At 35.6% G+C, this 70,968-nt stretch overlaps 3 protein-coding genes across 13 annotated transcripts; 2 read left to right on the forward strand and 1 right to left on the reverse strand.

The window, feature by feature from the left end:
* Window positions 1-19,711: 19,711 nt before the first annotated feature.
* LOC116022419 (casein kinase 1-like protein 3) lies at window positions 19,712-28,100 on the forward strand. 5 transcript variants are annotated; one of them, XR_004099182.1, is made up of 18 exons: window positions 19,712-20,052; window positions 20,159-20,199; window positions 20,651-20,720; window positions 20,802-20,950; window positions 21,299-21,394; window positions 21,478-21,548; window positions 22,536-22,597; window positions 22,675-22,738; window positions 22,871-22,955; window positions 23,264-23,390; window positions 24,623-24,705; window positions 24,865-24,931; window positions 25,723-25,835; window positions 26,062-26,247; window positions 26,354-26,468; window positions 26,764-26,818; window positions 26,916-27,051; window positions 27,663-28,100. XR_004099182.1 is itself a non-coding variant. In XM_031263147.1 (15 exons), the coding sequence occupies exons 1-14, from the start codon at window positions 19,977-19,979 to the stop codon at window positions 26,233-26,235; spliced, it is 1,278 nt and encodes a 425-aa protein (XP_031119007.1). In that variant the 5' UTR covers window positions 19,712-19,976; the 3' UTR covers window positions 26,236-26,247; window positions 26,354-26,724. The 5 variants fall into 5 exon arrangements, 1 of the variants encoding a protein (XP_031119007.1); XR_004099179.1 differs by having other exon boundaries at window positions 26,916-27,049; window positions 27,559-28,100; XR_004099180.1 differs by having other exon boundaries at window positions 26,775-26,818; window positions 26,916-27,049; window positions 27,559-28,100.
* Window positions 28,101-40,148: 12,048 nt separating this feature from the next.
* On the reverse strand, window positions 40,149-47,909 carry LOC116022646 (putative lactoylglutathione lyase). Of its 2 annotated transcripts, XR_004099253.1 has the most exons (13): window positions 47,746-47,909; window positions 46,680-46,875; window positions 46,479-46,603; window positions 46,314-46,378; window positions 45,473-45,685; window positions 45,316-45,363; window positions 45,114-45,221; window positions 44,782-44,922; window positions 43,476-43,908; window positions 41,567-41,886; window positions 41,421-41,491; window positions 40,669-40,915; window positions 40,149-40,556 (listed from the first exon to the last, which is right to left on the reverse strand). XR_004099253.1 is itself a non-coding variant. In XM_031263432.1 (9 exons), the coding sequence occupies exons 1-9, from the start codon at window positions 47,885-47,887 to the stop codon at window positions 43,867-43,869; spliced, it is 1,080 nt and encodes a 359-aa protein (XP_031119292.1). In that variant the 5' UTR covers window positions 47,888-47,909; the 3' UTR covers window positions 42,816-43,866. The 2 variants fall into 2 exon arrangements, 1 of the variants encoding a protein (XP_031119292.1); XM_031263432.1 differs by lacking the exons at window positions 40,149-40,556; window positions 40,669-40,915; window positions 41,421-41,491; window positions 41,567-41,886 and having other exon boundaries at window positions 42,816-43,908.
* LOC116022645 (VAN3-binding protein) lies at window positions 40,470-43,847 on the forward strand. 6 transcript variants are annotated; one of them, XM_031263431.1, is made up of 9 exons: window positions 40,470-40,575; window positions 40,700-40,944; window positions 41,059-41,124; window positions 41,438-41,521; window positions 41,587-41,962; window positions 42,533-42,697; window positions 42,791-42,840; window positions 43,296-43,353; window positions 43,446-43,847. In XM_031263431.1, coding segments are annotated over exons 1-9 (1,239 nt in total). In that variant the 5' UTR covers window positions 40,470-40,574; the 3' UTR covers window positions 43,640-43,847. The 6 variants fall into 6 exon arrangements, with proteins under 6 accessions (XP_031119291.1, XP_031119285.1, XP_031119287.1 ...); XM_031263425.1 differs by lacking the exon at window positions 40,470-40,575 and having other exon boundaries at window positions 40,622-40,944; XM_031263427.1 differs by lacking the exon at window positions 40,470-40,575 and having other exon boundaries at window positions 40,622-40,944; window positions 43,452-43,847.
* Window positions 47,910-70,968: the final 23,059 nt, after the last annotated feature.

Below are 70,968 nucleotides of genomic sequence, written 5' to 3' on the forward strand. Positions count from 1 at the left end.
GGGAAGGGGTACGAATCCAATGGGCACGCCTTATTGAGATTGGTGTAATCCACGCACATCCTCCAGGCCGGAGGCTTGGGGACGAGGACTACGTTCGCCAACCATTCGGGGTAATGGACCTCGCGGATATGTCCGGCCGCTGCTAAGGACCTCGTTTCGGAGCGGACGAACTCTCGTCGGTCGGAGGCCAGGTGCCTTTGCTTCTGCTTGACTGGTCGGGAGCCCGGGCGGACGGCTAACCTGTGACATATAGTCTGGCGGTCGATCCCAGGCATATCTTCTAGGCCCCAGGTAAAGATGTCGGCATATTCCCGAAAGACGGCAATGATCGCGGTCCGCAAATCAGAAGATAAGGCCGAGCCAATCTTCACAGTACGTTCCGGTCGGGAGTCCGACAGCGCCACCAACTCTACCTCCTCCGATGGCTCGGGGCGTTCAATCCGAACATCTTCCTTCCTCTTATTGATGGTGTTCACCCGGGACGTGCTGGTGTCCTGCTTCTGTACAGCCCGGACATAACATCGTCTCGCCGATTGGGGGTCTCCTCTGACCGTGCCCATGCCCTCCGGTGTCTGGAACTTCATGCATAGGTGTGGCATTGATATTATTGACCAAATTGGGGAGTCTCTAAAAGCAGTGGAGAATTAGGACCAAAGGTGAGAGAAAACTAAAAGCCTCTCCGGGGCATCACAACAAGACTCTCGAACCACTTCCTAACTTCTCTACATGTTAGAGATTACTTGAGACTTAGCAGGAACATAACCATAAATCTATTCAAAACCTTCAACTAAAAAAACTTAGAAACTCATGATATTTTGCAAACTGGGAAATTTTATATTTCAAACTACGATATTTTACAAAGCAAACTGAACCTCCTTTTATAGGGATCAAGGATGGTTCTCGAAATACAATACAGCTGTTTACAATTATTATAATACATGTGGCCGACAAAGTGTGATGGCCTTCTTGACATAAAGTAAAGCTACCTTTTAATAAAGTTGTCTAATAATTCATACAACACGCCAAACTGATAAGATAACGCTGACATGACCCTGTCAGGACGGGGATCTTATCTTTGAAGATAAGATTTTTTGTTGCAGATGAGATTTGCTTTGCTGGGGCTTTGCTGGAGAGATAAGATCAAATCTTATCCTTCACTCATGAATCTCTTTCCTTTCCAGTTTTGTGGGTTCCAATCTGGTTGCTTTGTCTTCATGACCATCCATTTTCCATGAAATTGAAGATCCATTACGGAGTCTTCGTCTGATGCTGTGTCGCTTTCTGTGGAGTAGCCAGAGTAGCTGGGGTAACCCATGTAGTTAACCCATTCTTGCCTATCCATACCAGATTGCCTTCTCTTCGTTCTCCAAACATCCTTGTTCCACTGGCTCTTGTGTTCTGGCCTTTTCTTTTGAGACTTTTGAGCATAAGCTTTCTCAATCTTTTCAACTTCTTCAAGCACTGAATCTATATCATCAAAGTTCCAAGGGTCTTGTGACCAGATATCTTCCTTCTGAGTCTGGTTTAGCTCATAGTAGTACTGGTTTTTTGCTGACTTGATCCTTTCATGGTAGATCTCATCATCTTGTCTTACATCTGGCTGAATCCCTTCTCTGGGCCAAATTTCTTTTGGAATGACCTTGTTCTGGGCGAAAATGTACCTCTGAAATTCTGGATAGTCTTCTTCTCGGACTATGATAGATTCCATGTGCTGCTCATAAATCTTCATAAATGGTTCTGCATGTCCTTCTAAAAATCTGGATACCCATGCTGTGACTTCTTTAATTCCATTTTTCACGGCTAAAATCTCTTTATAAGTGGAGTGGTAATGAAGTTCTACCTCTTTGAATCTACCACTGGAGTAGCCGCAAACAAGCCTTTTTCCTTTGACTTCCTGTAGAAGTATTGCTCCCCAATAGTAATCACTGGCATCTGTTTGTAGAATTCTAAGTCCTTCACCTGCTGGAATGTGCAATTGTGGTAATTCCTTGGTGTGCTCCTTCATCCATCGGATTGCCTTGGTTTGTTCTATGCTCCATTTTGGTGGTGACTTTTTCAACATCTTGGTGAGAGTGCTAACATGAGGGGCTATGTTGGGAACAAAATCTCGGATATAATTAATTATACCAAGAAATTGTTGAACTTGCTGCTTTGTGAGGTTTTCATCAGGAAATTTGAGTAATTCCTGAGCAATATGCCTTCCTGGTTGAAACTTTCCCTGGTCAATATCCATGCCTAAAAACTGGATCTTCTGCTGGGCTAGTAACATCTTCTTTTCGGATAACATGATTCCAAATTTTTGGCATATCTCCATGAATTGTCTGATCAGCTGGATGTGTTCCTCTATGGTCTTACTGAATAGTAAGATATCATCGATGTAAATGAGGGCTTTGTCAAGAATTGGCTCAAAGATCTTGGTCATCACTTTCTGGAATTCACTGGGTGCAATTTTGAGACCAAAAGGCATTACCTTCCATTCAAGATGATATCCTGGGATACAAAAGGCTGTCTTGTATCTTTCTTCTGGCTTGATTCCTATCTGCCAAAATCCTGCTTTGAGATCGAACTTTGAAAACCATTGGGCTCCTGGGAGATATGAGAACATCATAGATCTCCTTGGTAATGGAAATTTGACATCTTTGAGACATTGATTCAAGGGTTGATAGTTGATAACAAGTCGTAACTTTCCCCTTGCTTGTTCTGCTCGCTTGTTCACATAGAATGCTTCACATGCCCATGAGGATTTGGATTCTGTGATTAGTCCCAACTTCTGCAACTCCTTACACTCTTGAACCGCCATTTTGAGATGTTGAGGATTCATTCCTGAGTGGCTGGCTTTGGTGGGGTTGATCACCTTTCCTTCTTTGAATGGAAGTTCAATAAAGAACTCTTCTCTGGTCCATAGGGGCTTACTGTGTTTTTTCATGAATTCGTCATGAGAGTTTGCACATAATTGCTCCACCAATTGTTGTTTGATCTGGGTGATGGTATCCATGAAGTTGAGTTGCCACATTCTGTAATCTTCTTCATAGGGCTTGAAGTAGGGGCCTTTGCTAATTCCTCGTGATTGAACCAATACATTCATCATCTTGAAAGCATCAAATCCTAATAGCAAATCCCTTCTTGGAAGGCCACATCCAAGAACATGAATTTGGATCTTGCAGTTAGGAAGTATGCTAATCTCCAATGGTTCCTTCGTCTCCAATCCTGCATCAAAATCATCTCCAGATGCTGATGTAAGACGTTTCTGGGATGGTCTCCATGCCTCTTGAGGTAACAGCTTTGGGTTCATCATTGAGAACTGAGCTCCAGTATCAACAAGGGCTATGGCATCGAATGGCTTGCTTGACCGGTGCTTGATCTGTACTTTCACATGGGGTGCTTTGAACTCTTCATCTTCTTTTATCCCAAAATTGTATGAGATAAAATCTTCTTCCGGAACTTCATCTTCTATGGAAAAGATTGTTTCTGCTGAAGGTTCGTCTTCTGGGCTGAGATAGCCATCCAGGTCTTCTTCGGCGATATCGTCATCAATAAGAGACATGATTTCCGATATCATTTTAGCCGCTTGCTTCTCCTTGCAATCTTTGGCGTAGTGTCCTGGCTTTCCACAAACAAAGCATTTGTTAGATGCTTTATTTCCTCTCTTTTTTGGTTGTGCTTTCTGGTTCTGGGATTTTCTGAAATATCTCCTCCTTGGCTTCCATCCGATTCTTCTAGTGTTTTGAGGATTCTTCCTGAAGCGAGTGAAATTTCTCCTTCTTACTCTGGGTTTGTTTCCACACACTCCATTGCATGAGGATCCTATTATGAGGTTTGGCTTCTGGCATGCTTTGGAAAGAATTGATTCATGCTTTCTCAAGGTCTGGAACTTGTTGTGGATCTGGCAAATATTGTCTAGGCTTTCAAATATTGCTTGCCTAATCTGCCCAGTTGAAAGATGTGTTATGGATCCATGATTCTTTTTGATAAGTTGATCTGTACTGTCTGCCAGCAGGGGTGGTAAGGATGAAACAAAAGCTTGCTTGAGATTGTTGTCAAATCCCAGAAAATAGAAAACTTTTGTCATCCTTTTGAAGTGTTCCTCTAAGTGCCTTTTCTCATAAGACAGGCACTTCATTCTGAAAAACTCCGTTCTCTTCTGTTCTACTTCATCTTCATGTTTACCCAGAAATATGAAGTAAATCATTGAAACGGCTTCCTGGAGAGGTAGTCCTAGGGACATCATCTTGAATGCCCCATCTGCTTTAGACCACCAATCTTTAAGAATTCCGGTGAACTTTGCTGTAAATTCCATCAGGATTTTGAAAGTATCTCGTTCTACTAGATTCCTAGTAGTCATCCATGTGTGGAACTCAGCAAACTTCTCTCCCCACTTTTCTGGTGATAAATCATCAATTGTAAAGAATTGATAATTTACTCCTTTGTGCATCACCATTTCCGTGGCATTTTCAACACCAAAGTATTCTTCCTCTGTATGACCCATTGGTTGATCAGCAGGTTGTTGAGTTGTGTATCCACCAGTTGATGATTCTGCTGGATCTACCATAAATGCAGGGTTTTCTGAATCCTGATTAGAAATAGAAAAGGATTCTTCTCCTTCTGAATCTGTATATCCTTCTGATTCTGACTGAGTTGCTTCAGATTGGTAGCCAGATTCTTCTGATATTTCTCCAGCACTATAAGCTTCCATGACTGGTAGGTTTCTCTCAGGTGGGTCTGGGCCTTTGATAACAGAATCAAAAAGATCCTTATCTGTGATTGTTTCATGGAGCATCATTTGGGTCGTATTTGGGGTTGTATTTGGTGGAGGGTACAGGTCATTTGATTTTGAGGATATAATTGGCTGGAATGGAGTGGTAGTTTGTTCTGAAATGGTGAAAGGTCTAAAAACTTACTGGTGTAAAGGGTGAGATGGATTTCTAATTTTCCAAGCAGAGAACAATCTTGTTTGAGAATCAGGTTGGGCTTGAAATGTGGGTAAAGGCAAAGTTGGTTGTGGTGGGGGTTGTGGATACTTTTGTTTAGGCTTACTTCTCCTATGGTACTCATCTAGAATGGAAGAGTCTGTAGGAGGAAACATAGGGTTTCCAAACTGGAACGACGAACTTGTTAAGGAACTGGTTTGGTAAAATGGTGTTGGAGTAGAGGTAGCTGGGTATTTTTTGGGTGTTTCAAACAAATTGGGTTGGTAAGGTTGTTTGGGCCTGATCTCGGATCTCAACTGATCTATCATGCTCCGGATAGAAGCAGTTTCGTTGGCTTGGTACTGAAAATGGGCTTGAAGGGATTGACCATAAGAAGGTCTCTCAAAAGGGATCTGCTCCAATCTTTTTTCCAAAATCTTGATTCTTGAGTCAATCTTTGAATAGTATTCTCCAGATTTGTGGCTTAGCTCAACAAGATTGTTGGAAATTGATTTGAGGGTGCGGTTTTGAGCTAAGGCGTTCTCCGTTTGCCAATTTAAAGTCTGCTCAATGGATGGTTGTCCTCTTAACTGGCCTGTTGGTAATACTTCATTAGGAGCTGGGATCTTTGGTGCATGCATAGAACCTCCTCGCTGAAAACTTTCCAAAGGGGGAAAGTCCTCCTCATAGGATTCTGAGATCACCATTGCTGGGATAGCTGGTGGAACTGGAATTATTGTGGGCTCCTTTCTTAAGTACTCTTGCTCATAGCACTTAAGAGCTTTCTTTTTTCTTTGCAGGGGCACAGGTGGTGGTAGTGGTGACGGCGGATCTTCATCATCACTATCATCCTTCCTTCTGGATCTTCTCCTTCTAGAGGGCTTGCAGCTGGGTCTCCTCTGTGGCTCCTTTGTTGGGTAGCATTGCTTACAATCATCTTCACACAAATCGAAGAAACAGTGATTTGAGATGGGATCCTTAAACCAGAAAACTGGTTTACCAAGTTGGTCGAACGAATGAACAATTTCACTCATTCCTGTTTTTCCGTAACCAAGGAAAACTGGTTTTGCATCATCATCGTCTGGGTCATAGTCAAAGATCTCCTGGACATGCTCCTCTTGTCTTTCTCTAGCCTCTTCTACCATATTGATGGATGGTAGAAATTCTGTTCTTTTTAGATGGGCATGATTGAATGAGATTCCAACGGTACCATCTTTTCGCCTGCTGATGGTAGCCTCGTTGGATTCGATTGGCCTTCTGTTCTGGTGCAGCTTCTCATAGTTGGATATCCAAGTGTCAGGGATGACTTGGATCAACTCCTCTTTTGTACATCTCCTGGGGACCTTAGTGCAGGTAACATTTCTCTGTTCATCAGTGACTAAGATGAGGGCTTCTCCTCCTCCTGGAATTTTCATATCGAAAGCATGGTCTTGCAATCGATAAGACATCTGGTAGTGGACAGTGTCTTCAATAGCATCTTGCTCAGCATGCTTAGCTCCAACAATATGGACTTGAATTTTAAACATATCTAGAAGATGCAGATCTTCTAAGGATACGTTAAAATTTGGGTAAACAGTAGCACAGACAGTGCCAGAATCAAGTGTGACTTCCATAGTGGCTATCAACGCATGTTGGTACTCTAAGTACCTGGAATCAAGGAGACATAGCTTGGCAACTACGGGTTGACCCTTTCTGCCATGATAGGTTATGGCAAAACGGATTGCTCCAAAGTGGATATGGGTATATCCTTCTCTCCTCCAAATGGCCGGGAATTCATCAGGGATTTCAAGAGTAATGAACTGTTCTTGGTGGGTGGAATATATGGGACATCTGCTCATGGCTGAGGCTGAGATGTATTCTTTGGGAACTAAAGACCTTTTCTGGTAAATAGCTTTTAAGGGATTTAACCAGGAGATTGGATTGGTTTCTTTTATTGAAAGCAGAGTATGGATTCAGAAGGGGCAGATGGGTTTCTTCTATTTTTTGGTCCTCTTTAAGATAATTTATCTCATAGAGATAATCGCGCCGAGCTGCGAGATCCTTGGCCTGCCAAGAATGACGTTATGAACGCACGCCAGGTCGACGACGACGAACTCCATCGTTACACGGAGCACTCTCGGAACGGTCCCGACCTCCACAGGCAGACGGACAACTCCCTCCGGATGGATCATTGCTCTTGTGAAACCCGAGAGCGGGGTTCTGACAGGCATTAGCTCGGATCGGTCTAACTGGAGCTTCCAGAAGACGTCTAGATACATAACATTCACGCTCGACCCCGTGTCCACCATGACTCTTTGGACGTCGACGTCGTTGATGTCTATGGTTACCACTAACGCTTCGGTCGCGCAGTCGGCGCTGCTCGGCAAGTCCCGGTCGGTGAACACAATGGGCTCCAATTTCGTCCTTTTCTCCGGATTTGTCTCCTCGACTAGAGTGACATGTAGGTCACGAGCCCAGTTACGACGGTCCCCGGCAGTGTCACCGCCTTCAGGTCCTCCAAATATCACATGTATAACCTACTTCTGAGCGGTTGCCGGAGGCTCCCTGTCCAGGTCGGGATCCTTGTCTTTCTTATCCTTATCCTTCTTGAAGTATTTTCTCCACCCTCGCCGGTTCTTCTTCTTCTTTTCGGCGAACTAGGCCAATTCTCCGGTCTGCAGCAAGTCTTTGATCAGGCCCTTAAGCACGTGACATTCTTTGGTGTCGTGTCCCTGGTTGCGGTGGTACGCACAGTACTTATCCTTGTCCGGGCCGTCTCTCGCCGGGGCGGGCAGCTGGATCAAATGACAATTCTTGGCAAATTGCAAGACTTCTGCAACCGGTCTGGTCAGCGGGGTGTAGATCGGGTTTCCATCACGGTCCTTCTGTCGCGGGTTGTTCGGGCGTCGATCTCGCTGACCTTGATCCCTCCTTGGCCCCCCTGTCTCCATCATTCTTTTGGCCGAGTTCGCCTCTATGGCGGTGGCGTGGGCGACCACCCTGCGCACGGCGTCCTCGTAACAGGACGGGGGCCGGAGGATAAGATCCTGGTATAAATTTCCCGCCCTCAAAGAGTTCAGCAACAGATTAGTGGCGGTTACATCATCGACAGGTTCGATCTCCGCCATCTCCTTATTCCATCGTTCAATAAATACGGAGAGCGGTTCACTATCTAACTGTTTGGCGTTCTCTAGATGCGAGAAATGCTTCTTCACGGTCTTGGATATGGCGAAACGATCGACAAACCTCCGGGCTAGGTCTCGGAAATTCGAAATGGAACCTGGCTCCAAAGTACGGAACCACTCTGCCGCTCTTCCGGTCAATGTTGAATAAAACGCCCGGCACATTACAGCCTCGGACACCCCATCATGAGCATATTGTCGTAGTAAAGGTTCACGTGTTGCTCGGGGTCCGACCTACCGGCGTATTCTTTATCCCCGGGCACACGCAGATCGATCGGGTAAGGCTGACTCATGAGCTCTTGAGTGAAGGGCGTGCGCAGCAAGTTGGTCGCCCGATCAGTGATGCGGTCATCCCCCTACTCCTGCTTCCACCGGTTGAATTCGGCCCGGACTTGGTCCAATATTCCACGCGAGAGGCCGGAGGAGCGGGCGGGGTCACGGTGCCTACGGCGGCGTGAGTCCGATGAGCTGGCTTCGCTCGAATCAGCTTCGCTTGCGGTTGGCAAGTTTAACGACCTGCGCCCTCTTTCCATCGGCGGGTCAATTCTGTCCAGAACGCTGACACGTGGTTGCTCTTCCCGGCCTGCAGGTGGCCTGGAGCCCGAGGCGCTCAGACGAGAAAGCGCTGGGCGTCGCGCCGGGGTCGACTCTTGTAACCTGGAGGACACCGGTCGTGTCTCAGACTGAGCCCTCCTCAGCGCGGGCGAGGGGGTAGCTGTAGCCTCGATCGTCGTTGTCTCCGGGTGAGGGACCTGAGGTTGTACGGATGGCGCAAGTTGAAACAGGAAAGAGGGGGCGTATGGCTGCGGGTAAAATCGGGGGGAGTTGGTCCACCATTGCGCGGTCGGGTCGAGCGGGTACGCTGGGTACTGATAAGGTACCGGTCCGACCGGTATGGGAAACGCCTGAGGTGGGTGGATGACGTTAACTGGATCGGCCTGCAGGAGGTTAGCCATATTGTTCGGATCGCCCCGGGAACTGAGGCAAGAGCGCAAATCAGAAGGTGCCTCCTGCTCTGGGTCGGCAGCGGCGAAATAATCCATGTAGGGGTACATGGTTAGAGATCGAAATTGGGCAGAACGGTAGTCGGCTTATCGCACTTCGGTCCCCACAGACGGCGCCAAAATGATACAACAAAATACGGAGTATTTATACTGGGTCGGGTACAAGGAAGAATACCCTAGGCGAGACCGAGCTACGTGACAGTGGGTCAGAGGTTCCCGGTCTCTTTAGCTACTGTACTAGAAGAAATAGCCAAAAGTCCTCTCTACCGCATTAAATGCGCCTTTTATAGTGGCTCCAGTAAGGTTTCCGGTCTGGCGGCATGTAGGACACGTGGCGGTCATGCACCGGTCACTTTGTCGGTCCAACATGGCAGCGGATAGGAGCGCGGGTGCGGGGTCTCTGGTTCGAACCTCCACAAAGGCCGCTATTACAGCCCGGAGCGCAAGGATGCCCAGCCTAGTCAGATCGGGAGGAAGATTCAGAGGGTCTGGTCAGTCCCTAACTGGGCACACAGCCCGGGAGGTCGGGATACGTAGACCGAGATTTTACCCCTATCAAATATGAACCACATGGATTTTGTTGCTCCTCTGACTAAGTTGTTTTGGTGTCTAATGAAATGGCTTCGCTCTTGAAGCAATACTTTTATGAGAAAGATGAAGTGTCACGTCATTTTCAAGCATGTGTTCAGACATACAACAACACATTTGCATTTACTTCATTAGGCATCCACAACTATGACAAAAATTTATCTAGGATGAATAAAAGAATCTATACATTTAAGGTCCAAGCACAAATGTATCATTTTATCAATGATTTGGTGCCAGAAAACCAACCTTCTAAAAACTTGCAGCTCTATTTCTTTGATACTGAGCATGAGGTTGAAAATAGAATTAAAGGGGCAGAACGAATGGATGCAAGTGTTGTTGAGAACCTTATTGATGTACTTGGAAGCAATCCGTATTCACAATTCTTCAGGAATCTTAAGGATATATCAAGTATTGCAGATTGTAATATTGTAATTCGCGCAAATGCAACTCTAGATCAACGTGTTTACAACATGCTTACCTCTTCTCAAGTTGCAACAATTTGGGTAGAAAAGCAAGATGGTAACGGAGAAAACAACTCTTCTCAAGTTGCAACAATTTGGGTAGAAGAACAAGATGGTAACGGAGAAAACAACCGTGATACTAACGTTTTTGCAAAAATCGGCCGATCGCATTCTGTCAAATACTATTACGATTGTTTGATCCCTTACAATATCCCTTGTTGTTTCCCTGCGGAGAAAGTGGTTGGCACGAGGGTATATCTAAGGTGCCTAAATATTATACAAATCGTGCCTCCATCTGTCAAGGTATTCTTTGCCATGACCATAAATAAGGCACAGGGACAAACATTTGATTTTGTAGGGATTTACTTGAGACAACCAGTGTTTTCACATGGACAATTATATGTTGCATTATCAAGAACAAAGAAAGCGGATTGTGTCAAGATGCTAATTTGCAAAATCATCACGATACAAATACTACAAATATGACTGATAACATTGTCTATTAAGAAATTTTGAATGAAGCTTGTGGATCACTTCATTTATCTACCTAGGTTATTTAATTTTCTAAACTTTATTTACCAAACACATGCATTTTTTAAAACAATAACCTGTGCTTTTTATTCATTCTCATTGAAATCATTTCATGCACTTTCACAGATGATGTTGCTTGGATGAAATACTTGTTGGCTTATGACAGGAACCAAAGATATTCCCTAAACAGAGAAAGGTGAGTAAAATTTTTTGCATGTTCAAATTACTGTTTATTGATTTTCTTTGAATGATCATGGACTTACATGTAAATGCAAGATTCTATCATAATTAAATATTTGTTCTTATTTTTTTAAAAAAATTATTTGTTCTTAGAATGATGTTCTTTGTCTCACTTCTTACAATTCCAGAATTGAAATTTGAGTGGATACTGAAGTACAGGGCATAAAAAATGTCTAGAAAAGGATTGATGGAGCAGGATCTAAGTAAGTTGGATGTAACACATGTACATCCACTATCACTTGATGAGGTGATCTCTCATCAGACAACAATAAACATTGGTAAGTTCATTGTAGTTTGAAACTACAAGCATCATATTGTCCTGCATATATAGTTATGTGTATATTTTGCAAGCAGGCAAGCTTTTGCTATTGTCATGCATTCAATAATAAGCTTAATTTCATATTTTCAGGCACCACCGGTAATGTGGCCCCTGGGATGTTGGGCTTCTTTGTCCCAATTTAACATATTAATAAAGTGCTTAATTGCATTTTTTAAATGTTTAGGAGTTTAATTGACTTTTCAGGTATTGTTTAGGGGCTTATTTGATCATTTTCTCTTATTAAAATATATAAGCATCGAGACTATTTCTTTAATTTTTATTAGTTTAGTTTTTTTTTCTCTCATTATTATATTATATGAATACTTTAACTAATTAAGGAACAATAATTTAAAAATACGCGTTGGGTATTAGTTTAATCGCGCAACGTGCGTATGATAACTAGTTGAATAATAATGATTGATGAAATCACAACCTAATCAATAATTTATCACATGTATTTGTAAACTAGTTATCACACGCGCGTTGCGTGATTAAACCAATACCCAATGCGTATTTTTAAATTAGTGTTTCTTAATTGGTTAAAGTAGTCATATAATAATGAGAGAAAGAAACAATGCTAAACTAATAAAAGTCAAAGAAATAGTCTCGATACTTATATATTTTAATAAAACATAACAAAATTGTAAATAGCTAAATTGCAACTAAAATAAGTAGAAACAAATAAATCACTTACATGGGAGCAAATGGCGTGTCATCATTGTCACTTGTTTGGGCACCGGTTCGACCATTAAAATTCATGTGCAATTGTATTTGTGATCAAGTAATTTATAGTTCGTCCGGACAGGTTTGACAATGACATTTGAGATGATGTACCATTTGTTGGTTTGTAAAGTGATATCATACATTCCAATGTCATTATCAAACACTATTGATTGAACTCGAGTTCCTTGCATTCAAATATAGCATTTACAATGATGTTGGTGGTGAATGAGAGCATCTTCATAATAATAATAATACTAATAATGATAAAAATAAAATGATAATAATAATAATAATAATAATAAAGGGGGGAAATTTTTACTATTACTTACTGTTTCATTCTCAAGTACGATAAGCATATACTTTTTCTCAGGCGTTCCAATAGCGTTTTTTGGTTTGTTTTTTCTTAATGACGTGAACTGTACAATTCCAGCCCACAGTTTGTGTGTCAATATCAATTAACTTTACTGCATTTGTCATTACAAATATCCTTGTGTCATGGAAAATATGTTCATAAAGAATGTTATGAAATAATATAATGGGAACCACAACATAAATTCAAAAACCATAGATTAGGGAGTTAGGAGTAACTAAAATGTGTAGATTATAGAGGAATATAATGAGAACCACAACTTTAAATACAAGGATACATAGATGAACAGATTATACAATAGATATGTTTACATAACGATATTGAAGTTATAATAATTAATGAGTATACCATACAAAGATACATAGATGAACAGATTATACAATAGATATATTTACATAACGATATTGAAGTTATACTAATTAATGAGTATACCATCATTGTTTTTTTTTTTTAAAATGTAATCATTATTAGTACAAATACAAATAATAGAATTAGCATGAAAATATTTTGACAATCATACCTATAGAATGTAAGTAGATGGTGTGTTGCAGAATATGTTAGGTTTAGTACCTATAGAATGTAAGTAGATGGTGTGTTGCAGAATATGTTAGGTTTAGTTTTGGGTGAATACCAGTGAGAAGAGGAGGGGTTTATATACTGTTGTTTTGGGTAGAATAATGGTTTAGTTAGGAATCTATACAAAATTGTATTATAAAATCTTATTAAGACTTCAATATTCTAATTTTAAGTTAGGAATCTATACAGAATTGTATTATAGAATATTGCCAATTTGTTTAAAAACTGCAATAAAGAAACAAATTGCCTAAAGAATTTCTATTTAATGGAAAAATTTGGTAAACTTATAAAAGATTAGGGGTGTGTTTGGAAAGTAGGAAAATGACTTCTGGAAAATGATTTTTGGAAAATGAGTCATTTTCCGGAAAATAGTTTCATTTCCAGTGTTTGGATGAATTCTGGAAAACTGTCTTTGTGTGTTTGGTTCATTTTCCAGAAAATGAAAAACAAAATATTTTTTTTAAGGGAAAAAATTCACAACAAATTAACAAACAAGAAATCAACACAAATTAACCAAAAAGAAATTAAAAAAAAAAAAAAAAAGAAGTCGCGGAAACTGGTTTCCGCAAAACCAGTTGGCGACTGGTTTGCGAAACCAGGCGCCGACTGGTTTGCGAAAACCAGTAGCCGACTGGTTTGCGAAAACCAGTAGCCGACTGGTTTGCGAAAACCAGTAGCCGACTGGTTTCGACACCAAAGCAGACGATGGGTGCCTAAGGACGACGCAAATGAGTAGGGTGAAGTTCCGGAAAATGACTTCCGGAAATTTTGTCCAGAAGTCATTTTCCGGAAAAAAGACCCTATTTTTCATTGACTGAAGCCTTATTTTCCTTTGACCCCATTTTCCCCTCACTTGCCAAACACTGAAAGCCTGGAAAATGATTTCCAGAAATCATTTTCCGGGTTTCCAAACACAGCCTAGGATATATTAGGAATTTAATTGGAGGTTGCACAATAAGAAGAACACAAAGTACAATATGTTAAAGCAAACTATTATACCAACATTTTTTTAGTTCCAGTTAAGAGTTTAACATTATTGGCTCTTATTATAAGTGTAGATTAAAATAAAATATAATTAAAATTTAAATAATTGTACTTTTTGAGTTAGAAAAATAAATATTACTCACTTTGTCAGATTTTGTTCATGTTTACTATTCATTGTTTAATTTAATTTTTTCTTAATTGTTAATTTTCTTTAGTAATTTTAATTATTTTTAATTTTAATTTTGTGTGTTTAATAGTATTTTAATGTAGTTTCTAAATATATAAATTTTATATATTAATATTAAATTTAATATTATAAAAATTAAATTAAAAATTATTTTAATCAAGCCTTATTAGTTGCCAAGACTTTGTAGCATTCGGTTGCATCCCAAATGAGAAGGGTGGGTTTGAGCCTTAATAAAAACGATATTGACTCTTTGTGCTCCAGTAGACTAAAAAAATAGTTATGAACAAATCTATATCTACATCTATATCTATATATATATATTAAAACAGAAGTGTTAGCTTTCCCGCTCATTTTAGTCCAAAAAATTTGAAATCGGTCAACATAATATTATATAATAATTCCCTATCAAAAATACTAGCCTTCCTTATCCTCCTTTATTTATGGCTAAAATTGACAAAATATTCAAAATATGATTCCGTTCCTTATTATACACAGAAATTAATGAAATATTTTATTCAATTCCATTCCCCATTCCTTATTTATGTACATATATATATATATATATATATATATATATATATATATATATATATATATATATATATATATATTACTATATGATGTATACTATAGTATTCAAAAAAAAATATTACTATATTATGTTAATGTACGTAATTAAATTTCTCTCATGATAATTTCAAAAAAAATTCCAACAATCAAATTACTATATGATGTATATTATAGTATTCAAAAAAAATATTACTATATTATGTTAATGTACATAATTAAATTCCTCTCATGATAATTTTAAAAAAATAAAAATTTCAACAATCAAGTTACTATATGATGTATATTATAGTATTAAAAAATTATTACTTTATTATGTTAATGTAAGTAATTAAATTCCTCTCATTATAATATTCAAAATAATAATAAAAATTCCAACAATCAAATTATTATATGATGTATATTATAGTATTAAACAAATATTACTATATTATATGTTAATGTACGTAATTAAATTACTTTAATGATAATATTCAAAAAAAATAAAAATTCCAACAATGAAATTACTATATGATGTATATTATAGTATTCAAAAAAAATATTACTATATTATGTTAATGTACATAATTAAATTCCTCTCATGATAATATTCAAAATAAAAAATAAAAATTCCAACAATCAAATTACTATATGATGTATATTATAGTATTAAAAAAATATTACTATATTATGTTAATGTACGTAATTAAATTCCTCTCATGATAATATTCAAAAATAAATAAAAATTCCAACAATCAAATGACTATATGATGTATACTATAGTATTAAAAAAATATATTACTATACTATGTTAACATACGTAATTAAATTCCTCTCATGATAATATTAAAAAAAAAATTCCAACAATCAAATTACTATATGATGTATATTATAGTATTAAAAAAATATTACTATATTATTTTAACTCTACATTTATAACACACAAAATGAAGTTGGAAACCGCATCAATTCTATCAGGTGAAAAATAGTATTTTTTTAAAAGCAAATGTCGAATATTATAATATGAACATTGGATTATTGAATTTTAAAATGTCTCCACTCGCATAGGCAAACGGCAACTAAAGATAACCTACATGCTGAAATTGTTGCTGATTTACAAAACATGCTAGACCAAAATAATGTTTTGGTGCAGTCTTTTAGAATAGCTAAGAAGAAAATAATGGATGAAGGCTGCTCAAATGTTGGTAAGCGTCAAAGAGATGCAAGGGACTACATTAATCCATATAAATTTAAAAATTAAATTCTTTTTTTTTTTTGCAAGCAAAATTAAATTCTTTTAATTTGTAAATGTAATTTTCTTAATTATAATTAACAAAATATAAAATATAATTAAAAATAAATATAAAATTAACAAAATGTGTATTCATAAATATTTATATTTTTAAAAATGCATACATACATATACTTATGCAATATATTAATCATACAAAATTTAAATGCTAATTTTTTAATTTCTAAATTTAATTATTTTAATTATAATATATCAATATAAATTATAATTACAGAAATTATATTATAGAATTGCATATATACATATTAATAAATATTATTTGTATATACATTATATAACACAATCATATAAGAAAATGCGTCTAATTAGAGTTTAAAATCACATATACAAAAATTTAAAATTTATATTTTTTTAAATTTCTAAGTATAATTTTCTAGTTATTATTCATATTGTTAGAATTATAACTAGTGTTTTACCCGTGCGATGCACGAATAAAATTATGTTATTATGAATTTAAATAAAAAATTTAAAAAAATATAAATATTTTAAAATGTACAATATAATAATATAGTTGTAACTCCATATATTTGGTTAAGTATCTATTTTCATAGCATATAAAATTTAAATTTAAATTTTGTATAATTAATAGAGTCTCTAATTAATTATGTACACATTTAGATAAATTTATAGAAAAAAATTGACATAATTAATTTCATTTATTCCTAAGTGTATTTCATATATATTATAATTCTAACACTATGAATAATAACTAAGAAAATTATATTAAAAAAAAATGTAAATTTTAATTTTTGTATTAGTAAATTTAAATTCTAATTGGATGCATTTCCTTAATGATTCTATAATACGTCGTATATGCAAACAATATCTATTAATATGTATATAGGCAAAATCTATAATATAATTTCCGTAATTATAATATATATTGATGGATTTATAATTAAAATAATCACATTTAAAAATTAACAAAATTAGCATTTTAATTTTGTATGATTATATAATGCATAAATATAAGTATGTATTTTAAAAATTTTCTAAATAGTTATGAACACATGTTTTTTTTAATTTTATAATTCTATTTTCTTAAGTATATTTCATATTTTATTACGTATAATTAAAGAAATTGATTTAAAAATTAAAAGAATTTAATTTTTAAATTTGTATGGATTAATATAGTCCCTAACTATATTACGCATTTAGTCATATTTTTAAATTTTTACTTAAGAGTATGAGTTTAGAATTAAATATAGAATTAAAAATATATATCTAAATTTGAATCAAATGAAATTATTTCAATTTTAATTTTTTAATTGAAATTCAAAACAAATAAAAAATAAAATTAAAAATATCTGTAATATTAAAATATTAAATTAAATATATTATTTCAATTATATGTAAAAAATGTTAAATTTGATAGAATTGTATATATCAATTTTTTTTATGAAAAGTGTATATACCAAATTTAATATGTAATAATTAAGGTGATTAGTGTTAATTAAGTTTTTTTTGAATATAGTGTTTTTTTTTTTGACAATTTTTGAATATAGTGTTAATTAAGTTGATTAGGGTGTAGTATTTATTGACCTGAACGTTATAATCCTGAAAAGGTATATCTTTGAATTCATATAAAAAAATTTAGGAATTATCAATTAATACAAAAAATGTTATATTGTCCAATCCCTGAAAAGGTATATTTTTGAATTCATACAAAAATTTATAGGAATTATCAATTAATACCAAAAATGTTATATTCTCCAAATATTTGATATTACAAAAATGCTATTGAGTTTGGGCAAGAAAAATGTTCCAGGCACTTCTCCATTTTCGTGCGGTCNCAGCTTCAGCTTTGGTGGTCCTTTCTTGTTCCAAAGCCTGTATTTTGCTATGGATACACACTGCTTAAGCATCCTCTTTAATTTGTTCTACTTGAAATAAGAAAAGTTTCTTCACTTTTGTCCTCAGGCAATGTGATGCATTTATGTTTTTACTTCTGTTACTCTCATATGTGCCCTCTTTTGAATCTTCTCATTCTTTTTTAACTGTAGACAAACCCACTACTTATACTGTAGAAATAATTGCACTCATAACTATTTATCTAAATAATATACTACTTGCCTTTGAAAGAGTTAAAATTTGCATGGCAGCTAAAAATGAATCTTACATTCAAAGTTTGGTCGAATTCCACAGTTGATTCAATTTTTTGATAACTCTAATGTATCTACATTTTTCTTTTCTCAGTTTAATCTTTTTTCTTTTTCAATGTAGTATTGAAATGAGGGAGCAGCTGATCCACATGAGCATCCCAAACTGTACAGTGTAGTTGATTCTCACTGGAGAAGAAAAAACAAATTATAAAAAAAAAAAAACAGTGCACATAACTTAACATAAACTGCATGAATAAAGAAATAGGAGTACATTGCATCTTCTAGGACAAAGTCAATGAGCCTAACCATCCGCCCACCAATATTCCTCTGTATATCTCTACCACTCTGCCAATGATATCTACAATAGCAAATCTCATCTAGAATAACAACACATTGCCTTTAGATAGTAAAACTCTAAGATTATAAGCCATTGTCCAAAGCAATTTTCAAGCTTTGCCATCGTCAGTTGAAGTAGCAAACAATAAATCTCAACTATAATGGCCGGAAAACACAAGGATGTCGGAAAGAAACAATGGGCAATGCCCCCAAGTTCCAACACAAGCCACAACTCCATGACACCATACAGAGCCTAACAAATCCATAAGGAAACAGCAAACGAAAGACAAAACCCATCGGCAGAACTCAGCCACGGCGGACCATCTTGAACTTGCAAAATCACCCACCAGTCAACCGTTCAAATAGACAACACCAACTCAAACGCCATAGTCAACCAAACTCATTAAAATCAAAAGGTTCCCAAAAATCCATGGTTGAAGCGTGAAAAAAAAAAGAAGTAAGTATAGCAGAATGTAATGTCGGAAAATCTCACCACCAATAGCGCCGACGGGATCCTCCAAACCAACCGCTCACAACTCCATGAAATAATAACCTTAGTTGGGTTGTGTATGGACATATAGAGTGTATTTATACACAATGGATGAGATCAAGAAAGGTAAAAGCTTTCAAATTTTTAATTAATATAAAAAACGTTATAATCCCCAAAAAGGTATATCTTTGATTTCAGACAAAAATTTATTGGAATATTTCATATTCTTTCCTTGTTTATCATTTTTTTTTATCATACAATGACGAAGTATTACGCGGAAATATCTGACTGAGTGTAATTAATTTTAATTCTCAATGACATTTTTATTTACTATTTTATCATATTATGAAAATATATATGGTTAGTCAATAAAATCAATGATTTTTATTAAAATAATTATGAGTTTGGTTTTACAAAAATGCCCTCCAATTTTGGGGGGAAAACTCTTGCTAGGCACTTTTGTTATTATATATATATATATATATAGATATAGATATAGATATATATGAAATACGATTAGGAATAATTCAATTTAATTATGTAAATTTCTCTGATCAATTTATATAAATATGTATATGACTAGAGATTATATTAATCATACAAAATTTTAATTTTGTATGCTATGATAACATATACTTGACCAAATATATGAAAATTCAACTATATTATTATATTGTACATTTTAATATATTTATATTTTTAAATTTTTTATTTAAATTCATAATAATAAAAATTTTTTTGTGCGGTGCACGGGTAAAACACTAGTTGTATAAAAAAAAGTTAATGAAATGAAGGGGAGGGAGTAATAGATACGGAGTACGTTTTTTTCTTTTTCGATGAAAAACTAAAAATGGGAAACAAGACGCGTCCATAATTTCGTCTTCCCGACGCTGTCTTGTGCACCTGTACGCTTCCCTGATTTTCTTTTATTATTTTATTTGTTTTAGTCCTCTTTGTCTCTCTCGTGGAAATTTCAGGCTGAAAGCTGAATGAAAACTTTCATCAGTAACCCTAGGTCTCTACTTGCTATTCAATCTCAATAGTTAATCGAATCCATCTCTGCGTTTTCTGCTATACACCCGCACATATATACATACACACCCGCGTATCTGCGTATATACGCACATCTATATGCGCAGATGGAGAGAATAGTTGGCGACAAGTATAAGCTGGGTCGGAAGATCGGGAGCGGTTCCTTTGGAGAAATCTTTTTAGGTCTCTATTTTCTGCTTCTGCGCTGTTTCTTTCCGTTGTTGTTTGTTCATCTTTTCTATGGAATTTCTGATGGTTGACATTTCTGTTTTTATTTATTTGTTTTCAGCTACTCATATCGATACCTTTGAGATCGTTGCTGTTAAGATGGTATGCTCTCTTTGGCAGTATGGCCATATAATCCACTTTTCAGAGTATTTAGCTGTGTGTGAAGGAATGGTTTTAATTTTTGGCTGGGAAATCACTCAAATCAGTATGGTAGTTTATGTAAAACTGTAATCTTTTGTGAATTCTATTAGAAATTGGAGCTTAAAAGAAGAATGTGTTTGCAATTAGTTCAAACTGTCATGTATCTGTTTTAGTAATCGGTCACTGTATAAAGGACAGAACTTTGTCTGTAATCAAAGTTTGTTGGAGTTGATGCTTTTCTGCCTATTAAACCTTGATGGAGAAGCCTTTTGAAGTGTCATTACTGTATTCAAGGACCAAACGTTTCTCATTAAAATAGTTTGTAAAGAAAGACTGAAAGAAATGCCTGGCAGTTTAGCAGTTATGTTCATAAAAATATATCATTATCTGACTGTTTTTCATGTGGTTGTAGGAAAATAGGCAGACTAATCATCCCCAGTTGCTTTACGAGGCTAAGCTGTATAATATACTTCAGGGAGGAGGTAATTGTTTGGTGATCTCTGTTATTTTGTCTGGGCACTTACTTTTTCATAATTAATTATGCTGTGTGCTGTTGATTTCAGGTGGAATTCCTAACATAAAATGGTGCGGGGTTGATGGAAATGATAATGTCCTTGTTATCGATTTGCTTGGACCCAGTCTTGAAGACCTTTTTGTGTACTGTGGGAGGAAATTCTCTCTAAAAACTGTTCTTATGTTGGCTGATCAGATGGTAATCAAAGTTTCACACTTTCACCTATATTTGTTTTCTGTTTGATTGTTTTTCTCAACCATTTACTAATGCTTTAGCAATAGAAGGTTACTGATTATCTGTGCGTAGCTGTTAATTTCATGTTATATTGAATGAACTTTGGTGCTAATAGGGACTGAATGTGTTATGTCCAGGTATTTACTTTTGCATCTTTGGCTTTTGATAAGCATAAAAGAATAAGTACCTGGTGCTGTTAAAAGTTCCTTATGAAGTGTCCTTATTCTTAAGAAAGAGTGAATTTGTGACGTTTATGACATGAGTCTCAAAGAATGATTAATTGAGCCTCTACCTTTTTGTCCTTGCTCCTAGATTACCAGAATAGAGTATGTACATTCAAAAGGATTTTTGCACAGAGACATCAAACCAGATAACTTTCTCATGGGCCTTGGAAGGAAGGCAAATCAGGTGACACTATTGTTCAGAACTATATCATTGATATAACATGGATAATATGCAGTTTCTTTTCTGATTTCTTGTTAATAATTCAGGTCTACATCATTGATTTTGGACTTGCCAAAAGATATCGTGATCCCACTACCAACAGGCACATTCCTTACAGGTGCATTGATCAAATGTGTAATCACCTCAATGCTTAAGATATTCCTGGAATGTTTATATCATATGGTGTTTACTCTCTTTACTCTGGATTGGTTGATGTTACAGTGGTAGTTCTTGGTTATTTATTCCAATTTAATGCATCTAGTTTCAAAAATACCATTACAGTGTTAGATTGCCATCTTCATACCCTTTATGTTGTAATCATAATTCTAACTCATTTAGATGTGTATGTGGCTGGGCTTTGTCAACTTTTAGGTATTTAAAAATTGTGGCATATTTGTAGTATGTTGAAACTTGAAAGTCATATTCTGCATATAATTTCATTGGGGAGTTGTTGGTACTGGACTTCTAACTTATATGAGGTAATAGAGAGAAGCCCAACTGAGACTGCATGATATGAAGTGGCCTTACTTTTTAGAGTGCAAATGTGCAATAACCCCCTATTACTTAAAGCATAAAGTGAATTCTCTGCTTTTTAAAGTTGTACAAATGAACCATAAACTATTGTGAAACTGGATCAGTAATTTGAATTTTGCATCCCAGAATAGTTTTGTTTAGAATAACATAAGTAAATTATATTTGCTTCAGTTTATATAAAGCAGGTTTGACTGAAAATTTTGAACAAAATGAATCTATATAAAATATAAAATCAATACAATGGCAAAAACAGAATCCAAAAGTGTTACTTTAAGAAATTATAAACCTGAAACATCGATTTATTGTGGGGAAACTTTGACTAAAATTCTAGCTGAACTTTAGGGATATAAGTTGATGCTTAACATTTTGAGGCTGCTCTGTAGGATTTGCATAATAGAAGCAATGGACAGTGCTTCAACAGTATAGAGAAATCCCTCCATCACTTTAAGCAATGAACTCTTGCAATTTTTGGTGTTTCAAAATTGTGGCATATTTATAGATATATGCTGAAAATCATATTCTACCAAATGATTTTAATGCAATCTTTCTTCTACCATCTATGATGCCACAGAGATAACAAAAACCTCACTGGGACTGCACGATATGCAAGTTGCAACACTCATTTGGGAATAGGTAACTATTTGATGCTTCAATAATATTTCTTCTCTTTGGTATTGAGCAATAGTTTTCTCTTGGTTTCATATGTATAGAACAAAGTCGGCGGGATGATTTGGAGTCTCTTGGCTATGTTCTCTTGTACTTCCTGAGAGGGAGGTATGTTTATTTGTAATTCATATTTTGCACTTGCATATTCAAATTGATTAGTACTTGTAGTGTCTGTGGCATTTATTATTTATGAAAAGATTTTCTGATTTAATGAAATTAATAATGGATTTTCTCATGTAGCCTTCCATGGCAGGGTCTAAAAGCTGCAACAAAGAAGCAAAAATATGACAAGATATGTGAGAAAAAGTTATCAACGCCAATTGAGGTATGTCATTGGAAAATGTCTTGTTTAAACCATTGACAGTTCCATACAGCTAATGAATGATTTTGAAGCACTTGGTCCTTTAAAACTTTTTACTATTAACAATTTACTCATGCTTGTAAATTATATCAGTGAACTTTTTATTGGCATATACATATATATATATATATATATATATATGAATGTATGTATGTATTACAGTACTAAATCAATTGAAATTGTAAATATACCTAATACCTTAGGAGATAATAAGCTGTGGCAGGATTTCATACTCTAGAGTTAGAATTAATCTAAATTGATGCTCTCGTCAGGTTCTGTGCAAATCTCATCCAGTGGAGTTTGCGTCATATATGCACTATTGTCACTCCTTGTCATTTGATCAGCGACCTGATTATGGATTCCTGAAGCGCTTGTTTCGTGAATTATTTACTCGTGAAGGTGGGAGTTCTATGTTCAAAGCAATGATTAGTTATCACTGAAAGTTTGATATCATGTCTCAGTATGTCACTATCACTTAATATTTTAATGTATATATCAGAGCAATATTTAGTAAACATTAATCTTCATTTGATCACATATGTCAGAATGTCTCTATCACTTGCATAAGAATTCTGTATATTACTATCTAGATATGTTATTATTTTCTGTTACGCTCAAGAGTAATGCAGTCATCTAAAGATCAATTTAGTTTATATGTAAAATATACAATAATTTCGTGATAAATGTTTATTCTAGGGAAAAAAAACCACTTTTGGCCCTGAATTGTTTCACTTTTGGAAATTTGGTCTCTGTTAATTGATTTAAACATATTTAGTCCCTTAATTGTCTATTATGTTGCATTTTCAGTCCTTGGTGTTATATAATTATCAAACTCTGTTAGCAAACTCTTTTTATGAGGTTATTTTTGTCATTTAGAATCAATATCCATGGTTAAAGTCTCATTCTCTCTATGTGAACGTCATTTTTAACCGTGAATATTGATTCTAAATGATAAAAATAACCTCATATGTTAATGGAGTTTGACAATTATATAAACACTAGGGATTAAAAGTGCAACATTATGAACATACTGATTAAGGGGATAAATTTGTTTAAATTAACTTACAGGGACCAAATTTCCAAAAGTGACAAGTCAGGGGCTAAAAGTATTGTTTTCCCTTTATTCTATGATGGCTGGTTAGATTAAGTGGAGTGTGACTGGAATTTTATGCATTCATGCAATGGTAAAATAAAAAATCTTTCAATAGGTCAATGCTAGCTTTGCCACAATGAGTGGTGGGTAGTGAAGAAACAAAGTGTCAGTGAGAATGATGAGATAGTACATGAAAGAATAAAAACATGTTAGAATGTTTAAGGAAATGGTGAGAACATGTTCAATATAGAGCTATCAATGCTTCAGTTAGAAAGAGCATGATATAATATGAATAAAAGAGAGAACTTTCCTTGGAAAATAATTTGGAGAGCCAATTGACTTGCCAAAAGTTTCTTCTTCACATGGGAAACAACCAGGAAGGCCATTCTTGCTGACACCACTAATATGACTATATGGGCAACTTTTGGCCCAAGTTCATATATATAGTTAATATACTCCGTACTTAATTCAACCCATATTTCTCAAGGTGCATGATAACTCTATGAGTATTCTGACTTCTCTTCTTGCCTACTGGCAGGATATGAATCTGATTACGTGTTTGATTGGACCATTTTGAAGTATCAGCAGTCGCAGAAGTCAAAGGCACAGCTTCAATCACCTGTTAGTACTTCAAGACTTTGTTTCTGAAAAAAAAAATCATATTGCTACTTTAAGAGCATCCAATATTTTCCCTTCCACACTTGATTTTTTTCTCCTACTATTTTCTTTTCTTTCTAACAATGGTTGTATGTTCTATTGCTTTCTTGTTAAACTTGTCAGCATCCACAGCCAATTTCTGCAGTGACCAGTACACGAGCATTGCCAAAGGATTTAAACACACGGCAAGGTAACTTGTCCACATTGTTGCGAGTTAGATATGTGATTGTTCCAACTGCTATAGAACAAGTACCTTCAACATTGATAGGGGTTTTAAAATTTTGTTCATTATACAAAACTGTGACCATTAAATGTTTATCGGTTCAAGTTGTAGAAGACATTGAAAGAGGATTGTTTGTCAACCCAGTGTTATGCCCTTTGTTTTTGCAATTGATGTGATTTCACAAGATTTAAATCCTTGTCATTTATCATAGTATACATAAGATATAAGATATTGATATGCTTAGTAGCACTGGGTTTTTCTTCATATTTTTGGTCACATAAGTAATGAGATGAGATATGTTTCAAAATCATGTTAATAATAGTCCTTTTGTCCTATTTTACTTGTCCTATTTACTATTCATTTGTCAATCCTCCATTTATTTTTTTTCAACATTTTCTTATAAATTTAAAATTTAGATTTTTGTGTCTAATAGAACATTTAATGTAGTTTCTAATTATATAAATTTGATTTACTGATTCTAAATTAAATATTACAAAAAATGAATTGTAAATAGTTTGAGTCAAGTCTTGTTAACTGAACCAAACATAAGGACAGAGAGAGTAATAGTGAAGATGTTTAGAGCATGTTGGTACTGTTCAGAGTGAACCTTGTTGTCTGGCTTACTGCTCTAGTTTCTTTTCCATTCTATTTTGATTGTCTAAATTTACAACTCTGCGCCCCATTTTCCTATTGGGTTAGCTTGATACATGATTGCTTATTAAGGTTATGTTTCTAATGGTGTTCAAATCTCGATTCAGTTGAAACTACAGCACAAAGTGGATCAACTAGTTTTGCACGTCCTGCTGGTCACATTCCCTTTAAGCCTAGGGCTGTTCATAATCTCAATTCTGATAATCTGACTACAAAAAATGTGAGTTCTATGAAATTACATACGTAACTTATATGTAGTCTCTCCCTATATCTGTTAATGTTTATGCACCCAATAAACTTGTATTGATACACCATCATTAAGATAAATCTATGAAGGAACATATGGGATTCTGCTTGATTATTACTGTCTATTATTATTTGTTCTATTTTATTGTAAGTAGCCACTATCCAATCTCTGTTAATACTATTTATTGGATGCTTGACAGATTGCGAGCAACGCACCTGCTCCATCTATTTCACTTGCTGATGCCTTTAAGAGTAGTCCCCCTAGACAAGAGGATTCAACTGAAGCTGGAAATATTGCTCGTGGGCAGAGCAGCAGAGCTGGTGCATCAAGCAGCAGGCTACCATTCTTACATCGGATTTCATCAGCAAAGTGAATTGGTATTAAGGTATGGGTATTTTATTCGATTGAACTTGTAGTTATGTTTGGAACAATACTCTAAAATTTTCTTGTCATATAGCTTTTGTTAATAAGTCCGTATTGTTCTGTTGCAGTCTTGCAGACATGAGGGGATCTAAGGAGGGGAGTATATGCATATATTGATCAATTCTCTGAAGTTGGATTCACTTGAACCTGAGTCTACAAGATTTCTTATGTATTTATCTTAAGGTGATTATGAAGTACAAATGCTTTGAATGTCGCTAGAACATGGAGTACCAAAATGGTTGTCTTGGGATATATTAATGGAAAATTTTGACTAAGCACCATCTACCTACCATTAGTGTTCCATGGATGATGTGTAAATTGTTTCTTCAATTCTCATGTTAATAGACATCAAGGCCCGTTTTCATGATAATTTTCATTATCTAGACAATGTAAATCAGTTTCTGATGGAATTTATTTCCCATGTTTTGTATTGATTTAATTCTTTTGAAACCAACTCCTGAATGTTTACCTGGATCAGTTTTAACCTAGGTACTCAGGTCCTTGAGAGTTTGAATCAGCAATTGGCCAGTAAGGTAGTTCAGATGTATCCTCACTTGGTATTAGAAATTCCAAAAACTGCTGTTGTAAGATTTATACAATAACAACTTGTTTCAAATTTCTGCGTTTCAGCCTTGAGATGTGATCACTGTTCAATATTTGAAGATCGACAGAGTGTTCCCGTTACAAATCAAGCCTTGATTTCCGTAGAAACCAATTATGTGCATGCTGGTGAAGAGTTCAGTCTGGCATCGGCAAATGAGCAGGTGTGAGAACGTTCATATTATAGTTACATATCTTTTACTCTTTTTAAAATTCTTCTCCCAAATATTGCAAGCTAAGGCCGTTTGGGCTCTTTACAATTCTTATTATACCATTGTGTATTCTGTAGCTGTTATTATATTCCCAGGGTTTAATTTGTGGGTACATAATAATCTTCTCTTCTTTTTTTTTTTTTTGAAAACATAATAATCTTCTCTTTAGAACCTGGGATTAGGACTACACTATTTAAGATGCTTGTAATAACTTGTGCTCATAGTTTGGGACTTTGGGTGCCCATTAATAGCTATAGTTGCTGCACGCCCTTATCTTGATATGAATGATATCTATACCTTTTAAATATTTAAAGCCTCTGTATTTGTCCTTTTCACATCTAAGCAGCCATGTTGTAGGCAAGTGGTCTGGTGCTGTCATTTTTGGGAGCAATTGGAAGTAGCTGTTCAATTTATTACCTATTTATTGTGTCCAACTGATTACTATATATTATTCATTGCAGGAGTATGTCACATCATTAATCACTGGTGGATGGCATCAAACTTTTTGGTAAAGTTATCCAACATTTTCTTCTTTAAATGGGTAAATAAAATATCCAATTTACAGGGTTGTTTGTGGCTCAAAAGATCAACTCAAAAAGGCAATGATAGTCAGTCAGATCAATTGAAAGGGTTTTTGCACAGGTGAAAGAGATCTACATAGGTATGACCTTTACGTGTGTTTATTCGGCAAGGCTAACATCATGGAATTGCTTATCGGGGTGCAATATATATGTTTTTTTTTTTTTTTTTTTTTTTGGGGTTAGACTACGATGTATCCTGAGTAGACCCCAAGTATCAGGGGCACCTTTAAGCTTGTACCATACCCAGACTAATCCTGGTTTGCACCGGGTCAACCTAATTAAGGGGTAAATTGCTGGATATATTGGTTTTTCCCATACGAGAGTGGGTTTTGAATTTCCGACCTCTTAAGGGATGAGAGTGCACTGTCATTCACGCTAATCAAGTTGGTGCAATATTTATGTTGTGTTTGTGCTGGTTGCAACTTGCAAGCTTCCAAGACTGCATGGTATTGCCTTCATCCTTTAACATGCTCTTACCAGAAAACGCGTGTTTCATGAATGTTAATGAGCCGATTCTCTACATGTTATTATGCAGTGCACAGCCACAAGAGGATGTGCAGCAAAAGGTAAGGGAGGGAAAATCCCTCCAAAATTACTACAGAACCAAAACATGAAAATTGAGAAGTGAGTTGGAAGTGGACTCATTATAAAATAAGATGATTTTTTTTTTTTTTTTTTTTTTTTTTTAGGGTATAGATTAACAATGATCTTTCAATTTCTGAATTGGTAGATAAAAACTTGCTAGTCAAAATATCCATTGTCTAAATGAAATGGTAGGGTAAGATAGGCTCAATACGGAATAATTTATTTTTAGTTACTATTAAAATTTTGCATTTTTGAAAAATTTTTGTGGGGGTAATTTTATATTGCTTGTATATATATATATTGGTAGGGTAATATATATATATATATACACCATTAGGTATGAATAAATGCATCATGTATTTAGAAATGTACCATGGTGAAGTGTACAAATGTATCACAAAAATGCATCATACTTTGGTCCATTTTTGAAAACGTTGTGGTGCATTCTTGCATATTTAGTGGTGCAAGACCGGATGTTTGCAGTCTATTTGCATGAGAACCAGACCCTATATATAGGGGATTGTTCATATGCGAAGCTTTTCCTAGGTGAAAAATAGGGTGAGATCTTAACTGTTGATCTAATTTAGATTAATAGTTCAAATTGAAGATTTTTTATTTTTTAATGCCCTTCCTGGCAACATGGATGCAAATGATCAAGTATTTTGAACTAATGTATTTTAAGTTTCGAACTTATGCACTTTAAGCTGAAAAATAATGCATCTTAAGCTTTAAACATAAGCACTTAAGAGTTAAACTGATATGCTTTAAACTATAAACTGACATATCTTAAGCTTTAAACATACGCACTTTGCTTTAAACTTAAGCACCTAAGCTTTAAATTAGGCATCCAAAGTTATAAATTTATGCACTTTAAACTTTGAATTTATGTATCTTAAGTTAAAATAATGTACCTTAAATTTTAAACAAACACACCTTGAGAGTTAAATTAATATACCTTAAACTAGAAAGTGATGTACCTTAAGTTATAAATTTATGCACCTTAAGTTATAAATTTACGCACTAAGTTTTAGACAGCACCTTAAATTTTAAATTTAGGCACCTAAACTTAGGCATTTTAAGTTGTGACCTTATGTAAAATGATCGTAATGTCACTGTGTTTTTTTTAATTGTTCTTCATTATGCGCTATTGATTTAGACAAGACAAGATGATTAATTTGCATGCACGTTTTACATGGGAGAAGCTTTGTCTATATATATAGGTTGCAAATTCATAGAAATAGAACACAAAATCATATTGGGGTGGTGCTTATTGGGGAATATTAGGAATATCTTTCGTGGTGGGGCAAGATCTAATTTGGGGACATAAGGGCTCACCTTTAATGTTCCCCCATCAACATGGACAAGTAGCAATACTTTTTACGATTGGACATAAAAGTAATCTTGGAAACAGGGTATATAATGTCATGTCATTGTAATCTTGGAAATAAGGTATGTTCGTATGTCATGTCATTCCAAAATTGAGATCCTCTCGTGCCAGTGGGAATTGCTCCTTTTATGTTGTGTTATTTGAAACAAAAAAAAAATTGATTAATTAATTGTTCCCATTAAAATTATTTATTTTTCATGTACCAAATGTGCATTTTTATTATTGATAAAATAAATACAAATGAGAATGGCAAGATAATCAAATAAACTTTTGAAGTATTTGAAACCATTCAATTGCATCATTAAATAGAAACAAATTTTGGGGTAATTTTAGCTAATTTGTTTACTTAGTAACTAAAAGGTTATAAGTTTATTTTTCAATAGGAGCAGTTTATTAGTCTTATTGATTTGAGTCGAGACAACTTAGGTTGTGGTTAGGGTCACAATGGAGGTTTACCTAGTATACACCATAGGATAATTATTATGAGTTTTTTTTCATCACCCAAAAAATTAGAAAGAAAAAAAAAAAAAACCTTCTTGTTAACATTTGATCTTTTGGAAAGGGTAATTATTACTTTTAACAAATTAGTATTAAGTAATTTGTTGAGTTGGCAACTTGGTATTCGAGTGTAGATTAAGCTTGATGTAGTGATTTATTAATTCGTTGGCATATAACAATAACAATAACAAGGCATGCCCTTTAATTTGTCCTTTTCCATGGTTTCCATGTTCACCCCAAATCAGTCGTTATACATGGTTGACAATGAAGGAGAGTTCGTGCCCGGTAGGTCAATTGGTCAAAGGGATGAAGTTTGGGAAGAATGTAGGAGAGTTCGTTTTTAAAAATAAAATAAAATTACATAAGAGCATCCACAATAGTGAATTTTAGAAGTTTTTTGTGGGGCCTTGTGTAATGTGGAGGCAAGAGAAATAAGATATAGAAGATTTGAAATAACAAGATAAGAACTTGGTCTTTTGTCTCTAAAGTGAGATCCATCCCAAAAAAAAAAATCATTATTCCGTGGACTATGGTCCACACATTTCTGTGAACCATTAATATTTTAATCTACTAAAAGTACATTATTTGTATGCATAAAGTACACAATTCAAAAGTACATGATTTTTTATATACTATCAAATAATATAAATTCAGTACACAAATAATGCACTTTAGTATATTAAAAAAATGTATATTGCTTTCATGGTCCATACAATAATTTGCCAAAAAAAAAAAAAAAAAAACCTTCCCCACGGTTGCATAAGGCGCACTAGATGCGCCAGCACGCACTCACTGGACGTGTTAATCTAAAACATTTTTTTTTTTCAAAGTTTGTTTTGTTTTTTTGTTTTGTTTTGTTTTTTTTTCATCCTTTCAATCTTCTCTTTCTTAGTTATACCTGCAAAAACTCTTCAAAATCTATATATCCCTATTGGGGATGCTCTAAGTCACAAATATAAAAATTACTTCATAAACCCTAATTTACACAGAACATTTGGATGCCAACTTAGTAGTTTACTTTGGTGATAATACACTAATAACATGATTGGTTCATGAAATAGGTTGGGAATAAAATAACATTTTTAGAAATATTCATATTGTATCATTTGGTAAGTCATTTTCTTGGTAATAGTATTTTCAAGAATGATCTATTCTCCTTGCAAGAGGAATAATTATTCCATGAGAGGAACTTTGATATAAGGTTATTCTTAAATTCTTAGAAATAATTTAATTTGGTAATACCTAATTTATCCTTATATATTTTTGTTATATTTACTATACAACAACAACAAGTGATCAACAACAACAATTATTATTATTATTATTATTATTATTATTATTATTATTATTATTATTATAATTATTATTGTTGTTGTTGTTATTGTTGTTATTGTTATTATATACATACATACATGCATGCATTTATCAATGTGAAGGATAATTGTCTTTTTTGAATATTTATTGCATTTATATTCCTTAATCCAACCATAAACTAGAGTGCCATGCATTTCATAAATCTATTCTTTACAAGAACCAAACAATGAAATTGAATTCCTATTATATTCCCTACCTATTCCATTCTCGATGGAATAGGATTCCTACTCTTCAAAATTAATTATGTGAGGCGTTAATGAAAATTATTTTTTAACTCAATAGTGTAATTGAATATTTTCAAATAGTTTAAGAGTGTACTTAACATTTTAGTTGAAAGAGAGCATTTTTGAGGTGAGGAAAAATTTAGTTGTATTTTAATATATTGGGATTTAAAATATAATTTTATAGTGAGTTACAACATTTTTTTTCTTTTAGATAGGTTTTCCATCAAATTAAATTTACTTTTTTTTTTTTTAAAAGTTAGAGATAATAATTTACCAATTGTTATATTCTGGTCTAAAATGACATTCAAATTATATACACATAGTTAACAAATTATATACATTCAATTAATAAATTATGTACCTATAATTACAATTAACATATTATGTATATGTAATTAATAAATTATGTATATATTACAATTAGCGTATTGTTTACTTACACTTAACATATTATGTAGGTTCAGTTAATAAATTATACACCTATTACAATTAATATATTATTATGTATCTTTAGTTTATTTACATGCACATAATTTGATACCTAAAAATATATACTCCGTAATATATTAATTGCATATACATAATTTAAATATCCTTTGCAAGAGATTTATTCATCCTTAACCAAAAGTCAAGGGTTCAATCCTTGACATTTGATATGGAGCAGTCTTAAATCTCTAAACTAGCTGTCCCATTCAAAAAGGTGTCTACAATTTAGCGAGAGAATTAGTCACTGTATTTGACGATAAAAATTCTGAGTACATCCAAAAAAAAAAAATAATATGAATATCCTTTTAGACAGTGTTCACAAAGTGAATCTTGCTACATGATATCCCATAAGTAAAGTCTTATACGGAGTATCTGCCTTGATTTGGGCCGCACTGCACGTGAGATTTTAATTCACTAGTGATAATTTTTTTTTTAAAATTAATTAACTCATTGGACTCTAGCCACCGTTGTAAACAATCAGCTTTTATCATGTACATACACTAGCAACTTTACTCGCATGGTGTAACAGTATCTAATATATTTCTTTAATTTATAAAAAAATCTACACTCACTATTTAAATGTGTACTGAATAAACTTCCCTTATGACCTAACCAACAAAGGGCGAATAAAATTAAGGAATAATGTCCAAATTAGTCACTGAACGAAACGTGAAAGTGCAATTTGACCATTGAACGAAAAAAAAGTGAAATTAAGCCACTCAACGCTCAAAATGTATGCAATTTAACCTGGTAGCAAGTTAACACCCCATCTAGCAGGTTGCATGTTGACATGAAAAATGACTTAACATTTATTTTTAAATTTTCTTTTCATTTCTTTTTTTTTTTAAACCCTTTTCCTGCATAAAATCTGCTGCACTTCTACCATGTACTACTGTACTAGGCAAATTAGGCAAACTATGCTTCAATCATTCTTTCAAAAAAAAAAAAAAAAAAAACTTCAATCAGAAATCTCCAAATCAACTATGAAATTCTCAAATCATGCCTAAAATCCCTATTTGTTTCGTTGTTGCTTTGGGGTTTCATCATATTGAAGTTTACCAGTTCGTAGCTTCATCAATTTGCAATTTCAATTTCTTATAGCCCGTTTGGTTCGCTGAAAAATATTTGAAGGGTGTGGTATGGTAGGTACTACAAAAGAACTAGGTACTACAGTAGATTTTTTTTACAAATTATAGTGGTATGGTAGGACGTGCACTGTGAAGAGAGGTTTTAGCACCAAAGTAGTGTTTGATCCACCTTTTGCTTAATTTAGCTCCAAAGTAGTGCACTGCGAAGGGAATCTTGTTTCATTCTATTTATTAACATCTTAATTATTATATAAAATTATAAACTGAATATATATCTTTCAAAACAAATTTGAATATAAATTGCAACATATTTTATGCTAGAAAATGGTTTTCAAAATTTTTTTAAAAAAATGAAAAAGAATTTTTTTAAAATGCCAAATCATCGTCCACATCAGCATGCAACCTGCTTGATTGGTGTGAACCTGCTATCAGGTGAAATTGCATACATTTGGAGTGTTGAGTAGTCTAATTGCACTTTTTTTTTTTCGTTCAGTGGCCAAATTGGACTTTCACGTTTCGCTCAATGGCCAATTTGAACGTTATTCCTAAAATTAATTAACTTGAATTATTCATAGCTAACTAGAGTTGCCTCAGTATCCAATATATTTCTCTAACCTTAAAATGTTAGTTATTGAAAAAGATTTAAAATAATTTATAAAAATTCAGTTTCTATAGTCTATACACACAAACACACACACACACAAGCAAAAAAGAAGAATTGGTGTCCAAAGAAAAAAATAAGAATTCATCTTAATTGTCGATTTGTAAATATCAAACTAACTATGAAGCAAGAAAAAAATGCAGTGATAATTTTGTAATTATTTCAAAATTTAAGTGCACTCTGCAACGTTACCAAGTACATTCTATTTTATGTACAAATGCAACTTACATGGGTACACTTTACATGTCATTAAATGCACTTGAAATTTCACGTGATGTACATTTATAGTTGTAGATCTTAAGTACACTTGTACATGGAAGTGCCAATTTTTATATGATCCATATATATCTATTAGGACTCGATGTATTTGAGTTAGATTACAACTCTCCATCCCAGTCTATCTAAGACTCTTTTGTATATATACCAATCTTCCATACACAATTGTAATTAAGTTATGTTAATACAAACATACAGTTTTCATATGGTATCAGTTAGCTAGGGTTTCTTTCCTATGGCCGACAGATCTGTCAATTCCTATAATCGGACCGTCTCTAATGTTGCTATCTCTTCGGTCGTATGGGAGGCAGTAGAACAGTCCCTTGCGTCTTCCTCAGACTCTTGCGCTCTTAATCTGCTAGGGCAACTACAAGGGCTGCGGCAGGGTGATTCGTCGGTTGCAGGATACATCGGACGTGCGATAATTACCGTTGAGGACCTGGTACTAGCATGCCGGTATGTTAGTCTTAAAGAACAGAACATGTATGTCTTCAGGGGCTTAAGGTCAGAATTCAGGGTGTTGACGGCGTCCCTCAATGTTCATGGACGACCGGTCGTGCTGCAGGACCTCGCTGATCTTCTAGGCGTGGAAGAGTTCATCGCAGGCGGCAATTATGGAGGTTCCTCGCAGGCTGTCTTCGCTATGTAGAGAGGCAGTCGCGTGGCGCGCATGGTTGTCGCTTTTCCAGCCAGTGGCAGCAGTCTAGTATTGGCGTTTTTTTCTAGGAGTCCGAATCAACAGCAGTTCGACGGAGGTAATTTTTCTGGGTGGTCTCGTGGTAGCGATGGCTGTGGAAATCGAGGAAGTAATTGGCCTCCTAAATGTCAAATTTGTGGCACTTTAGGACACATTGCTCTTAATTGTTACCAATACGCGAGGAAACATCCACAGGCTAATATAACTTATCACGATTCCCCTTCGGTGACTAGTTCGAATGCGCATATGTGTTTTCCTTACACAGGGGCAATGAACCATGCTACTCCAAACCTACCCCCTTTCTCCACGTTCAACGGGTATAACGGTGATGACACATTACGTGTTGGTAACGGTATGGGTTTACATATTAGTCACATTGGTCATACATCCTTAAACACCCCATCTAGATCTTTTCAATTGTCTAATGTCTTTCTTGTTCCAAAATTGTCTAACTCTTTATTATCTGTTCAAAAATTTGCCTTAGATAACAAATTATTGTTTGAGTTTCACCCTTCTTTCCTTATTGTGAAGGACTCAATCTCCAAGGAAGTCCTTCTACGGAGCAATAGCTCTGGTGGGCTTTACACACTGCTTATTCTAGTTCCTTCCCCGTCTGCGTTTCTCACAACTCGTGCCTCTACATCTATCTAGCATAGTCGTTTGGGCCATCCCTGTCCTCATGTGCTTAGTTGTATTCTTCAGTCTTGTTCGGTTAGTAGGTCTAGTAATAATGTCCGTTGTAATTCTAGTTTGTGCAATGCGTGTCAGTTAGGAAAATCTGCACGTTTTCCCCTGCCACGTGTTGAGTCGTCTAGTACACTGATATTTGGGGTCCTGCTCCCTTGTTATCTCCCTCCTTCGTGAGCTTCACGTCCCAGGTATCTCTGTTCCCAAATTATGGTGTGATAATCTTGGTGCAACCTACATGTGTTCCAATCCCATCTTTCATGCTCATACAAAACATGTGAAAATTGATTATTACTTTGTTAGAGGCAAAGTTGCTTCAAGAGACATTCAAGTTAATTTCATCTCTACAATAGATCAACTTGCTGACATATTTACGAAAGCTCCATCTGGATCAAGATTTTCTTTTCTTAGAGACAAGCTACACGTTACTGGCATACCCTGTGTTTGAGGGGGAGTATTAGGACTCTATATATTTGAGTTAGATTACAACTCCCTATCCAAGTCTATCGAAGACTCTCTTGTATATATAATATATACCCCTCTTCCATACACAATTGTAATTAAGTTCTGTTAATACAAACATACAGTTCTCATCATATCAATGAATGCATATGCACTATGAAGCTTTGCCTAGTGTACATTTGATGTTTGTAATATTTATGAAATTGTCATAGTACTTTTTTTCTCCTTTATTTTCGACCCATTGATTAATCCAAATCAACATATGAAATTATTTTGCATTTATTACAAGAATCTGTTTAAAGAAAAACAAAATCAAAAGTACAATCATTATGTTACAATAGGGTATTGATATAAGTCATATAATGGGGTGAATTCAATCATTATACCATAAATCATGGTCCATCTTACAAGATAAATTATTGACAAAAGGTTCATTATTAGTATACTAAAGATTAATTTTTATTATATTGAATGTTTAATTTTTTGATGATTCATTTTTTGTGTACTGAAGTTCACTTTTAGGTATATTACCCAAAAAGTAAAGTTTAATACTTTAAAAATGAGAGTTTAATATACTAAAAATGAACATTTATTTATAGTCCACATTACAATATGGGTCATGATCCATAGTATAATTTGTCAATTGTTATACCATGGACCAATGTCTATCTTATATTGTGGGCCATGTTCAAAAAGTATGTATACTATTGACATATTTTGTACTAACAATTTACAGATTATGTGTCTATAAATAAATTGTGATCACATAATATTTTAACAACACTTTATGTGTTTGTAGTTAACATATTATGCGTCTGTAGTTACAAGACACATAAATTTTTAATTACATGTATATAATTTGAAAGTTATTCACAATGCAAATTAGACGTTACTCCATGGCATAATTTGCCAAATACGACAATGCAGCTACAAGTAAAATTTTCGCTATTAGACAAGTAAAAAAGCATCACATGAAAACCCCCAATCCAATCCCCTCTTCATTCAATGTTTTCGTTGAATTTTTTTCTTTTAAAAAAAAACAAAAATAAACGAAAAGAAAAAAACCCCAAGCTCCTCTGCCACAATTGGCGTGGGACCTGGAAAAGATTAGTGCAACATTAACCGCACCTAAAAGACAAAATTAGACTTAAAGCAAATGATAAATCCCGACTTCATGATTGCCTCGGAGTCAGAAACTCATATGGATAGTTGTTTGAGTAGTGAGAATGGATGCTAAAATATTCAAAACTAGTATCTTATTTCCTATGCTCTTCGTTCATTTATGCTTTGGTTTTTTTATTATTATTATTTTTTTCACTTTTGTCCCACAATTATTTGATAGTTTTCGCATTTAGTCTCTAATTACTTTTAAACCTTATTACATTTGGTTCTTCAATCTAATTTACATCATCGGTGACGAAACTTTTTTAGTTGAAACATGACGTAGAAAATAACAACTTTGTACTGCAAGATAAGTTATTTGACTATTATACACTCATGTTCAATAACATAGAGGTACAAATTTGGTCATTGGTGACCGAAAGTTATGTCGGAAGACCAAATGTGACAATGTTTTAAAAATCGTAGAATAAAATGTGACATGGTTTTTAAAGCCGTGAGAAGAAATGCAAAAAAAAATAAAAATAGAAGCCAATAGTCGTGGAACAAAAAGTGGAAAAAACTCTATCCTTTTGCCCCCAAATTTGTTCTTTCTAAAGACAAATATTTTTCGCTCAAAATTTATGAATCATTAGAGTATGGATTATGTCATTGAAGCTGGAAGAAACCATTGACATAAAGTTCGTTATTAGTATATTGAATGTTTATTTTATGAAGGTTTTATCCGAATGTTTTGATAAGCTATTAGCTAATATCAATCAAAGAGATAGGATACCAACCTCATCAAATTTAAAAATCAATTTGGATAATCTTATAATTTCCAAAAGGGACACATACCGTATAGGGTTTCTACTCAAGGAGTGAAAGCCACTCGACTATAAGGAGAGGAGCGAAAAGCCACTGGATCAAAAGAAGAAAGAGGCACCTTAAATCCATTAAGTAAGGTACTTTTCAGGTAAAGGTAGCATTCAAAGCTGGAAATAACAACCATCTGCGCTTTCGAATGAAGGTTGGTTGTAGAAGTTGTGTACTAAAAGTTTATTTTTAGGTATACTATAAAAAAACATTCAGTATATTAAAAACGAACATTCAATATACTAAAAATAAACATTTATCTGTAGTCCACATTTTAATGTCAATCATGGTCCATAATATAATTTGTCCAAACATACACTACCTTAGAAAATTTCACTTTTGGCCCATGCCTATTGGGGTGTTGGTTCACGAGTTTTAAAACTGTCAATTTAGTACCATAACTATTCAATTTTTCTCAATTCCAGTCCATCCGGCCAAATTTCTGGCAAGAACTTGTCGAAAAATTTTAGTTGAGCAAATTATGTGTAATCAAAAGGGGAAATGTCGTCTTTTCTATTTCGACCTAGCCCAAACTGGAAAACCGCTCATCTCCAATACTAGGGTCTCCAGAATGTGCTGCCCCCGTCGTTGTTTGGTGCCGGAGCAACCGCCCACGTGGTGGTTTGCTGGCATTGGGACGGTGGTGTGTCGGAGAATACTAGGAAATGCTCCGGCTGCGACTGCAGCTTCTTGCTCGGTTGAAGCTGCATCAACGCCCTTGAATTGCTTGTAGGACGGTGAGGTGGAATTTCTAGAAGGTTATCCTTTGATGATTACTTGAAACACCTTCGTCTTTGAACAAATCTTCTTTGTACCTTTTTCTTAGGTAATCCTTCGTCGTGCTTTCTCTGTCGTCACTGCTTGCGACGACGACGTTGGATATTGTTTATGAAATTTGGCTTGGCATTAAGAGTTGCGGTAGCCGATGTTGGTCGTGATAGCGCAGCATGTGAGAGAAACTTTCTTCATAAGGTTGAGTTACCGCCGTCGTAAGCGCTAATGTGCTGTGAAAAAATTGAGTGGAGCTACTGCCATGGAGGGAGACGCTAAGCATGGAGAAATTAGTCGAGATGGTGCCAGTGTTGGTGGTGGTAATGATGGCCGGCTCGACTTGATGTAAGAGCCACTTAATTTTCTCATCGTTGGACACTTGGACTTGTGTCCCAATTCCTGCGACTCCTCCAATGGCTCAACTAAGGGCTCCGATTTGGTGGCTGTGGCAGAGGAAGTAAGTGGGTCTCAATAAATTGGGTATGAGGTGAGGTTTGGGCTGTGTCGGAATGGGAAAGACAAGATTGCCCTTCTAATTACAACATAATTTGGTCAATTAAAATTTTTTGGCAAGTTCTTGCCGGCAATTTGGCCAGAAGGATTGAAATTGAGAAAAATTGAATAATTACAGTACTAAATTAATAATTTTGAAACTTGTGTACTACAATTAATAATAACACAATACTCATAGGATCAAAAATAAAATTTTCTCACCACTACCTATGCAAAATATTAACAAATTCTGCACTTGAAAGACCAATAGACCCAGGTGTCAGGATACTATTTCACAACACAATTAGTTGCAAAAAACGGGGTTTAGATAGAGTTTAGCCGTTTAGGTTGAAAATGAGTGATAAGCTGCATCATTACTCCCAATTCCTCATCATATGTATCCAAAAATTAAGAAATAAAAATCACTTTGAGGGACAAATAACGATTAACTGATAATTAATAGCTGATTGGGTTAGTTAATTTGACCTGCTAATATTATTAATTAGTTGTAAAAAAAATATTTGATAAATTAACTGTCTATTCTTATTTCTTAGTTGATTACATGTAATTTTTGTTGATCAACCATTTACCAAACACCCTTTGGCTAGCTAATAGGTTACAAGAGCTGTGTGTATTGCTTGGTTGATTAGACCTCGGAATTGGGGGGGCCCTAATCTTTACTTTGCCCAGTTTTCATGGTGATAAAGGCAGCCTTAGCCATCATTAAGCCTGCCGCTCAACCCATCTTTAATCTCTTTTATGCATAAAGAACACGAAAAGAGAGTGGAAAAGAACAGAGGGAGTGAAGTTGGAGACACAGATTACTCAACTTTAGCAGAGGGGCCTCTCACTGCAATACATACATACAAAATGCAATTCCACTCGGGTGATCCCAGCCAAGATAACTAAGGATATAAACTTGTAACAAAAGGTCATGAGTTTGTATCCCAACTCTCTTGGTTTGAACTGGTCAGCTATGGACAACTTAAACTGGTTTACTTGTTTGTGATCCTTTGTCAGCTAGGGTTACAAGGCAGGATGTACCCAGTGCAAACCTTAAGATAGTGGTTGCTAATTTTCCTCTTTACCAGAAAAAAAATGTACTTCCACTCTCCCACTTAATGCCATTTTTCCCTCTTTTTCTGTCCACGACAGTGTTAAATATCAGGTTGCACCTGCCCTTCACCATCAGTACCTTGGCTTCAAAGAAACAAAACTTAACGAATATAGCACGAGTAAGGTTTCTCATCATCATCATCATCATAAGTCAGTTTTTTTTTTTTCACAAGCGAGAAAGAGAATGTGATTGATGTTCTATGCATGCTTACCGGTGCTGTCTTGTGTGCTTGATTGTCACAGTGTCGCTAAAGCTGGAGGGAATCAGGGAAGAATGTGAAGCGAGTTGGTCGCCCTCCACATGCCCCCCGCCAGAAACTCCTACCGAGTCCATGGAGTTCCTAGCCAGGGCGTGGAGTGTATCCGCAACTGAACTCTCCAAAGCTCTTTCCCATACCAAAGTAGATTCCACTCATGCTCACAAACCATTTGGTGTTAGGCAACCCAACTTTGAAAAGCCTGAAATGACAATGGTGACAAAGGAACGTGTAAGTATTTATGGACTCCCGCCTTGATTTCATGCAGTATAAACTTTAAAATAATTATGAAAGAATACCAACCTTCCATTTCCATCATTTCATTCATCTAAATTCGTATTACAGAAAATGCAACAGCAATCAAACTCAGATAGTCCTCTAATTTCTCCAAGAGAAAGTGACGATAGTAAGGTTATTTTCTCCTCCCCGTTTCGTTCTGTATATTATTGTATACCCATCTTTATGTGATTATGTCCTTAAAATGGAAATCTATTCAAATTCCCAAATGGCATGCAGTGATAAAAGGAAAAGCATCATATAGAAAATTTAGAGCTACCACACATACATAGCAATAGCCAATAATCATTGCAATCAGATGCAACTCTGATTAGTACAAACAGTTAAGAGCAGAGTTTTCTTTTTTGGTTAAATGACCAAAATCATTACTGGGAAACGAAATACCAAGTTTCAAGCGTGACTAAACTAACCTGTTTGGTCCATGCAGGAATTCCTTTTGCTCCATCAAGCACTCAACCCGGAATTCCTTGCCAGTCAACATCTGATGAAAGCGGGGGTATCATGTTATCCAGTAAGACCACATTTACAATACAAATATCACTATAAGCAGCCTCACCTTCATATCTGTTTATGCAGCAGCTCTGCAAAAGTGTCGCGAGGAGCAAGACAATGGGGAGATGGTTGAAAGATCAAAAGCAAAGGAAAAAGCAAGAGCTTAGAAGTCACAACGCCCAGGTGCATGCAGCAGTGTCGGTGGCAGGGGTCGCTGCAGCGGTAGCAGCTATTGCAACCTCGTTAGTAACCTCTCCCGAGCGATCTGGAACCCAACAGAAGCCATCTTCAAACGTATCAACTGCAATTGCATCCGCAGCAGCTCTGGTTGCATCTCATTGCATTGAAATTGCTGAGGATATGGGAGCCGATCAGGAACAAATCCTATCAGTTGTTAATTCAGCAATTAACGCGAGGACTAATGGTGACATTATGGCACTCACTGCTGGAGCTGCTACAGGTATCAAGTCAACCTCCCTCACAATCCTCATTAGCCCAAAATTTGAAATATTACCTAACTAATAAGTAAATAGGATCTCATTTTTGAGTTAATGTCATCTGGGGTCATTCTGTCACGTTTTGTCCCATGATTCAGAACTTTAGATGGTGTATTAGGATTATTCTGAGCAGCATGAGTACCATAATCCGTATATGTTATATACTGTATAACCTATATACCATCAATATAAGCTTTATATTAGGCACAAAATCTAATTGACTAACAACTTCTAGTTATTCAGTCCAACCAAACTACTTAATAAGTTTAATCAACTTGCCTCACATAATTAAGGCCTTAATATATAATATATATATTATAAGAGAAAATCCAACACAAAGGACCCCAGATGGCATTAAGTCTCTCATTTTTCTTCCTTCAACCTTAGCATATGTTACACAATGATTCTGGACAATCTAAAGTACACATAGGATGATGCTCTTTTATAAGATTTCTTTTTGCATCATTTATTAAACAAGAAATGAATGGTTCCATTCCACGAGCATGTCTGACTGTAAGTATATATGTATACAGCATTGAGAGGTGCTGCCACACTAAGGACAAGGCTGCAAAAGGGGTCCGGAGCTGAAGCTATTGCTTTGGCAGATGAGCAAAATGACATTAGTAAAGAATCAAATGTCACAGCAACACTGAATTTTGTCTCTAGAGGGGGAGAACTACTAAAATGTACAAGAAAAGGTACTATAAATTTTTAGTCAAGGAACTATATGTTCCTGAGCATTCAGGAGATGATTTTGACAAGACCTTTCTGTAACATTACTGTATATGCAGGTGATCTCCACTGGAAGCAAGTCTCTTTCAACATAAATTCAAACTGGCAGGTAAAGCATAAATTTTCTTGAATATACAGAAACTATTGTTGAATTTGAAAGATCCAAAGCCCTGGCAGGTGGAGAATAACAATCACCCGCCAGTTAGGCAGAAGCAAAGATGAAGAATCAAGGAATGATAAAATGTATATAATACTAAAAGTTACAATATATTTCTATAATTCTATGTTTCTAATGAAGAAACATAGTATATACGGACAAATAACTGTTAATTTAAGCACCTATAACCCTATAGACAGACATAACCCTTTGTTTTTCAACAACTATTATGCAAAGAAACCTTCATCAATTGGTAAATAGTAAATCTTTCCCATGATATATACAATATAATTTCTTAATAAAATTATTGCATGCAAAAAAGAACAAAGCCTATCTACAACTTATCTTTTTGTTAATCTCATCATCGTTTCTTTGAAATATGAATTTGAGACTTGGCGGTGAACCAGGTGGTAGCTAAAATGAAAAGCAAGCACATGGCAGGAACATTTACAAAGAAGAAGAAATGTAAGAAAGAATTCACGTGCTTATATTTAAAAAAAAATTCTGCCATGATGCTTTACCAGTCATATCAATTAAGCCTTAATGAGTTCTCTCAGGTGTAGTCTCTGGAGTCTATAGTGACATACCAGCATGGCCGGGACGAGAGGAAGAAGCACACGAGCATAGAGCCTACTTCGGGATACAAACTGTTGACAGGATAATTGAGTTTGAATGCAGAAACAAAGGAGAAAAACAGATGTGGGTAGATGGGATCCAACATATGTTGTCTTGCCAAATGAAGATGACTTGAGTTTAAAGTGAGAAATCTCTCATTGAGAAAGACTCAACTGTAACTTTTCTGAAATAGTGCCACCAAAATTAAATATTAAAAGAGAAGAAATAAGAAACGATGAAGTACATATTGAAAACTGGCATGACAATGCTTTCCTTTGGTGATCTTTGAAAAACTGTTCTTGTAAACGGTGTCTTTAAAAAAATAGAGTAGGACTTGACTGTTATTACAGGGCTTGTATATTTTCACTCTAGTTCCTTCAGAAAATCACTATTATCAACAAATACCTGCAAGAAGAAAGCGACAAGGTATAATAAATGAAAAGGAGAAAGTAATGAAACTAATGTCAAATGAATTCTAATTTCTTAAACACCCAACTGTGAAAGCGAAGCACTTGATGCTCATATTCTGGTTATATATAATAGGCCTAGATATGGTGGAAAGAGAAGAACTGAATGCCCACTTTATCAGATCTAAGTACCAGCTTGCTTACATTTAATTTTAATGAATCCCTCTTGATTTCAATTGGTTCATTCTTTATCCCCCCAGCTCATAGGGAAAATATTGAATTATCACCAATCTCTACACAATTGTAGAGTTAGGGTACTTTTGTATTCTGATTATGCAATTCAAACTCCAACATAACTTTTACTTCAAAAAATTTGTAATTGGAATGCAGAAGCCTTGTAGAATCTGGGAGTCCTTATAACCAATGTTGTAGAAGGCGCTAGTCGGGACTCGGGCACCCGGGGGGTGCCTAGCGCCTAGGCACCCAAGTAATAATAATAAGAAAAACAATACACCAAAAAAAAAAAAAAAACACTTGGCTGAGTTGGGTGCCGAGTTGGCTAATTCGGGAACCTAGGCCGCCTAGCCGGCCGACTAATGTCCGCCTAAGGGTAAAATTCCCTCGGCCTAGGGGCGCCTAGGCAGCTGCCTAGACTGACTTTTGCAACAATGGTTATAACACAAACAGACAAACTAATTATTGAAGTTCATCAACTAGTACTTTGAGTATCTTCAAACTAATATGAGTATCAGCTAGTAACAAGGGAAAAGAGAAACTCAGCCAAGACTGTTTTGCAAGATTTTAAAAACTATTATATTTTAAATAAATACAACAAAATCTGTGCTAAGATACATGGGTAAGATTGACTTACAGCTTTCCAACCATCCGGATCAACACAAGCTGTGATCTTTGTATTGATGCCAGGCAAGGGTCCAGGTTCAAGTGTAATTTCCCCTCCACAAAGTTTTATTACTTCTGCAGTCTTGTAGACATCATTTGTGCCTATTGCAATCTGGAAAGACATAACAACTTATAACGCTGAAAAGTATTTAATCAAGCTCCATAAGGTATTCACATTTCACAGCCATTAAGAAGTTCTGGCAAAATTGATATTTCTGCTCTTCTTTTTAACCTTTTCACTCGGTCAATATTTCTTGTAAGAATCAAGCTATTGATGTATTGCTCCAAAAGGATTTCAAATACCTGAGCATAACCATTTCCTTTGTCGTATTCTTTAACACCATAGTTATATGTCAATTCCACGACTACATTTTTGTCTTCAGGGCCATAACCCATGATGGCTATAGTACACTGTAAATAGCATTTAAAAATTAAAACAAAAAGAAGCAGCGATTGGGAAACAGAAAAGAAACTAAAGAGCAGAGGTTATGATTTATTAACTCACTTTATTTTCAGGTTTATCTTTTTTACGAAGAAGGTCCATGCCAAAAGCCTTGAGAAGTTCGTATAAGTGACCAAGTGTTAGAAATAGACATTAAATATAGCACATATGAAGCTTAAAATTAACAAGACCACTTTCATCTAGCATATACTGAAGCTACCTTCTTATAGAAATTAATAGCACGGTCAAGATCCCCTACACGGAGCATTACTTGACATAGGGGCTCAGGAGTAGGACTCCTCTCCAAAAGTTCAATAGGGTAGCCATCGGGATCTTCGACATATGCAATTGCAGGGCTTCCAGTTTTGACAGGACCCGGTTCTTGGGTAACCTTGCCTCCCTTAACTTTTACGAGGTCAACTGTTCTTGCAACCTACAAGCAAATATAAAGACAGAATATAAAAAGCACATACTTTCCTTTGCAAACATTTATAACAAAGGGAAAATCAGATCCTTGTTTCGAAAGGAAGCTCCAAAAAGATGCAGAAAACACAGAAATGCAATAGCCAATAGTCCGTTAAACACTATTAGGAGGACAATCACCTAAATAGCTTCAGCTTCTTCTCATGCTTAAGGCTTTAAGATACATGATTAATGGAACAATTAGATTGTCAAGGTAATTAACTCAAGTAGCTTAAAGAGCCAAAGAAAAATTATGAATGGCAGGTCAAAGAAATCAATATGAATTATATAAAATCAGGTAACCAGAAATAAAGGGAATTAACATGCAATCTAGACAAGACAATACAAAGATTGTCTCGCACATAAGCCCTGTCATATTATGCATTGTTATGCTACTTATACAAGAACGTTTCCTTGGAAAATGGTTAATGAACTTGATTCCATTTTCCATATGAATATTAGTCAAAAATGTCAAATAATCCCAGGCAGTGTAGCAACTACAGAACTAACTTGCACAAATGTGTTATAAATTGACATCAGAGCTGAGTTTTGAAGAATAAAAAGCCATGAATGCAATTCCTTTATACTATACAACTTACATCCTCAACTGCAATACCAAAATGTCCAAAACCAGTTCCAATGTCATACTTGTCAATTCCGTAGTCTGAAAGCAATCAAGATCGGTATATGATTCGAACTTCCCAGAGTCTCCAAAATAAAAGATAAAATAAAGAAATTGCTATGTTAGTTATTTGATCCCTTACTGTATGTAAGTTCCATAGAAAAATTTGTTTCTTCAGGACCAAAGCCAAGAAAAGCATTTGAATATCTGTCCTCTGGAATGTCACGTCTCCTCAGCAACTTCATGCCCAGACACTCTGTGTAGAATCTGTTCCAGATGAGGCTAGTTTATAACTAGTTGATGACAAAAAACAAGACACTTCTTTCTGCAAAAAGATTCGTACTTTATTGTCTTGTCTAAATTCCCAACACGATAGACAACATGGAGCATCCTTCTTTTGTCCTTTTTGGTCCAGTCCAACACATTTTCCTCAACCATAGCACGTGCTATATCTGCAGCTGTTCCAGTCTCTATTACCTCCCTCTCAGCATTGAGTGATTGCAGTGCTTTTGCATCAAATAGCTGTGTCTGAGAGATAGCTGAATAACACATGAAAGTTGAGTATGTTATTCCCAAGTGTACCGAACAGATACTTACACTCTCTTCTCTGACTTTCCAGGCAAGAACCAAGGAGAGGACACAGGAAAAATAGGCAGTTTGCAACTTCATTTACCTATGTATTACATCAGTACATTGAACACCAAAAAGACAGTTCTCTCAAATAATAGAAGGGGAAATTGCATTTTTCGTCCCTAAGTTATATGGTAATTGTAGAATTCATCTGCTCGTGCTCACTTTTCGTCCCTTTACTAACAAAACATTAGGGGCGAAATTTGTAACGTTAGTATAGCCTAAGGACGAAAAGTGAGCACAAAATGTTAATACAAGGACAAAAAGTACAACATCAATAATAGTTTAGGGGCAAAAAATGGACACGACCAACAAACAATTAGGGACGAATTCTAAAGTCACCCTAACTTAGTGACGAAAAGTGGAATTTTCCGATAATAGAATTCTAGAAATGTTGAGGAAGAAAATCATAATTTTAAGATCAGATACTTAGGCCGGGAAGCGGGGGTGGGGAATACAATTCACTTGTAATTTTGAAGAAAGTTGCGATCAAATTCCCCTTTAGTAGAATATGCTTCTATTATGCTTAACTAGTATCCTGAAGATTTGAAACCCAATTAAATCAAGATTCATCCCAGAACAGAAAATGCTTGTTTTCTCGTGGCAAATTTGGCAGTGTGACCAATGCCATTGCTACAATAAAGTTGCAGACTTGCAGTAACAAAAGGATTCAAAGAAACTAATACACAAAATCTTATATATATAGATGTATACATTATCTGCATATAATTGTAAAAAAAAAATTCAAAATTAAAATAAGGTGTGCAGGGTAGACGCACCAGTGCTGAGATGCAGGAGAGCGAGCCTGCGGGATGGGGTGTAAGCACGAGGCAGAAAAGCAGTTCCGCGTTGACAAGAAGGAGAAGAAGAGCAGTTCAAATCAGAGAATGGAGGTTGAAGTAAGCAAACTCTGAATGCCATTTTTTCTGTGCAAGGTTATCCATTCTTGTGTCCACCAGATTTAGTTTTATAATGTCTCCATAATTTTGAAAGTTGGAAGACTGGATAGTTAACTTAGGCATGGATGGTAACATTTTGAAAGTTAAAAGCTATAAATGATCAATTTAAATGTTTAGAATTAAATTCCTCAAAATCATTATACTCAAAAGATGTTATATGATGTTAACTCGTCACCATAATAAATATCTTGAAATTTTAAGCTACTGTACTTAATGTATGTCTGTATACTTAGGAATTTGTAGGGAATGTAGAGAATCTTAAACCTTATTCTTAGTTTATTTTTTGTTGCATTTAATGGAAATTATATTTTTCACATTCTAAAGTTACGTGATATTTCAATCAAGTTAGTGGATCAAGTGTTTAGTAATAACATGGTTCTAAGTTTGACTTTTTGTGGAAGTTTTCTATTAGTTTTAATTTGTTTAGTAATAACATGGTTTTAAGTTTGACTTTTTGTGGAAGTTTTCTATTAGCTTTAATTTGTTTAGTAATAACATGGTTTTAAGTTTGACTTTTTGTGGAAATTTTCTATTAGCTTTAATTTCTTAGTTTGAGTTAATCAGTTATAATATAGGTTAATTTAGTGGTCATTCATTTGTTGACTAAGGTCACAATGCATATTTCATGAACCTGTTGAAGCACAAAGAGTTAGTATTGCCTCCACTGAGGCTCGATCTCATGACATCCCGTATGGGAGAGCCAAACATGCCATTTGAGCACAAGACTAATGGCTTCGCAAATCAAAGTTATGTAATATTTTCAAGAATGTTACATTATTACTTCAAAGCATCCTTTAACCAAACACCTATGCATCTACTTAGAAAGGACTTTTTGTAGGGTTTGCTTGTGATTTCTTATTTTGTACTTCCTTTATTTCATTTTATGTGTCTAGTTCGGTTAATGAGAATTGACTGAAGTTATTTTTAATTCAATTTTTTATAATCTTAAGTTTAGTACTCCGTATATAAAATTTATATATTTAGAAACTAAATTAAAAATACTATTATACACAAAATAATAATTAAAAAATATTTTAAAAAATAACTAAAGAAGAAATAGTTGGGTTGACTAATGAATAGTAAACAAAACATTTAAAATGAGACAGGTGGAGTATGTGATTAGATTTTAATTTGTATGATTTTTGAAAAAAAAAATTGTCATTATGAACTTGAAGAGTTTATGAATTTTTTATCATTTTTGTTCTTCGAAATTATTCTTTGAGCAGGGAAATCACAACAAAACGGTAAAGGATGGTTTCACAATTTGTGAATGAAAGTGTGTTTGATCCTTGCAAGTTGCAAGGGATAGAGTTTTTTTTTTTTGTTTTTTTTTTTTTTTTTTTTTTTTTTTTTTGCCTATGTTGTGAGTTATGTAGTGAAGTATTCCATCTCTTGACTTGTTTAGCCTAAATATTTCTCTTATCCTATTATTGACCTTAGCTTAGTTACAAACTTTTGATTACTTGATCATCAATTGAACCATATTTGGTATGATTTGCTAAGCTACTTGTCCATCTTTCAATCCTAGTACCTAGAACCGTTGCTCCCGCTATAAATTCCAATCCCTAGAAAACAATATTTCACTCTTATTCACCACATTACTCATGTCAATTCACACCACATTCCACTCAAATTAGATGTTTAATTGTTCTTATTTTTACTCCTATTCTGGAATGACTAGCTAGTAACGTCAATGCCCTACACATGTCACAACCAACCTAACCTGAATGTGCATGTTCATCATGCCAACAATGTTAGATGATCTCCAACACGTGTCCAACTTCTAAGACTATAAATACTATCATCCCCAACTCCAACCTACTTTAGGGAGCTGACACGAAAAATTGTGTACACTTCTTGACCCTATCAAAGCCTTCTAATCTCTCTATTTGTAATTCCCTCATTTCTAAAACCAAAGATAGCTTTAAAAGTTTATTTATTCAATTGAAAAAAAAAAATCTACTAAAGTTGCAGAAACACAAACGAAATGAAAGTAAAATAATGAGTGTTATCGCCACGTTTAGATAACTAACTATATCCAAATGCAAGACTAAATAACAAATTTTTTCAAAAATATCCAAAAACAAGTACTAGTACAATAAATGAAAAATCCACTGTCTAAAACAAACTCCAAACCTTTAATTGAAATAAAATCTTCAAGGTAATTATTCAATGAAGATGTGAATTGTTGTCATGCTCGAATATCTACGTAATTTCACATGTAAAAGAATTGAGAAAGAGAAAACAAGGCATACATAAAATTAACAAAACGCTAAGTAAAAATTACTTCACCTCGTAAAACATTTTAATGGAAGACCAACATTTAGAAAATCGTTGAGGTTTTATAAAGGAAAAGTTTCATTTCTTCCATACCAACCATAACCATATGGATACATAAGTCATATCAATAAATACTCACATACATAACTGTATATACAAGTATATAAATATTTGAGAAATCAACAAATGAGGTTTTACATAAACATAACCTAAGAAAGAGCATCCCATAAATAATTTATAAAAAATTTCATATTGCCAAGATACTCATCATAGTGTAGGAGAAATGGATACCAAATGGAGAGTTTTTAAGCTCTCAAAATAACCATAAAATGACAAATTTTCAAGCTCTCAAAATAACCACCAAACCAACCAGACAAACCAGTTGGCCCGAGTCTTAATCCTTAAGTGTGTGCACCCCCAAAGGGTTTCCTAGCCCAGTGAGTAGAATGAGTCTAGAAAAGTCAGGAAATGTTTCTACTGACCAATAAATAATAATAAAGGCACCATGGGCCAAACCAATCGGAGAGTTTCCTGATTCTCACCGACACCAAATATCACCATCCTCCAAGACAAGACACACACACACACACACGTACACAACCTTTTATACCAGAATAATTCGTTTTAACATACAATATACGAATATATTCCAACAAGATACACCAGTTATGCATATATATAATTTCCAAATAGGGAAATCACCATTTTGGTCCCTCAATTGTTTCTCAACGGTCAATGTAGACCATAGTTTTCAATTTCAACTAATTTGATCATCAAATTGTTTAAAATTTCGTCAATTAAATCCATCCGATGGACCAAACACTACAAGAATGAAGACATTTAGTGACAAATCTTTTGTGACATTGTGTAATTTAGTCACAAATAATACACTTTTTGTGATCAAAAAAATAATTCGACACTGTTGTGTGGGATAATTGTGATAATCGTTTTTTGGTCACTGATAGTATGATAATTGTGACAAGTAAGTATTTGTTACGAGTAAGTTGTCACTATTACTAAAATAATAGTGTCGTAACATACCTTGTCACTATTTGTTGTCACTAAATGTATGTGCATTTTGACGGCATTATAATTATGGCGGGAACGGATGTAGTTGTGACAAAATATAATGTGGACACAAATTGTAATACTTTTTGTGACAAATTGTTGTTGGTCACTCTTGTTTATAATATTTGTGACAACTTATTTTGTCAATAAAAATACAATTGGTTAGTACCATTATAAATGAGAAACAATTGTGACAAAAAAATACTATTGTCACTAATATTGTCATTTTTGTGATGAAATTGTTATAAATATTTGTGACGCTTTATAATTCCGTAACAAAAATTACTAAATTGTGACAATAACTATATTAATTTTAAATTTTGTCACTAATTTATGATAATTATTGTGACGAGTAATTAGTTGTTACTAAGAATGTCATCCTAGGGATTGCTTGTTCTTCTATCAATATGGTGTCTTCATCTCTAAATTTGATTCAAAATTAATCATCAAATGTGTAATACCCCGAAATATTTTCTACTAAAAGTTCCTAATTTAAAAAAAAAAGAAAAAGAAGAAGCCTTATTTATTGGATAAATTTATTTGTCCAAATTTTTAATCCAAAAGTCTATCTGAGAGAAACCTGTAAACCTTGTATCATTATTTTGGGTCAAATTTTTAACCCACATTCTTTTCTTTCCTAAAACCCAAATGTAATTATCTCATAATGTTCTGAACCTATATTTCGCGATATACCGTGCCCAATTTTGAGATTTAGTCTAGGATAAATTTTGGTTTCGAAAATTATTCTATCTAGATTATTTTCTACCGAGAATTCATCTGTTTTAATCCCGGTCAGTCTAGCTAAGATATTTTTCAAGACTTAACCACAAGCAAGTAACACTTGTCACAATTTTTACCACATGTTTAGGTAAGAATAGTCAACCAAGTGAGGAGTAGAATTATAAAGCATTGTTTTCCCATTTCTTTCCTCATTTGGCCGAACCAACAAAGGAGAAAAAAGAGAGAGAAATCATCATCTTCTTCCTTAGAGCTCTACCTTCCATAGCTAAAATATTCTTCACAAGTCTCAAGCTATTTGGTAAAACTTTAATTTTATTCGGTAGAAAGCTTTATTTTCCTTCCTAGATCTTGAATCTAAGTATAGTTTCTTAATAATTGTTGCTATAATGTTGAATTTCTCTTAGGGTTTTGAGTGAAAAATTTGGGGAAAAGATTCAAGATTCCTCCTACGGTGTTAGTACACTCCCGAAAAGTAAGGAATCCCTTAAGTAGGTTAAGGTCACTTAAAATTAGATAATTGATAGTTATTTGAAATATGATGAGTTTTAGGTGAAATTATTGTGTACATGTTTGTATGTATAATATATATGTAATTGTATTTTACATAATATATATGTACAAAATGTCGTGTTGGTGAGATGTGGTTGTTAATGTGCCTAAATATTTAAATTAGAAATACTATGTATATTATATAGTGCATGTACGTACGTGTAAGTATAGTAATATATATTATATGCGTATTATGTATGTATGTAAACCGTATGTATGCACTTATATATAAAAATTGTATGTAGGTCTGTATTTATACATAGTATACCATATGTATGTATGTATAAGTAATAAAAGATGTTGTATTATGTATATAAATGGTGTGTATGTTAACCGTGTATACATATATGTATGAGTATTATGGGAAATTTATACTATGTATATATATAGTATGTGTACCGTATGTAAGTATGCATAAATGTGTGAGGTATTATGTTGTATGCATATATACATATATGTAGTGTTATGTACATATGTAATGTGATGATGGAAATTGTGGGATAGTTACACTTTATTACCACAGTGTATGGTAATTAGTGTACTATCAAAATGTTTTGAGAAACAAAACTTTTGGACTAGGTTAAGAGTGTTGATTGATTTCAAGTTAGGACTTGATTTTGTTGAATATGTCCAAAAAGTGGTTTTGACTCAAGGAAGATGAGGAAGAAGGAAAAATGTTTTCAAACCCTTAGTTTCTAGTAAAGTTGAGGAGGACCTTGATTAGCCTTCGGGTGGCTTAAAGTGCCCTTGCCCAAGGTTGCTATATAGTATGATCATTCATACTGAAGGGCGAAGTCTATTCGCCGAGTACTATATAACTTGTTAGGATGAGGAATTCTTGCAAGGGTGTGTACACTTAAAGTATAGTTACTCTAGGAAGTCCGGGTAGGTGTCGTTTTTATGGACCTAGTAGGGCCAGCTAGGAATCATTCTAACGAACCTTACGTCCAGGGGATCAGTGTTAGACCGGGGGATGACCACTGAACCCGAGTTCGATGATCCAAGTGGTCAGAGAGGGAGTTAAGAGAATACTCCAAAGGCCTCACGCTTTCTACAAAGAAACTAAGTGAAAAATTTTGTATGAAAATGTAGTTACTCTGTAGCTACGCTAAAAAGGGATGCGGTGATTGTTTAAGCGAAAAAGGGTGTCGGTGAACCCTCTTTGAGATAAAAGTGGGTGGAATTTCCCTGTGAGGAAGATTTTTCAAGTACATGATTGTGATTAAACGTGAAGTTCATAATTTTCCACTACTTGCTTATATGCGTAGATGATTATTGATGCGTCGAATAATATATTTCTTGATAAGCAATCACTTATCAAAAGAACTTAGACTGTTTTTCAATTCTTATTTATTACTTGTGCAAACTATACTTGATGACTCGTTTGCAGGTAAAGTATCAATGTAGAGTAAGGGTAATAAAGGTTTTTTTTTTTTTTAAATACCTGCTTTGTAAAACCTTTATTTAATTTTGGGTGACCCACGGACCCCCCTTACTTAGCCGTCGCGCTAACTACACTTCATTGTGTTACCTATAGATGCAATCTAGCGTAAGTTCTTGTAGTGCGGCGAACTCTCCAAGTTCGCTGGGGTATGAGTGTCATAGCATGGATTACGACGACTATGTACAGCTGATGATAGGTACCGACCCATATGCGCCGGGTTATGCTCCGCTCGCTCCAGCCAACTCTCCAGTTGCAGATAGTTTTCCTTCTGTCCAAGATGGCCCAGATGTTCAGGCCTCCTATGGTTTTTATCCCCTTGAGGTGTTGACCGGAAGTAACCCATTAGAGTTTATCGTGTATTACCCCTACCCATGGAACCCCGGTTCACCAGAGTATTGGGACGAATGGTCCATGGTTAATACCACCTCTCACTTCCTAGACCATTTCACATGGTTTGAAGGGGAGTGGCATTTAGTTTGGGGCGAGTTCACAGGTCCGGTGTACCGCAGGATAGACTAGGTATTACGTCTTGGGAGATGCTTTGGGGAAGATTCTTTTGTGTAAATGCCTTTTGTAGCCTTAGTGGTAGCTAACTCAACTAGTCGGGTCGTGGATACCTTTAACTTATATTTTGGCCCGATGGGCAAACTTATGTATATATAAATGTAGATATATATATTATATTATGATGGGTGGTTGTTGTTGTTAAGTAAAAGTTTCCGTTTAGCTTGTGCACCTAGAGTGGGGTCTATCAAAAGAAGATAGAACTCGTTCTAGGTGTGGCGGTAACTCCTCCGGATGTACGGCAAGCCAAGCCTGTCCGGGGTGTTACAAAATGAATCAAATGACTATCCTAACGACAATAGCCAATTATTTTTACATTAAGAGTCATCCAATGTAGCACAATTTTTATAATATGATTGTATCAAATATATAATATAAAATAAATTATATATAATAAAAATTTCGTTATAGACCAATTAACCGAATTAGCTAAAGTATAATTTAGGTTGGTTGATTAAGTAACAAAAATTTAGCCTACAAATTTTCATCTCTTACATCATCATTAAGGTGGCGGCAGCAGCAGCAGTAGCAGTAGTAGTATAAAATTAAAAAAAAGAAAACTACCCACATCGTAAAACTATTAAAAGTGGGCGTTGAGCTCCCTCATTAAAAGGGGAGCTCAACGCCCCCTTATAGTCTTATTATACTGCCCATCCGAATTGGATGGGCAGGAAAATATATAGAAGCCTCTAGCTTCATTATTTATGAAGCTGGAGGCTTCTTTTGGAACAAACGATATGTTTTTTTTTTTAAATTAAAGTATTTGGAGTGTTTTGGCTACTATTTATCCAAAATACTAAAGAGAAAAGATGTTAAATATAACATTTGTTATTATGTTTGTTGTCACAATAAAATAATTATTTGTATCCATTTTTAGGTCACTAATAATCATTTTTACGTCAAGAGCAATTCTCACAAATAAGTACAATTATTGTGACTAAACTGTTGTCACAATAAAATAATTAATTGCAACGATTTTAGTTGTCACTAAATTAGTTTTTTGTAATAACATATTAGGTCACAAATTGTACATTTATTGTGACCACTATTGGTATCACTCATACTACTTTTAGTGTACGTAAACATTGTCACAAAAGTCTAAGTAATTGTGACAACTTTTCAAAAGTCGTCACTATTACAATAGTGACGGAGGATATAGTGACGACAGGTGACGACTTCAAAAATTGGTCACTAATTTCAATAGTGACCAAAATCGGTAGTTTTAGCGACAATTTCTGTTGTCACTAAATGTGAAATTTCTTGTAGTGAAAATGGTGATTTCTCCACTTTCAAAATTTGTCAATTTGATCTTTAAAGGATTTAATTGACGAAGTTTGAAAAAATTCGAGGATCAAATTAGTTGAAATTGAAAACTAGGGACTACATTGACAATTGAGAAACAATTAAGAGACAAAAATGGTGATTTCTCCTTTCCAAATATATTTCAGCTAAAATATACGAGTATATAGAGTCATTTCCATTTTTCATCCTACTGTTATTGGGGCATTGACAATTTTAATCCACTTCATTAATTTTTACCACATTACGGCCAGTCTTATTTAGTCCTTACCACTTTTAGTCCACCGTTGAAATTTTTGTCAAATTGCTGTCCAAACCAGGGGTATTTTTGGTCTTTTCATGTTTTGGTTATCTCATTGACCCTTTGCAATGATTTTCCTTATACATTTTCATCCATTGAAGAGGTCCGGCGAAAGCCATGTGAAGCACATTACAAAGCCATGACTTTCGCCGGACCTCTTCATTGGATGAAAATTTATGAGGAAAACCACTGCAAAGGGTAAAGGAGATGATCAAAGCATGAAAAGACCAAAATACCCCTGTTTTGGACAGTTATTTGACAAAAATTTTAATGGTGGACTAAAAGTGGCAAAGACTAAATAAGACTGGTCGCAATGTGACAAAAATTAATGAAGTGGACTAAAATTGGCAATGCCCCAAGCCCCAATAACAGTAGGACAAAAAATGGAAATGACTCGAGTAACACACACACACACACACACAATATATGAAGACATACCAACAAATAGGTGTAACACCCCAATTTTCAACAACACCCCAATTTTCAACTCTTACATTAATTACAAATCAATAATAATACATTGCGGAAGCTTACATCTTATAGGCAGAAAACTGGGTGCTACCGCCACACCTAGAGTGAATTCTATCACCTCTTTGACAAACTCCACTCTAAGTGCACAGGCTAAACTTACAACATTAACAACAATCCCTGTCTACATCAAAGAGTAGACCCCAACCTCAACTTCCATCCTATTCAGAGCTCATCGGGCTACAGGAACCCACCCTATATAACATCTGTTATCAGAAAACACATTGAAGTGTAGTTAGCACGACGGCTAAGTAAGGATATCCATGGGTTATTCAAAACTAAATAAAGGTTTTGGTAAAAATTGTTACATGGAAACCCTATACCTTACTCATCAGCAAGGATTCTACCTGCAACAGTTATAAATGGCAACTTGCACACATATTAGGCAAAATTCAACATCATCTTGAATCATTTTCCCTCTAGACGAGGTCATTTGAAGATCATTTACTCACCCAAAGAATATAAGGCTAAACATTTAGGCATGCAAGCAAGTAATGGAAAAACACAAATTCCACACCTTGCTCTCAATCACTTTATTTGCAAAAACTTTCCCTCAAAAGGGAATTCTCATCACTTTTCACCTTTCAAAGAGAGATCACCCACAACCTTTGGGTATTTCACTACTTGTCACATATCTCCCTTCCGTAGCTACAGCGTAACTACATTCATATTTAAAAATCCACTTGGTCCTAGATAGAAAGTGAGTGTGAGGCCTCAGAGTATCCTTTCTCCACTTTTGACTGACCACTTGGATCGTTCAACTCGGGTTCAGTGGTCATCGCCCGGTCTAATACTGATCCCCTGGACTTATAGGAGCGTTAGAATGATTCCTAGCTAGCCTCACTAGGTTCATAAGAACGACTCCTACCCGAAAATAGAGTTACTATACTTAAGTGTGCACACCCCCGCAGGAGACCCTTTTCCTTCCGAGTGATATAGTACTCGGCGAATAGACTTCGCCCACAGTATGAACTGGTCATACAATAACATAACCACCATACGGGAAGGCACTTTAAGCTCTCTATCCCGTAGGCTACAAGACAAGGTCCTTCACCACTTTTACTAGAACTAAGGTTTGAAAACATTTTTCCACCTTTTCCCTTTTCTTGCTTTGAAAATATTTTGGACATACTTGAGTCAATTCCAATACTCGGAAATTAATTCTCCTTTTAACCCAATTNACATAAATACAACATATACATGCATATATTAGCTATGAACATGTACACAAAAACTACCAAAAATTCAAAGAGTAATTTCTTGAACCATCTAAGAGTTCCTCAAGTTAAACACATAATTTTCACATAACACATAGATTTCATGTACACCAATCAACCACAATTCACAACCTAGCAATCAATTATCTAGTTTCAAATAACCTCAACCAAATAAAGGGATTCCTTACCTCCTTGAGAGTATATTAACACCGTAGGATGAATTTTGGATCTTTTCCCCCAATTTACTCAAAACCCTAAGATCAAAATCAACACCATAACAACAAATATTAAGAACTTAAGCTTAGATTCATGCTCTAGGAGGAAAAACAAAGCTTTCCACCGAATAAAATCGAAGTTTTACCGAATAGTTTGACACTTGTGAAGAAACTTGGCTATGGAAGCAAGCTTTAATGGAGGAAAAATGGTGAAGAAGATGAAGATGATCACACTTTCTCTCTCTCTCTTTGATTTCGGCAATTTGAAGGGAAATGGAAAAAAAATTAAAGACAAAGCTTATATATTATATGAGGGAGCTTGTAGGATAAGCCACATTATTTGGATCATCTTCAAGAATTAATTAAATAATAACATGTGGCTAGAAATGGTGACAAGTGTCAAAATCTTATGGTAACTCAAGAAAAATATCTTCAATTGGACTGTTCGGGATTAAAACAGATGAATTCTTGGTAGAAAATAATTTAATTCCAATAATTTTCGGAACCAAAAATTTACTCCAGACTGAGACTCAAAATTGGGCTAGGTTCGGTACACCGCGAAATTTCGCGATGTACGATCAAAAATAAATTTTTGCTGCTATGGGCTAATTTAATTAAATAGGAAATTCCAGAATAATAGTATGGTGTCTAAAAATCCATTTCCTAGGACAAACGGGTCCGAATACTAGCTCCTAAAATTTTTACGGTTCGTGACCGGGACGTACGATCGCAGCTTAATAACAACTATACTCACTTATAAAAATTCTTTTGAAATATCTAAAGATCATAACTTATGAATGTCAACGCCTTAGGATAAAATAATAATGTTAGGAAAATACGGGGTATTACAATAGGTTTAAACCAATATATGTTTTTAAAGCCAGTACATATCTTTAACAATATGTCATGTTGGTCCCAAAAGAGATAAAGTAAAGTCTAGAAGGGCGGGGGGTGTAAATAGACTTTACTCCAATTCAAAATTTTAAGGGCTATGGGCTGCCTGCTGCTTCACGCTAGCACCACACACCTTTTTGTTTTTGTTTTTGCTGCACGCTGGGTTGCGTACCTTTCCCTACATGCCCAGATGCGTTGTTTGGGGTATTCGCTGAGTTTTTAGGGGTACTATCCCATGACTCAGGAACACTGCCTTTTAAGGGTTGTGGGCTGCCTGTTGCCTCATGCTAGCACCACACATCTTTTTTTTTTTTTTTCCGTAAAGGAGGACTCTAGCTGCGAGGATGCATAAAAGTCTTTTATTGAAAGAGAATGGAATCGTGCGTACATTTATCATAAAATACCTCGGAGGTTTAGTCTTTTTCAAGAATCTTTCTATTGGAAGAAGCGTTTCAGGTGGTGGACATTCCACAAGCGTCCGACCGAGTGCCTCTGCAGTGTCTCCAATTTGTAGGTGTCATCTCGCACAATGGCTGTCACCTTTTAGGGTCCTTCCCAATTCTTGGTCAACTTGCCTCCTTGGATGGTTGACTCTATTTACTTTACAGCACTTTACATACTTTGCATGGTTGACTCACTAACCGTACCCATTTCATATTGTGTTGATTTATCCATCTGGGTTTGTGTGTTCCCACGTTCGCATGTGCCTCAAACTTTGCATACTTATTCTTTGAGCTATTTCAAGGCATTCCAACGTATTGCATGTCATATATCTCTTCAGTTTTACGCAAATTTATTTTATAGTACTTTATCGTACGTATGTTCCGTTGTGCAATTCAAGATTGGAATTATTTTTATTGAAGTGTTATAAATAATAGGGGCACTAGTAAATAAATACAATAAGTAAGGAATTCAGGGACTAGTGAATAAATAAAGAATGATAACCCAACTATGTTACCACCATGACTTGAACTTAGGCACACCAGCAAAACAAAAAGGAGACTTGATCATTGAGTTATTGAGTGGAACGTGATCTGAAGGATGATCTGCTTGGACCAGACCTCCCCCCTCCTCCCACCCACCCTTTTATACTATTGATAGGCTCCCTACCACCCTCCACATGTACGGTATAAAGATGACGCCAACTCTCCACCAAACACGCGTCCCACGTCTTCTCGTCACGACAGTCCCGCCATCCACGTACCCAGAGTCTTCGGTCAAACCCAAAGGAAGATGGCGTGAAGGACATGACTGCGCCACATCCATAGGCATGCATGATAAGACTCCGAGATACCCTTATTTCAGGCACATTTTAGGGTGTTTTATCGCGTCTATAGCATCCTTACTTGATAAATTATGTGCGTAAATGCTTGAAAATCACTAACTGATGCACAAAAGCTATTTTTAGCTTAAAAGAAGTAAAACAGGAGCCCCGGGAGCAAATAGGACCAAAAGATGAGCTTAAAGAGCAAACCAGGCAAGAGCGGAGCCCCAGAGGACCAAATTGGAAGGCCACATGCGTGTGAGTAGGCGTGAAAACTTTCTAGAAGCTTCCCACGCACGCTCACACGCGTGTGAGAGGCGTGGAGACGGTGATGCGCGAATTTCAGCTAGGGTTATCATTTCGGAGACTATTTAAACCCCTTTGATGAATTTCTAGAGGGAGAGCCCAGAAAATTAGTTTTCCTTTTCTTAGTTTTTCCTTTGGAGAACTTTCTCCATTTTTCTTAGTTTTTAGATTAGATCAATCTCCATTGTAGAAGACAACAAGCTTGGATTGAAGATCTTCTTCTCTCTAGGTGATCTCTATTTCATTTCTATAATTTTAGCTATCTTGTTCTTGGATTAAATTAGCTTTTGCTTGCATTTCATATTATGAGTAGCTAATTTAGTCTAGGGATTTGGATTGTGTGATTGAATATTGCTTTTGTGATGATCTTATTTCTATATTTTTGATCTATGAGTTTGTGTTGATGGATTATCTATTCTTGTCTTTTGATTGTTGTTTTGATAAGATCTTGTTTGGATTTGGCCAATCTAGATGAGAGATTGAGCTCTTGACTCTTTCATGTCTTTGATTAGAGTTAGGATTTGAAGCTTTACACAATCAAAGTTCCTATGGACTTCTTAAGAATAGTAGGATAGTGTGTAGCTTAAGTGTTTGATAAAATTCCTCTTAGAACTTTGGATGCTTGAAGGCACTCCTAAGTCAAAGAAGCCTTAGTACACAAAGGGTGGAAAAGGACTAAGACAACACACTCTTGAATAGACATTATCCTAGCAATCCTAATCCATGACCTTAGACACTCCACAATGCAATATTCATGAACACTATCCAATCCCTACCCATTTTACATATTCACAAAATCACTTTTACTTTACTACTCTCTTGCACTCAAACCAACCAATGAATTACCCTTACTCACAAATCACCCTTCACCACACTCGAATCCTATGCATGATCCAATCAAGTAAACTCCCGAACGTTTGACACACCTCCACGTCCCTCCTTCGAGACCGACACTCGGGGAGTCACAGACTTTCCGTTTTAACATAAATATCTTTTGACGAATCAACCCCCACACAATACTCATTCTTCAAAATGGCGCCGTTGCCGGGGAGGGCAATAGGTTGTCATATGTTTTTGTTTACTTTGATTGCATGAATGTTAGATTTGAGAAATGTTAATCCATTCCATTTAATTTTGTTTTGTTTTTACTTGTTTTTGCTACTAACCCAATTGACTACTTCTAGTCAATTGTGGAAATTTTCGTTTCATTGATAATTTTACTAGGTGAATGCACACGCGAGCAAAAGGAAATCAAGGTTTACTACCTTACATTCCTGAAATTAATAGAGCAACTAGAAGGAAAAATACCCAAGGATCACTAATGGCTTCATCAAGCGCAACAAGAAATCCACAAGGAAGAGGCACAACAGTACCAAATCCACCCCCAGTTCCAATTAATCCACAAGTACCGATTAACCATGAAGAACCATGAAGAAGCGGTATTGTGTGGGGGTTGATTCGTCAAAAGATATTTATGATAAAACGGAAAGTCTGTGACTCCCCGAGTGTCGGTCTCGAAGGAGGGACGTGGAGGTGTGTCAAACGTTCGGGGGTTTACTTGATTGAATTATGTATTGGATTCGAGTGTGGTGAAGGGTGGATTTGTGAGTGAGAGTAGTTCATTGGTTGGTTTGAGTGCAAGAGAGAGTAGTAAAATAAAAGTGATTTTGTGAATATGTAAAAGGGGTAGGGATTGGATAGTGTTCATGAATATTGCATTGTGGAGTGTCTAAGGTCATGGATTAGGATTGCTAGGATAATGTCTATTCAAGAGTGTGTTGTCTTAGTCCTTTTCCACCCTTTGTGTACTAAGGCTTCTTTGACTTAGGAGTGCCTTCAAGCATCCAAAGTTCTAAGAGGAATTTTATCAAACACTTAAGCTACACACTATCCTACTATTCTTAAGAAGTCCATAGGAACTTTGATTGTGTAAAGCTTCAAATCCTAACTCTAATCAAAGACATGAAAGAGTCAAGAGCTCAATCTCTCATCTAGATTGGCCAAATCCAAACAAGATCTCATCAAAACAACAATCAAAAGACAAGAATAGATAATCCATCAACACAAACTCATAGATCAAAAATATAGAAATAAGATCATCACAAAAGCAATATTCAATCACACAATCCAAATCCCTAGACTAAATTAGCTACTCATAATATGAAATGCAAGCAAAAGCTAATTTAATCCAAGAACAAGATAGCTAAAATTATAGAAATGAAATAGAGATCACCTAGAGAGAAGAAGATCTTCAATCCAAGCTTGTTGTCTTCTACAATGGAGATTGATCCAATCTAAAAACTAAGAAAAATGGAGAAAGTTCTCCAAAGGAAAAAAACTAAGAAAAGGAAAACTAATTTTCTGGGCTCCCCTCTCTGAAAATTCATCAAAGGGGTTTAAATAGTCTCCGAAATGACAACCCTAGCTGAAATTCGCGCATCACTGTCTCCACGCCTCTCACACGCGTGTGAGCGTGCGTGGGAAGCTTCTAGAAAGTTTTCACGCCTGCTCACACGCGTGTGGCCTTCCAGTTTGGTCCTCCGGGGCTCCGCTCTTGCCTGGTTTGCTCTTTTAAGATCAACTTTTGGTCCTATTTACTCCCGGGGCTCCTGTTTTACTTCTTTTAAGCTAAAAATAGCTTTTGTGCATCAATTAGTGATTTTCAAGCATTTACGCACATAACTTACCAAGTAAGGATGCTATAGACGCGATAAAACACTCTAAAATGTGCCTAAAATAAGGGTATCTCGGAGTCTTATCAAATTTTCCACACTTTGTTTCTTGCTTGTCCTCAAGCAAGACATTTGACTCTCTAAGCTTATAAGTCTCCGAGATACTCTCTTATGCAAAACAAAGCTTTTTGGCAAATCAAAATGATGGGTGTTTAAGATTGTTGAAACGGGGGAAATCATTTGTGTTATCTACAAAGGATTTTGGTCAGATGTCAGCAACTCAAGAAATATTTTCGGGAAATAAAAACCTTTCGTAGATAAAACAATTAAAACAAGGGATCACACTTCTCGCACCATACGCAAGCATGCATTTCCAAAGTTTTGGTTCACCTTCTTATTTAAATAGGGCCTCTAGCCGATCCTACTAGTGGGAACGATGTGCACTAGCTAATCAACTTTCCATCCTTATACGCCAAAGCCCAACGTAAATGTAAATGAGGGTAGGGGCATGGACCACTCACCGCTTTTGGCTTAGCGCGGTCATTCTTTCTTCTCACTTCCTAGGATAATGTCATCGAGCCACCCGACTTCACATGGAGATCCATGCTTTTTCGAAGGTCAGTGCAATGGGTACTCGAATCCTAGCAAAGCGGCTCACCTCAGCTCTATTTTCTCAATTCTTGGGATCTTTTTATGTGAACAACCGACTCCAGATAAAGCTTTTTGCTTACCGAAGACTATGGTTTGGACACAACCCAACGAATTGGCTTCCCTCAATTTTTAAACTCTTTGGTGATTGGCCTTTTGCCTTTTCGACTTCTCCTCGTGTCAACCCCTCATGCCTTTTTCTATTTAATGTTCAAGGGTTTTGTTTTCTCATTAAGCTTACCATTAGGCTCACCTTTTGCCCCATGCCCTACCAAGGTTAGTTCAATTCCAGGCCTTGCTAGTTTTATCTTTCTAAAAAGAGTGCACACTCCCACTTCGAAAGATCCTTGACTAAGGTCCTACGTAAATAAGAGGTGAACATCATGCAAGCAGGCAAGAATATAAACTTATTTGGCTCTAAACACTCTCATGGGTGCGAAAAGTAACTTCCTCAAAGATATTTCGAGAGTAAAAATTTTTGGGCATCCAGTCAAAATTCTCCCTAGATAACACAAATAATAACTCTCTTTTCAAAACTGCAAATGCACCCGCTTATCATTCCCAAGAGCTTCAACTTCTAATACTAAGCATGTAAGCATGTAAAGCACGAAGTGTGTCCTTTCCACACTTTAAAGTAAACATCGTCCTCGATGTTTCCATACGTACAGGGTAAAGGAACGAAATAGGGATTCTAAAGGTAGATAAATAAAAATCCCTTTCCACACTTTGGAAATTGCTCTGGGATATAGGGTATGCATCAAACGATCCTATTAATCATGGTAAACTCTAGTATACTCATACACAAAGCTATAAAGAAAATATTTCCACACTTTAAAGATCAAAACGGGGCTTAAAATTAGAAAAGGGATAAGAGGATAAACCAAGTATGCATCCCTCTTTCCACACTTTAGCTTCCAGCATAGGCCTGCTCCCGTTATAGATGCTCTATAAGAAATGGAGACATAACATACAAAAAGGGTTTTCGGAGTACTATTCAATTATTATAAGCTGATAGAAATATAAAAGCAATAAAAATAACAAAAACTTAGATAATAAAGCATATAAATAAGTAGAATTATTCAAATAGAAATGCGGAAAAGTAAAGCAGTTGGAAATTAAATAACATAAAGCAATAAAGATAAGTAAAGCAAAGTAAAGAAATAAAGGAAATAAAAGTCGGAACCCCGCGCATAGGGATCCTAATGTTCAGATGAGGCTAGCAACCATAGTAACCAAAGTCAAGGAACTCAGTACAAGTGTCAATAGGTCAGGATCGAGAAAAATCGAAGGAAGGTATCACTCATCACCGAAGGGATGGAATTGCCTGTCGAATCTAGCTTCAAGAGCGGCAATTCTCCTATCATTTTCCTCCACCGCCTGTCTCATGCGGTTGAGGTCCTCGGTGTGGACATCCTGTCTCGCGGAGATGGATGTGAAATGGCCTTCTTGCCATGTGTGCTGCTCACGCCAAAAGTTCATTTGTTCCTCCTGGAGCTGTCTATGAAAATTCTACGTCGTGGCCCAATCCATTGGAGTAGGGCCTTGCTCCTGTGCAACATTTTCCTCCTCATTCTCTTCCTCGTCCTCATCATCATCCTCATTAGAAGCCTCTAGATCAGGTGCATCATCACCTCAAAGCTTTAGTTCAGCGGCAAAGAACTCACCCACGGAGAAAGAAATCGTACAACCATCGGATCTCTCCCCCATCAACCGGTTCAGTAGGCCCAACCCGATGCACAGTTTAGTAACAAAAGGTCCAATAGACACAGTTTGAACCTTAGGCTTTTGCTGGGTTTGGAGCCATTTCCTAGCTTGAACCCCCATGTTGATGCCGACATCATTCTCCATGCACCACATGTAGAATAGATCCTGCTTGTATACCTTGTTGCGGTTTGTGGTTCTGCCTGAGAGATTTGTGGCGAAGGCTAATCTGATAGCCTTCAGAGCATTCCGGGTGATGAGTTTTGCCTTCAAGTTTGAAGAGTTGTATGGGGCATTGTTTGTGATGCTTCTCCAATATCTTCTAGCAACTTCGTCTGAATCAAAATCTTCCTTGAAATCTCTGAAATATGGCATGGACACGCTCACTGCATCATGAAAACCGAGTGTAACACCCAAAGTGTTGACAGACATACTGTAGTGGTTGCCGAAAAGAGTGAATGAAATAGACTCTCTTGCATTGTTGGCTTCCCTTCTGATTTCCAAGGTCGCCAAGAATTCATAAGTGACAGGCGCATAGGTGGGTCCTCTCCACTCAAACAGATAGCGGAGCTGTGGGTGCCTAAGAAGCCTATTTACTTCGTTCAAACAACCAAATTCGCTTAAAACATTATCTTCGAAGTGACGGCCAACAGAAAGCTGCTTTCCTTTATAGTTATCCACTGTTGCGAGTTGGATGGGTGTCAAGTGCCGTAGTGACCTTGACCCGGGCTCCTGCGGAGCTGTAGCTTGTTGCCGTGTCCTTGATCGACTCGATTCTCCTACATCATGCTTTGATTTGTTCGCAATTTCCTTCGAGCGTCCCATCCTACAAATTATAGAAATTAACATTCATGGTAATTGGCTTTGAATAAGTCACCATTATATTTGTGCAAAATTCCTTGTCAAGATAATGGATTACAAAATATAGGGCTAAGTATTTTCGAAAATTTCGCCATAGTTTCCCCTATATTTTGGACAATTCTAGCATAAGAATATCAACAATATGATTCCATTATCACACACATGCATAAAATCATCATAAGATATATCGATTTGATAGTAAAATAAGAAGTCAACTACAAAAGTCAAGAATTTCAAAAAGTCAACTTCATCTTCTTCCCCAAATTCAAAATTAGGGTTTGAAATTGAAAATTCAATTTGGGCAATGTAGTATGTGAAAAATCAAATTGATGGCATATAATAGTTCTATAACAAGTTTATTCATCAATTCAAGCATCAATTTCATAATTTAAACAAGAAATCTAACAAACCCATTTGTTCATCAATGGTGTTCACACTTGAAGTTCAAAAATATATAACAATCCATCAATGTAACCATCAATAATGAAAGAAAACATCAAAGGATAGTTCTATGAAGCATTATAAACCAATTTAATCATTCAAAACATTCAAAATCATGCAAGGCAAACTAGAACAAATTTTTCATTCAAGCTCTTCCAAACTCATGAATATTCAAGGATAAAGAGTTAAAAAGATGAGAAATTACCTTGATGTTGATGTATTTGATCTTCTTTGAAGGAAAAAAGTAAGAGATATGTTCAAACCTTGAGTTTGGTTCTTCCTTGCGTGGAGAAGAGAAGAGAAAAATGGTGTTTTGGGGCAAAATGGCGTGGAGTGGCCGAACAAGGGTTTTAAACCCGTAGGGGGCTTCCACGCCGGTCACACTCGTGTGACCGTGCGTGGGAGCTCTCTGTCTCGCTCCCACGCATGGCTACACGCGTGTGAGTGTGCGTGGGAGGCCACTGCCTCGTTCCCACGCACGGCTACACACGTGTGAGCCTCGTGTTGGTCCACTACATTATTTTCTCCCGATTTTTGGCTTTGCCTTTCATACCTATGTCCAAACTTAGCCTTTCCAAAGCAATTTTCAGTCCCGACTCCTACAAATTAGTCCTCAAAACATCGTTCCAAAATGATTGTAGCAATTATTAGAACAAAAACATTAAAAACGAAAGCATAGAAATAATGTAAAAACATATTATTAAAACCTTGGGTTGCCTCCTGATAAGCACCAAGAATAGCTTGTTTTAGGGGTCATTTAAGGGCTAGTATTGTATAGTTTATTACCCATTCTATAAGAATATCATGCATTTAAACTCTAATGTGACCAAAACTTCTAACGAGAGTGTGGAAGATGCTTTTTAGGTATTTTACAGCTAAAAGGAGGACTCAAGGCCGAAAACTGAGCAGAAAATGAAGAAACCGTGAAACAGGAGCCTCCCACGCAGCCCCACACGCGTGTGGAGGGGCGTGGAAACATTCCAGAAACACCCCATGCCCTCCACCATGCGTGTGGAAGATCGCGGAGAAAATTCTTCCGGGCTCGACGCGTCGAGACCCCTGTGACAGCCCTAAAAATCTGCTGCGCAAAAATTGTCTATCTTGCCCCTATTTTGTTCCCCCTATTTAAGGCTCCTTATTTCAGACTTTTGGAGAAGAGGAGGCACCCCATAATTTAGATCTTAGTTTTCTTTTCCAAATTCTTCCCCTTTGGGGAGGAATTCCAATACTCCTCCTTAGATTAGAGTAGATTAGGATGAAGATGATGATGTAGATTTAAAGCTTCCTTTAGGTAACATTATTCTTTTAATATAAAGTTTGAATCTTTACTTTATTGCTTTGCTTCTTTTGTTGATATTAATGTTTAGCATGTTAGAGTAGAGTAGTTGGGTGTGTGTGCCCTTGTTGATTTATGGATTGATGTTTATATTTTATCTTATGATCATGGTATTGTGGGAGTATGATTGATGTTTTGTATGGATGATGTTGTTCAATCTTTACTTCTATTTCCGGCCGGGGTAGTTAGTAAACCGAGTGGAAGTGAGAGTGTGCGCGATAGCGGCTTCTCACGAGCCCAACTCATCTATATATCCGCTCTTAATCCGAAAGGATGAGATCCGAGAGGAGTGGTAAGCTAGGTGTTCGATGAAATGCCTCAACCGAATGAGGATTGAGAGTTTGAGTGTGACGCCACTCAATACTAAGACCGTGACTCCCTAGATCAATCCCGAAACCCAATTCCAAGTTACCTACGATAATCGATCCTTTGGTTTAACTTTGGCATGCACCCCTTTCCTTTTACCTTTTGTATTTTCTATCCTTTTTACTTTCAAACCTTTTACCCAACTAACCATGAACAATTCCTCCACCTTTGATTCTTGCAACTCTTACCTTTCAACTTCCTAAATGCCACAAGTATTCGGTTCCCATTCGCCATCCTTGAGAGACACGACAGTCGGGGAGTCTTGACTCTTCGTTTTACCACCTTCACATTCACTCACCACAAATACACAACATCAAAATGGCGCCGTTGCTGGGGATGGCAAACGGTTCTTGAATTGTGTTGACATTTTTGAAGTAGATTTTTAAGAGTTCTTGAATTTCTTTCTTTTTGTTTATATTGTTTTCTTATTTTTGTTACTTGTTTGAGAAGTGAGCTTATATTGCTTTGAATATTCTATTGCTCACTTGCAACTACTTTTAGTTGCAAAATATTGTTGTTGGCTAAGCTTTGTGCAGGAAATTTTCGCTATCAATTCATTTGTAAGCTTGCCAATGTGTCTCAAATGAATCCCCATGGTTACCCACACCATGGAGGACCATCTTATGCAAATACTCCACCCCAACCATATCCCTATTACCCCCATTCCACCTATACTTACCCTCCACCAACATACCACTACCCACCTCCATACCCTTACCCATTTCCACATCACCATTTACCACCTCTATATCACTATCCATTTCATACACCCTATCATCACCCACATCCATATGAAACACCACCTCCACCTTTCCAAGAAAATTACCCTTCACAATCACCCAATTTTCAAGAAATTGACTCGTTAAGCTCCAAAGAAATATCCCAAAATATAGAGAGTAAGCTTGCACAAATGATGAAACAACTCGACCCAAGCTATACTCTCGAGTCAAATTCATTCCATACTTCCCACTTAAACACCCACTACCCACCTCCATCACAAATTCATCTAGAAAACGATCCTACCTATTCCTTTGAAACACCACCCTCTTTCCCATATGACACCCATACCAATCCTTGTGACTATATCCCACCGGCCTCAGACGAAATTGAAATCCTAAAAGCGAAAATTGAAGAATTCACGAGGATGGCCAAGGAGGATACGGCTAAACTAAAAGCCGAGATCAAGAGCGAATTGAAAGACTATCTCGTTACCCTCCGGGAGGAAGGACTTCCACTAGAAGAGGTTGAAATGAAGATGCTATCCATGATGGAGGAGCTCATGAAGATGAATGAGTCCCGAGCTAACTCCACCATCATAGATGGCATCCCCACTTTGGAAGCCCATCCAAGGATTGCACAAGAGGTTGAAAAAGAGCAAAATGCTAAGGAAGAGGAGAATTTTGAAGAAATGGAGGATTGTTATGCCCCAGTGCTTGAAGAAGTTCCAATTTTCGAATTGGAAAATCAAAAGGAGGTAGAGATGGAGAGTGAGGATGATGACATTGAGACGATGTGGGAAGATGAAGAGCCAACATGTGGTAAAATTCCTAATCCTTCTTGCATTAATATTCTTAAAAATCCTTGTGCTCTCTTTGATAACACCCTTGACACTTGTGTGGATGACTCCCTTTGCACTAATATTTCCATCGCATGTGATTATGATTGCTTTAAGTTTCGGGAGGATGGTTCCATGAAAAATTTTGATTTATTGACTTATGACTATAAGGATTCTCTTTTGTTTAAATATGAATATGATTGCTTTACCTTTTCGGAAGATGAATCCTTTGTCTTGGGTGAAAGTGAGTTGATGAGTGAGGGGGATGATGCTTCGTTCTACTCTTGTGAGGGTGTGTAACACCCCGTAAATTCGTTCAAGCCTTTCGTTCGTTAATTAATTCCTTGGGCAATTTAATTATTCTAATTGGGCTAATTCTTTCAATTTGATATATATATATATGTATATTCCTTGAGCCTAATTTAATTATTCTAATCAAGAGCCCAACTAATTGAATTTATTCTTGTAAGGGATTTTATTCAATTTGGATCCTTACAATCTTTGCAATTAAATATTCCTACAAGCCCAATTTATTGATCATATATTATATAATATATATGTAATGTTCCTAAGACATTTTATGGGCTTCCTTATTCTAATTCTTATAATTAATTGTAAGGGGTGAATTCATTTAGCCCAACTTACTAGTCTTGGACATATATTTAATTCTTGTAAGCCATTATAATATGTACTTAAGCCCATCTCATATTAAAGTCTTACACCCTAAATATTGTATGTATTCTTAGTATATATTTTGATGATCAAAATACCCTAAAAGCTTTCACTCCTCTTC

This window comes from Ipomoea triloba, chromosome 6 (genome assembly GCF_003576645.1).
Source record: "Ipomoea triloba cultivar NCNSP0323 chromosome 6, ASM357664v1".
NCBI lineage: Eukaryota > Viridiplantae > Streptophyta > Magnoliopsida > Solanales > Convolvulaceae > Ipomoea > Ipomoea triloba.

Coding starts and splice junctions, on each gene's coding strand:
- LOC116022419 (XM_031263147.1), top strand. CDS start 19,977: ATGGAGAGAATAGTTGGCGACAAGTATAAGCTGGGTCGGAAGATCGGG. Junction 20,951..21,298: donor TTATGTTGGCTGATCAGATG/GTAATCAAAGTT, acceptor CCTTGCTCCTAG/ATTACCAGAATAGAGTATGT. Junction 23,391..24,622: donor TGAATTATTTACTCGTGAAG/GTGGGAGTTCTA, acceptor GCCTACTGGCAG/GATATGAATCTGATTACGTG.
- LOC116022645 (XM_031263425.1), top strand. CDS start 40,657: ATGCATGCTTACCGGTGCTGTCTTGTGTGCTTGATTGTCACAGTGTCG. Junction 41,522..41,586: donor CGGGGGTATCATGTTATCCA/GTAAGACCACAT, acceptor CTGTTTATGCAG/CAGCTCTGCAAAAGTGTCGC. Junction 41,963..42,532: donor CACTGCTGGAGCTGCTACAG/GTATCAAGTCAA, acceptor ATATGTATACAG/CATTGAGAGGTGCTGCCACA.
- LOC116022646 (XM_031263432.1), bottom strand. CDS start 47,887: ATGGCATTCAGAGTTTGCTTACTTCAACCTCCATTCTCTGATTTGAAC. Junction 45,686..46,313: donor TTGGTATTGCAGTTGAGGAT/GTAAGTTGTATA, acceptor ATTTGCTTGTAG/GTTGCAAGAACAGTTGACCT. Junction 43,909..44,781: donor ATCCGGATGGTTGGAAAGCT/GTAAGTCAATCT, acceptor TTCTTCTTGCAG/GTATTTGTTGATAATAGTGA.